The sequence below is a fragment of the Ictidomys tridecemlineatus genome, unplaced genomic scaffold (assembly GCF_052094955.1).
Source record: "Ictidomys tridecemlineatus isolate mIctTri1 unplaced genomic scaffold, mIctTri1.hap1 Scaffold_54, whole genome shotgun sequence".
Taxonomy (NCBI): Eukaryota; Metazoa; Chordata; class Mammalia; order Rodentia; family Sciuridae; genus Ictidomys; species Ictidomys tridecemlineatus.
In genome coordinates, this window is record NW_027523576.1 from 1,035,398 (window position 1) to 1,107,486 (window position 72,089).

At 46.9% G+C, this 72,089-nt stretch overlaps 2 pseudogenes; both read left to right on the plus strand.

Moving 5' to 3' along the window:
- Positions 1–4,058: 4,058 nt before the first annotated feature.
- LOC144373984 (E3 ubiquitin-protein ligase RNF213-like) lies at positions 4,059–20,047 on the plus strand (annotated as a pseudogene).
- Positions 20,048–20,260: 213 nt separating this feature from the next.
- Positions 20,261–37,274, plus strand: LOC144373985 (E3 ubiquitin-protein ligase RNF213-like; annotated as a pseudogene).
- Positions 37,275–72,089: the final 34,815 nt, after the last annotated feature.

Consider the following 72,089-nt stretch of genomic DNA (forward strand, 5'->3'; position numbering starts at 1 on the left):
CTGATACTTTGCTGAATTAATTTATTAGCTCAAGAAGTTTTCTGGTGGAATTTTTGGATCTTGTATATATAGAATCATGTTGTCAGCAACTAGTGATAGTTTACGTTCTTCTTTTCTTGTGCATATCCCTTTAATTTCCTGTTTTTCTGATTGTTCTGGCTAGAATTTTGAGGACTATGTTGAATAGAAGTGGTAAAAGAGGGCATCCCTGTCCTGTTCCAGTATTTAGAGGTAATGCTTTGAATTTTTTTTTCATTTAAAATGATGCTCGCCTTGGGATTAACATACATAGCTTTTACAATGTTGAGGTCTAATCCTAATATTCCCAATATTCTAGTGTTTTGAACATGAAGGTGTGTTGTATTTTGTCAAATGCTTTTTCTGCATCTATTGAGATGATCATATGATTCTTGTCTTTAAGTCTATTGATGTGATGTATTACATTTACTGATTCCATAATGTTGAACCAACCTTACATCCCTGGGGTGAACCCCATTTGATCGTGGTGTACTCTTTTTAGTATGTTTTTGTATGTGATTGGGCAGGATTTTATTGAGAATTTTTGTGTCTGTTCATTAGGGATATTGGTCTGAAGTTTTCTTTCCTTAATGTGTCTTTGTCTGGTTTTGGTATTAGGGTGATGATAGCCTCATAGAATGAGTTTGGAAGGGTTTCGTCTCTTTCTGAATAATTTGAAGAGTACTAGTATTAGTTCTTCTTAGAAAGTATTGTAGAACTCGACTGAAAATTCATCTGGTCCTGGGCTTTTCTTTGTTGGTAGGCTTTTGATGATGTCTTTTATTTCCTTGATTGAAATTGATTTAAATTGTGTCACTCCTCCTGATTCAGATAGAATAGATCATATGTTTCTAGAAATTTATTGATGTCATCGAGATCTTCTATTTTATTGGAGTATAAATTTCAAAACAGTTTCTAATAATCTTCTGTATTTTAGTAATATCCATCAAGATATTTCCTTTTTCATCATGAATTTTAGTAATTTGAATTTTCTTACTCCTTCTCTTTGTTAGCCTGGCTAAGGGTTTATTAATTTTATTTATATTTTCAAAAAAATATAAATATTTTGTCAACTCTCTGAATTGTCTCTTTTGTTTTAATTTTATTGTTTTCCACTCTGATTTTAATTATTTCATGTCTTCTACTACTTTTGGTGTTGATTCGTTCTTGTTTTTTAATGGCTTGAGATGTAATGTGAGGTCATTTATTTGTTGACTTTTTATTCTTTTAATGAATGAGCTTACTGCAACTTTCCTCTTAGCACTGACTTCATAGTGTTCCAGAGATTTTGATATGATGTGTTAATATTCTCATTTACCTCTAAGAATTCTTTTAAATGCTCCTTGATGTCTTCTGCTACCCATTTCTCTTCTAATATCATATTATTTAGTCTCCAGGTATTGGAGAAGCTTTTATTTTTTATTTTATCATTGATTTCTACTTTCATTTCCTTATGCTATGATAGAATACAGGGTAGTATCTCTATTTTTTGTATTTGCTAAGAGTTGCTTTGTGGCCTAACATATGGTCTATTTTAGAGAAGGATCCATGTGATCCTGAGAAGAATATGTATTTACTTGTTGATAGATGAAATACTCGATATATGTCTGTTACATATAAATCATTAATTATATTAATGAGTTCTATAGTTTCTTTGTTTAGTTTTTGTTGGTGAGACAGGTGTGCTAAAGTCATGCAGTATGATTGTGTTGTGATCAATTTCTTCTTGAAATTGAGAAGGGTTTTTTTGATATACATAGAATCTCCATTGTTTGGGGCATAGATATTTATGATTGTTATGTTTTGTTGATGTATGATTCCCTTAAGCTATATCAAATGTCCTTCTTTACCTCTTCTTACTAACTTTGGTTTGATGTCCATTTTATCCATTAGTAGATAGAAACTCCTGCTTGTTTACATGGCCTATGTGAGTGGTATGTTTTTCCCCCATCTTTTCACTTTCACCTTCAGTATGTGAATGTCTTTTGCTATGAGATGAGTCTCTTGAGAGCAGCATATTTTTGGATTTTTTTAAAATCCAATCTGTAAATCTACATCTTTTGAATGATGAGTTTAGACCATTCACACTCAGGATTATTATTGAGACATTGTTTGTATTCCCAGTCATTTTGGTTTATTTTTGGTTTTTAACTTGACTTGATTTCTCCTTTGAGTGGATTTTCCTTTAGTGTTGTTCCTCCTTTTACTGATTTTCATTGTTATTTTTTATTTCCTCCTCATGGAACATTTTGTCAAGAATATTCTGTAGTGCAGGCTTTTTCATTGTAAATTCTTTTAATTTTTATCATGGAAGATTTTTATTCTGTCATCAAATCTGAGGCTTAATTTTGGTGGGTACAAGCTTCTTGATTGGCATCCTTTTTCTTTCAGAGCTTGATATATATTGTTCCAGGATCTCCTAGATTTGAAGGTCTCAGCTGAGAAATCTACTAAGATCCGAATTGGTCTCTCCCTATATGTAATCTGAAAATTTAATCTTGTGGTTTTAAAATTCTATCCTTTTTCTATATGCTAGGCATTTTCACATTATAATGTGCTTTGTTGTGGATTTGTTGTAATTTTGTATATTTGCTTTCCTAAAAGCCTTTTGTTTTTAATTTTACAATTCATTCTTCATGCTTGGGAGATTTCCTATTATTACTTCATTGAAGAGATTGTGCATTCATTTGGTTTGTATCTCAGTGCGTTCCCCTATCCCAGTAATTCTTATATTTGGTCTTTTCATGTTTTTCCCATAATTTGTGAAGGTTCTGTTTATAGTTTCTCACCATCTTCACTGTGTTGTCAACTTTATTTTCAAGATTATATATTTTGTCTTCATTGCCTAAGGTTCTGTTTTCCAAGTATCTAGTCTACTGTTGGTGCTTTCTATTAATTTTTGTATTTGGTTTATTGTTTCCTTCATTTCAAGGATTTCTGTTTGTTTGTTTTTTTCACAGTCTATGTTTTTCTTGAAGTAACCTTTTGTTACCTTTATTTCCTCTCATGTCTCTTTGGTGGAATGGTCAATTGTTGCCTGTATTTGCTCTTTTAATTCATTATTTGTTCTGCAGATCATTTTAATTATGTACGTTTGGAATGGAAGGTCAATGGAATCTATTATTGTATCAGCTTGGTGTATTTCAAGCACTTTTCTCCCTTGTTTCTTCATGTCATCCATGTGTCTTCCTCTCTAGCAGTGTGGATTTGAGGTATCATAGTTTCCAACTTATAATCATGTAGTGACCCTGCATATTACCAATACCTTGCCTGTAGGAACCTGGAAGATGGTCTTGTTGGTCCTGACTGTTGTCACTAAATGGAAGCCAGGGGAAAGCCACCCCATGGATCAGTAGATGGGGCCATAGCATGGTCACTCTCCTCCTATCGTGGAGTGGGCTGGAATTGCTATTGTCTGGTCCACCTCCTTCTGTGTGGCAGGAAGGCTGAAGTCACTGTCATCTGCTCCTTGTATTTTATTTAGAGACTCTTTTCTTTGCTACTCTCTCCATCTTTGGATGCTGGCATCATTTTCTTCAGTATCTTGAATCCTTTTCTGCCTTCCAACTCATTCTTCTAGAAGACTAGGCAAGCTCTTGAACACAGGGGAATGTTGCTGCAGCAAGCTTGCAGAATCTGTGCATTTCTCTCCCAGTCTAGGGCTGGGCAGCCTATGTGGTTGTATAGATTAGATAGAGGGTGGGGGAGGGGAGGTAAGAAAGGCCAAACAGATGGAGCAGGAGCAGCACTGATGCAGCACAGAGGCCTGGCAGGATACCTGCTGCTAGCACTGAGGCTGTGCTGGCTGCAGCTCTCATCCAGATCTGTGCTGCTTGTACTCCTGAGTCTGCTTTGATGTATAATCTTTGTTTGGTAATTAACTCAGAAGAATTATCTCATTTTTTAAAAAATAATTAATTATACACATATTATTTACCAACTGAACCTGTTTTTGTTTAAGTGATGATGTTTGTGAATTAAAGGAAATAAGGTACACACGAGCCTAGTACAGTGCCTGGGAATTATTTGGTAAAGGTTAGATGTTGGTCAGTGGCATCATCATATCCTGCAAAAAACAAGGTATCCTGGAGTCCTAACTGAAGGCAGGAAGTGGGAGTAGACACTAGATATTTACTTAGTGTCTATTGATGGCCTCACTAAGGATCATGCCCCAGGTATGAGTTGTGCAACATCCTGGAGTGGTCCTCTGCAAGTCCCCTTTCTGTGCCAGGCATCATCGAGCTCCAGGTGTTTGTGGACCTTGCCTTCATCTTGGCTGAAGAAAATGACATTGGTGTGGACTGGGTGATCTGCTTCTATGATGCTGTGCAGGGCTATGCGTCCCTGCTGTATAAGCTGGACAAGAAGGCAAGCTTCGGCGAGTTCATGGAACTGCTGAAAGAACTCTGGAAGGCTCTGCAAAAAGAGCCTCACCTTCCCAGTAAGCAAGTGAGTCTTGTTCCTTGTTCCAAGACATGGTGATCTTGCAACCCTGGGAACTTCTGTGCTTTGAGGCCACACAGGCAGCCATTTAAACTGATGTTGAAAACCAGCTTTTCTTCATGAATGGAAATGCTATCTTTGTCTTGGGTTGGAAGAGAGCTATGGAACTGCATATCAAGAGCAGTCTCCACCCTGCAAGGCAAGTGTGAAAACAGCACAGTAGGAATTTTAAAAGAGGGTGTACAGTGGTTTTCTCTGAATGGTAGTAATTGTCTTTTATTTTATTACTTTTAGGTACTTTTAACAATTGATATTGATTAATTTTTTATCAGAAAAATATAAACATTTAAGTAAAATGTCTGTACCAGAGTCTGAGTTAATCTTCACTACGTAACTCACCCAAAGAGCAGAGATGTCCAGAGGCCTGCACCAGCCTTGGGATAGCTGGTCCTTCATGTGGTTGAAGGGTAGGGAGATGAACAGAGAGAGCAGTTTGCAGTTTGCCTGCTAGAAGCTCACATTCTCTTAAAATTTTTCTAATTTTTTTTTGTCATACTCAGGGACCATGGCAGGACATTAAGAACTTAGGGATCCTGTTCAGTCAGGCATTTGTCCTCAGAGGGCCTTTGTTCCGGGAACCCAGGAGGATGGTGGCCTGCCACCAGAGGGCACAGCCTGTAGTCATCTAACCAATCATCCATAAGTACAGGCCATGTGCACTCCAAGTGTCAGCTAGGAACCTGGCACCTTTGCAGCCACAGTGAGTGGTCAGTGTCCTGGGGTACCAGGAAGCGATACCTGAGGCAACCTCAGGAAATGGGCAAAAAGTTATGCCTGGAGCCCTGGAGGAGAGTGGCTGGAGTTTGCCCAGCAAGAGCACAGGCATGAGGAGGACAGGAAGGAAGACAGTCATTCAAACTTTGGTCCATGTTCTCTGCTTTTGTCCCAACAGTGAGATTCTGCCAGAAACTTGGATTGGCTGAAGACAGTGAAGGAAAGCCATGGGTCCATCAAGCTCTCTTCCCTGTCCCTGGCCTCAGCAATCAACAGCAGAAGCATCTATGAGATCAGGGCATCCACAGGCAACCAGAAGGTGAGCCCTCCCAGATTCTAGGTATGGTGTTGGTGGCGCGCACTGGCCTGCTGCAGAGTCAGGGTTTCAGCCACCAGAAAATTGCTTCTAAACATGTTTTGCATCCTAGATCTCCCCAGATGCCATCCTGCACCTGATCCTCCCTGGGGGTCACAGTGGCCTGGAGCCAGATCACTCCTATACATTGGAAGACCTGAAGGATTTTTTAAACAAGCTGATGCTGATGTCTGGCAAGAAAGACCACAAGAGTATGGAAGTGAAGAGATTTTCTGAGGTGAGCAGGTGCCCCTGTTGCCTCAGGCTGGGCATGTTCACTGCCCCGCTGCCTGCAAAAGGAAACAGGCCGGGGTTGGCCTCTGGTGGACAGAGTGGCTCCAGAGAGTGTAGCTCGTGGGTCTGCAGGGTTCACCTTGCCTGGAGCCACATCTGAAATGGGACAGCCCCTGGAGGCATAAGCTCCTCCTTAACAGCATCAGAATGATCTGTCACTACTGTTGGTTAATCCACTGCATTTAACAGGAGGTGATCAGGTAGATAGTCCTTAAGAAGAAGTATGAATGGCTTCATTTGCTCTGTAAATTGGTAAAATCAGACATCTCAAGATTATAATGGGCATTCTTCATCAAAACTAAAGTAACCAAGCCAGGTGTGGTGGCACAATGCATGTAACTCCAGCAACTCAGGAGGTTGACACAGGAGGATTGTAAGTTAAAGGCCAGCCTCAGCAACTTAGTGAGATCTTGTCTCAAAATAAAAAGGGCTGGAGACATAGCTCAGTGGTAGACTACCCTGGATTCAATCCCCAGTACTGAAAAAACCTGAAGTAATTGTTGACACAGGTTATTGATTTATATAATAGTCTCTCTCTCGTGTAAAGGTTCTTTTCTTACAGTTTATTTGCACTTTACAATTGACATTTTTTCTCCAGTGCTGGATAGAAAGCCAGGGCCTAGCACATAATAAGCAAGTGCTCTACCACTGAGCACAGCCCAGCCCACAGTCTGCATTCTTATCTGCCACCTGATCTCTTCCAGAAGGTGGCTGCTCTCTCCCTAGGCTGATCATGTTTCCTAGTGACCCTATGGGAGGAGTGAACCCAAGCCACTTGAAGTAGAACTCGTGTGTGTCTAGATTGGTATGTCCCCCTGCAGTAGCTTACTGTGACATCTGCCTCATGCCTCTGTTTCCCCCAGTTATTCTGCCTGTGCAGTGGCTTTTGCAAGCCTTCCTGAACCTATATTCTGTGAGAAACTTGTTGTTCCAAACCTGGACTGCCAAGGTCTACTGCTGCCCCAGGAATGGCTTCTCCATCTGTATGAACTTCCACTTGGAGTTGGTAAGCCAGCTGACAGAGAGTGGGGATGTCACCCAGCTGCTGGAAGCCCTCTGTAGGCAGATGGAGCACTTCCTGGAAGACTGGAAGGAGCTAGTTAGCAGGAATTACAGGGAGCAATTCTACCTCAACTTCTACATGGCTGAGCAGCTGGTCCACCTGACCACTGAGCTCAGGAAGCAGAGTCCCAGCAAAGCTGCCCTCATGATTCTGTCCTTCATCAAAGACAACTACGCCCAAGCTGACATCATAAGGGCCATCGAGGGGTTCAAGGAGGCCGCCAGACACTGTGTGAGGACAGTGATGGAAGAATTACCACCATTGCAATCCTCTAAGATCAGCCTGGTGACCAAGCTATCATGGAACAGTCCCTGGAAAGCATGAGTACCTGGCTACCTGGACCTGGAGGCCCTTGGCTATTGTCTGGCTCACCTGGCCAGGATGGGTTGGCCTCCTGTGGAGCAGTCTCTCCTTGAGGGCCTGCAGGCTGGCCAGCCCAACCTGGTCATGTGTGGCCACTCTGAGGTGCTGTTGGCCGCCCTGGCCATCTACATGCAGGCCCCAGGCCATCCCTTGCCCACATTCAATGAGGTGCTACTCTGTACCCCAGGGACCATGTTTGAGGAGGTGGCCCTGCTCTTGCACCATGGCCTGGCCCCAGTTTCCCGGGGGCAAAAGGTCTACAGCCTGCTGTTCACAGACTAGCTTAGCTACAAGGTGGCCTGCCAGGCAAAGGCCCTCTTCCATAGCCTGTGCACACAGTGTCCCTGGGAGAACTACCAGCTGGTGGTGGTATGTGACATCACAGGAGTGCTGTTCCCTGCCCTCAGCTTTCAGCCAGCACAAAGTCCACCTCATCCCCCAAGCACCCCTCCATGCCATCCAGGCCTACTTGGCATATCACTACCGGGTCCCAGTACAGACCTTGTTAGTGGCAGTTGTGTTCAGAGACCAGATGTGTGTGGGGATCGTGGCCTTGGAGAGAGCAGAAGTAATGAGAGCCCTGGGGTGGGCAGGCAGTTTCTCAGGGCTTCCCAGTGACCCTTGATTCTGTAGCAGTGGACACCTCAGATGACACCCCTCTGCAGGTGGGAAAGTGAGTCTCAGGAGGGTCTGACTCCCTGCAATCAGTGCATCCCCTAGATTTTTTCCACCCAGGTTGCAATTCCTGGGAGCCCTGCTCCTCTCCTCGTGTGGACTTCTCTACACATTTTTTTCCTGCATAACCTCCTTTGACCTTTTCCAGGTTGTGTTGAAAAACTAGCCTCTATCTCAGAGTAAAGCCCATCCAAACAAGGGACATGACCTTTGTTTTTGGAAAGACCCACAGAGTGCTCCTAGGCACATTCCCACCCTGCTAAGTGGCTTGTCTACAAATAACAGGAGAGATCTGCTGTGCCAGGTGTCCCTGACTCAGTCAGCTAGGTGGAGACCCATAGTAACCTCCTAGCAGCCACCAATCAGCATGAGACAGGGAAATACCCGGGGTACCAGATGACCCTCCCAGTAGTTTATGGTGTTGGGAAACCATGTAATTCAGCATGAACACCCCTCTTGGCTTAAACCAATGAGTTCAAATGAATCCCCCTTTTGTAGTAACCAATCACCCCTACCCAACTTGTTCCCACCAGTGAATGTGCTAATCATGTTTTAGAGTTGTTATTTGATTTTCTCGAGGTGTGTGATGATTTGCTAAGAGATGGTATGATGTATGTGGGGGTCCCTGCCTTCTCCAAAGAATGTATAAAACTGCTGCAATCCCTGGGCTCGGGGCCTTTCAGTGTCACCAGTTGCTGTGTACGTGTGGAGGACCGAGCTAGCTCACAATAAACACCTCTTTGCTGTTTACATAGATCTTGGTCTCTGGTGGTTTTGGGGGGGTCCTGAATTCGAGTATAACAGTGTTGGTGTGAGCAGAAGAGGCACAGCTGCTCTGGCTCCAGGAGAAGAGTGCCTTTGTACCTTCCCTTTAGTCACTGTTATGTTTCCTTGGAAAGAGGTGGTGAATTCCATTCTGTTGACTTCAACCTGTGAGCATCACTGTGCCCTTTCCAGACACAACCGGCTCTCTCCTCCCCCAAGGAAAATGCCTATGCTTTTACTTTATTACACTTCCATCACTGTCATCATGGAGAATGTGAGGATGCTGGGTTGGTGACAGCTCAGGACTCTGGTTTCATGGTGGAATTGTTCTCTAATATGATGTTCTGTTGTATCAGTTTTGAATTTTATACGGAGAAGTAACTTTTTAAAAATTTTTAACTGGGGATTTACCCCAGGGGTGCCCTACCCCAGCCTTTTTCATTTTATATTTTGAGATATGGTCTCACTAAGTTGTTTGGGGCCTTACTAGGTTACTGAGACTGGCCTTGAACGTATAATCATCCTATCTTGGCATCCCAAGCTCCTGGGATTATAGGCATGTGCTACTGCTCTTGGCAGAGAAGTAACTTCTGATATATCTGAATCTGTTCTTCTTGGATCCAGAGGCTTAGGATCTAATTTCCTTGTTTTAACATTACACAGAAATCTCTCTATGTGAAGTGACTGCATGAAAAAATGAAAAAGAAATTTATCAGTGAAAAGGTGTCTTTAAAGATTGTTCAGTTGACTGACTCTCAGGTGGATGAGGGCCAGGTCCTGGGCTCCCTGCTTTCTTTCTTGGATGCTCAGTATTGGAATACACCCAATTTGATGTGACTGCTTTGGTAAGTGCCCACATGGCAACTGAATGGCTACATCAGAAGTCTCACATTCCCGGGGCCCCATCTGCTTCTCCTTGTATGAAGAGTCCCTTCCTTCTTCACTTGCCTGTAGTCAGTACCCTTATCTCAAGGAAGAAGACAGGAGGGTGCAGGGGTTTGGGAAGAATGGTTGGCAATTGTGTATTTTCAAACCCATGCTTCTATGTCTTTAGGAACAGACTGGAACTTGGGTCTTTCTTTTCAAAATCCTCATTTTACAATACCTAATGGATATAAGTGGGAAAATGTGGCTTTGGAACCCATTCCATTTATATATCATTGAAATTCCCAAAGGAAACTCAGTACTGCCAAAAAGGTCTACAAAGCTGGTATTTACACAGGGCATTTGCAGGTGGTCATGGCACATCTTTGATTCTGTGGCCTGTAGCCTGGGTTGACACATCTTAATTGTTTTCCACTTTCACCTTAGGGGAGCTATGAGTACATGTAAGGGAAACTGCGTGCTTGGACTTAAATCTTAATGATATCTATAATGATGATACTCTCGTGTTGATTGATAGTATCTTGGATTTGTCTGGATATGTCAGATTGGTCCTATGTATGGGTTGAATCCCAGGCATTCTGAGTGTGGGAGATTCCTCTGTTGATGGCCACTGTCTCCCTTACTGCTAGTGAAGATGGCATTGAGACTTCATTTATGGAAATCTGTTAGCTGAGACTGCATGAAAACCTGAAAAAAATAGGTCAGCTGTGAAAATGTGCCTTTTGTTGCACATGTGTTCATGCATGGTGGAGAGATCAAGCCACAGGATTGGAAATAGCTTTCTGGCTCATAATGCAGCTGCCGTAGTTGAGCTTCTGTAATGCTCTAAAATGCAGATGCCAGCCTATGTGAACAAGAGGCTGCAGAAAGCCACATGTATTCAAGTGAGTGTTTTCATAAAGGCCTATCCAAAGGAGACCACATGGAGGGTTAACACATATGGGTGTCTTTCAGGAAAATAAATTCTAACTTCTATTTATGTCTCTTCTTTGCAGAATCCACATGTCCCTCAGTTCAGTTTTTTGACATCTTCCCAGAGTCACCTGCAAACCTCCCAAAGAAGTGACAGCTATGGAGCTGAGCCCTGAGAGGAGCTTCATAGAGGCTGGAATAGATGAGAGAGAGTTCTGCAGTGCTACTTTCCAATGACCTTTCCAATATTTAAAAAGATTCCATCAAAACAAAACCTAGACACATTTCAATATCAAGAAGACTCATGAGAGTGCATCCAGCACCTTCTAATATATTGTGGGGTCATGAACCCCTCCTATTCTGAGCTTCAGAACTTTGTTTTGTTCCTCAACTTTCAGCTCAAGGACTGTGAGGCCTCTTTGTTCTGCAATGCAGACTTTACTGGAGATATACTACAGGGCTTCAAGAACTTTGTGGTTACCTTTATGATTGTCATGGCAAGAGACATTGCTACACCAACACTTCATACTTCTATCCAAAGCCAAGGGAAGCACACAGTCACCATGGATGGGGTTGATGAAGAAGAACTTGCCCCATTCACTCTCTGGAGGAGGTGGTAGTCAGAGCCTCACCCATATGTGTTCTTCATTGGTGACCATGAGACCATGACATTCATAGGTACCATCTCTGACACAATGAGAATGGCAGCATTGATGCTATCAACCATCTCAATGGGGAGATAATTAGGAAAGATGCCATGACAGAAGAACTGTACAGGGGGTTGTTACTTCAGGGGGTTTCCTTCAATGTTGACTTTGATAACCTTCTCAGACATGAGAAACTCTTGAGACTTCTGCCAGCTACTAAGAATTCCTCAGGCCCTTATCTCTGATGAAATATATGATCTTACAATAGACAACATGCTCAAGATTCTGGCAATTTAAATGCGGTTCTGGTGTGGCATCCCGGTTATCACCATGGGAGAAACCGGCTGTGGGAAAGCCAGGCTCATTAAACTCCTTAATGATCTGCAGCATGCTAATGCCTGGGCTAAGACCATAAAACCAGTCAAGGTCCATGGAGGAACAACTGCAGCCATGATTCACTCCAAAGACTTAGAGGCTGAGAAAACTGCCTTATCCAATAAGAACCAACACCAGTTAGACACCATCTTGTTTTTTGACAAAGCCAACACAACAGAAGCCATAAGCTGTATTAAGGAAGTCTTGTGTGACTAGACTGTGGAAGGCCAGTCCCTGGAGGAGGACTTAGGCTTGCACATACATCATAGCTGCCTGCAATTCTTATAGGAAGCACTCCCAGGAGACCATCTGCCATTTGGAGTCAGGTGGTTTGGGATACAGGGTCAGTGCAGAGAAGACAGCAGACAGACTGTGCTCTATTCCCCTTAGGCAGCTGGTGTACCCTGTCCATGCCCTGTCCCTGAGGCTAATTCCTCTAGTGTGAAATTTAGGGCAGCTGAACAATACTGCTGAAAAGCTCTACATCCAGCAGATGGTGCAGATACTGCTGGACTACATCAGGATCAGTGAGGATGAGACTCATGTGATCACAGAAGTGCTCTCTGCCTCTCAGAGGTTCATGAGCAATGCTGAAAGTAAGTGCAGTTTTGTCAGCCTCTGGGATTGGAGTGCTGTGTGAAGGTGTTCACTTGGTTTCATGGCCACAGCAAAGTACTATTGGTGAAGCTGAACACCTTTCTCTGTGAGATCAGTGTCAGCAAAAATAACTTCAGAAGAGACCCCATCTTCTGGTCTCTGGTGCTGGATGTGGGGGTCTGTTACCATGAATCCCTAAAGGAGAAGGAATCCTACTGCAGAGCCATTTGCAGGTATTTTCCACAACCATATGATGACGGCAGGGTCATCCTAGATGAGATCATGCATGCACAGGATCTTTTCCTGAGTGAGATGCCTCTGAGAAAAACCATAGCCAGGAACCTGGCTCTGAAGGAAAACTTCTTCATGATGATCATCTGCACTGAGCTAAAGATACCCCTCTTCCTGGCGGGAAAGCCTGGAAGCTCCAAATCTCTTGCCAAGACCATCATGGCAGATGCCATACAGGGCCAGGCCTCACACTCCAATCTATTCCGCAGCCTGAAGCAGGTCCAACTGGTGTCATTCCAGTGTAGCCCCCACTGAACCCCCACATGGAATCATGAACACATTCAAGAAGTGTGCTCACTTTCAGTAGGGTAAGGACCTGCAGCAGTATGTGCCTATGGTGGTGTTGGATGAGGTTGGCTTGGCAGAAGATTCCCCGAAAATTTCCCTGAAGGCTGTGCACCCACTGCTGGAAGATGGGTGCATTGAAGGTGATCCTGCCCCCCACCAAAAAGTTGGCTTCATAGGTATTTCCAACTGGGCTCTTGACCCTGCCAAGATGAACCAGGGTATTTTGTGTCCCACGGCAGCCCCAGTGAGAAGGAGCTCATAGAGAGTGCCAGAGGGATCTGCTCTTCAGACAGCCTGGTGCAGGACAGGGTCCAAGGGTACTTCGCTCCTTTTGCCAAAGCCTATGAAACAGTGTGCAGCAGGCATAACAAGGAATTCTTTGGGCTTCACAACTACTATAGCCTCATCAAGATGGTCTTTGCCACTGCCAGAGCATCTAACAAGAAGCCTTCTCCACAGGATATTGCACAGGCAGTCCTTCAGAACTTCAGGGGCAAAGATGACATCCCTGCTTTGGACATCTTCATGGCCAGTTTACCTGAGGCCAGGTGCATGGGAGAGGTCAGTCAGCACCCTGGAACTCATCAAGCAGAGTTGGGGAACTGGAAGAAGCTGAATCCTGCTACTTGCTCATACTGACCAAAAACTACATGGCCCTGCAGATCCTGCAGTAATCATTCTTCAGTAAGGACCAGTAGCCCGAGATCATCTTTGGTTCCAGTTTTCCCCAGGATCAGGAATACACCCAGATCTGCAGAAACATCAACCAGGTGAAGATCTGCAAGAAGACAAGAAAGATGGTGGTGCTGCTGAACCTGCAGCTCCTCTATGAGAGCCTGTATGATACACTCAACCAGTACTACATCTACCTTGGGGATAAGAAGTATGTTGACCTTGGGCTTGGCACCCATCATGTCAAGGGTCGGGTCCACCCTGACTTCCACCTGCTTGTCATTGAGGAGAAAAATATGGTGTACGATCAGTTCTCCATGCCCCTCATTAACTAGCACTACCTGGAACTCAGCTCAGTGCTGCAGGTGTGGCAGAAGAACATCGTGCAGGAGCTCATGCAGTAGGAAGAGCAGTTTGCTGATGTGAAGGCCCATCAATTCCTTGCTGGGCACAAGTACAGCCCTGCTGATGTCTTTATCAGCTTCCATTCCAATGCCTGTGCCTGCGTGGTACTGCAGGCTGTGAAGAGGCAGGGCCCTGGGGACCTGATGGAGGAGATGTACCACAGGGTGTCTGAGGAGGCCAAGCTGATCCTATTGTACTGTGCCACACCAGATGCTGTGGTGCAGCTGAGCACCTCCACTCTGGGCTCATTTGTGGGGCAGGCGCTGTCACACAAATACTGGAGCAAGCAGCAGCACCACTCCTTTGCAGATTTCCTCCAGGCTCAACTTCACAATGTGGACCTGGAGCACCATGCCATCTTCGCAGAGGTGACTGCCCCTATAGCCTTTCCTGTTTCTCTTTCATCCATGAGCCCTCTATCTCCAGTCTCAACTCTGTTTAAGGCACTGTTCAGTTTGGGAAACCCATGTGTTCCTCCATGTTAGGCCCAATGAGGATAAGTCCATTTTGGCCTCTCTCACCTGTTTGTCAGCAGAGCTCTATTCTGAGAGCAGCACTGAGCACAACGTTCAGTTCCCAGAATACTGGGCCCACCTGGGATATAAGTGATTGGTCTGCTTCTCATTATTGGACAGCCTAAGAGTAAAGGATGATGATGCCTCCCATTCAGATGCCCTTAGTCTCATAGGTGAAACTTGTGCAGCTAGGTGGGGGAATGAATCATAGTTGGTTCTCCTTGAAAGACATCTCCTGGGCTTGCCATGAGGGCTGGCTGGGTAGATGTCAGAGGCAGAGGCCTCCTTGAGGCACAGGTGTTGAGTCCAAATCTGCATCTGTGCAGGACTCTAGGAAGGGACCGCTGACAGAGTTTGAAATTCAGGCTGTGAGTGCTGGGTTGTGGAGATGGGATAGGTGGAGAGACATGTGGAGGGGCTTGTGGACAGCCTTGGGCTTGGTCTTGACTTCACAGAGAGGAGCTATGAAGGAAACTGTATTTAGACATGCCCTAATGGCTGTGTGATAGAAAGACAGTGGAGTAAGAGAGTGACATTGAGAGGATAGATCTGTCAGGAAGCTTCTGGCATGGTGCAAACTGCAAATGGTTAGCAGGAAGTGTGGCTAGGCTAATCATCAATTCCACGGAGGGGTGGCAGGAGGTGGAGGACAGACTTCCTGAGCTCATTGCAGCTTTATGCAATCATCATGGAGACCCCAAAAAAGAGCAATGGGTTTGGGAGCCAGTGGTAACATCTGTTTTGGGTAGGTTTGGATGTCTGCTGTGTGGTTTGATGTAGGAATATGAAGCTTGTCAGTAAGGACAGGTCCAGAGAAGGGGTCTGGAGCCAGGTGGAGTGGCACATACCTGTAATCCCAGTGGTTTGGGAGGTTGATGCAAGAGGATTGAGAGTTCAAATCCATCCTCAAAACTTATGGAGGCCCTAAGTAACTTAGCAAGACCCTATCTCAAAATAAAAATTAAAAAGAAGTGCTGAGTTATTGCTCAGTGGTTAAACCCCTGCATTGTTCCCTGGTACCAAAAAAAATGGGGTCTGGATAGCTGAGGTCCTATGTGCCTGGGAATGTCTGGATTTTCACCATGGGATATGGTCCATGGCAGAGAATGGAAAACTATGGAGGGGAAGGAGAGTAGCCAGTGGCTAACTCCATTTGATAGCATGAAGTCAGATTACAAGATATAATGGCATTGTGCTGGGCCCTAAAGGGTCAGAAGGCTCTCAGGTAGGCTCCAAAGCTGGAAGAGAGACATTGGAATCTCAGAAGGAGATAAAGGCTTCTTTTAGTCAGGGCAAGTCTTCTTTCTGCCATCTATTGACCCTGGAGGTCCTGCTTGCCTCAGCCACTTCTTGTATATAAAAACTGCTCTTGGTTGGGCTTCTTTCTGACTGAGTGCCCACTGGCCCTGGGTTCTGATCTGGTGCTCTGTGCCCTTGCTTGAATTCCAGCTGATGACTCGTGTGCCTATGTTGCATGCCCATGTCCAGATGCCCTTAGTGTCATAGGTGAAAACTGTGCAGCCAGGTGGGGACATGGATCATACTTGGTTCTCCTTAAAAGACACCTCCTGAGCTGGCCTTCTCTAGACTGCTGATGAACCATGACTGCTAGGCCCTATGAGTAGAAGTGAAGGGCCTGGCCCTGAAATCTGTGATCTTGTCACTACAGCAGTTTGACACTGAGTACTCATTCCTCAAGGAAATTTGGTGAGATGTCATACCTGCCCATTACCTTTTGCCCCTGCCCTGGGAATGTGGTGTTGCATGCCAGAGTGTGGTAACCACCAGTAAGGAACTCTGAGTACTATGAGATGGTCATTGCTCACCCTCCTGGTATGCCCCTCTGGCCCCAGTTATAAGACAGCCATGTCCATCTGTCTCCTGAGCATTGTGTGGCCCTTTCCTTCTCCAGTGGATTGCATCCTCACCTTGTGGAGGGAGACCCCACCTGGATGCTGGGTTCTGCATGGCCTGTGATTCCCTTCATTTTGTGGAGTGTTTTGATCAATGTTTTTTGTTTTGTTTTGTTTCACTTGTGTTTGGGATTGAACTCAGGGCTGCCCTACCTCTGAGCCACATCCCCAGTGCTAATTTTTATTATTATTAATTTTGAGATAGAGTCTTGCTGAGTTGCTGATGCTAGCCTGGAACTTGTGAGCCTCCTACCTTAGCTTCCTGAGCTTTGGCTGCCCATGTTTTTGGACAGAGGACTCACTTGGGTGATTCCCTTTTTCTTTCAGAGGAAGCTTAATGAAGACAGTCAGATGTAAAATTCTTATTATCCAGATGGATTTTGATGATGGTACTCATAGTGCTCAGCTAATTGTGTCAGCTAGTAATTTTCTTGGAAAAACATACGAAGCCAAAATGTGCCCAGGACATCCTGAAGAATTTTTTCCATGAAAACAGTGTGGAAATATGAATGACTCTCCCTCCCAGCTCTTGACATGGGCTAGAAAACCTAGAGAGAAAAGGATGAAAAAAAAGGCCATTAATGGCACAGAATTTGTGGAATGCAAGATGTGTCAATAATGGAATATTTGTAGTGTGTAGGAGACTGTGTTAAAGCTGCATTTGCAGTCATTTGCAGTCTTTTTTTTTGATCATTTTTATTTTGAATCATATAATTCAAATTAAAGTTCAGTCTGGGATGTAGCTTGTTGGTAAAGCACTTGTCTTGTATGTCTGAGGCCCTAGATTTGATCCCCAGCACTGCAAAAAAGAAAGAAAAAAACTTATCATAAGTTTAAGGGCAGTAAGACTATATAAATAAATTAATATTTATTGGATATTTTTATGATATCCATAAATCTGTTGCTTTCATAATTGCTGTGTTCTGTTACCTCATGTAATATAAAAGTGATTTCTGCCCCTTTAAAGCATGGTGAACCTGTTATAAGTTAAGGCCCGCCAGATCCTTTAAGGAGGTGGTCTTTGGCCATTGGGTGTTCAAGGGGCACCATACCACACTCTACTATCTCAAAATGGGAAGGCCAGTAAGCCCCATCCTCTGGCACATGGGTGCCCTGAGACATTCAGGGTAGATGGGGGTTCTGATCAGGAGTGAGAGGAATTAATCCTATGAATTGGAAGACACCCTCCTCTTATGAGAGATGTGGTGGCCCCTGGCATTGTGTGGAATGTGGTAAAGCCTCAACAGCTCCTGGGACACTCATCAGTCGTCGCACACATTAGATTTTGCTCCATTACTTGCTTTGTTTTCATTTTTGTTTTCTCAATAGGTATTCTACTATTAATGAAATCAACAAAATACAAGGAACTCAGAGCTGTGTCAAAATGTTGACAGCCACAGCGGGTCAGAATGACACCTGGCATTTGCCAGAGGGAACGTTTGAAAGGTGATGCCAGTGACCCATTCAGATGATGATTTGAGTTATGCTATACATAATTGCTGTGATGCTGGATTCATTGTATTGTATATTTGACCTTTGCTGTCGGGCAATGGGGCGGCTCTTGCTGCCTCGGTGCCCCCCCCCCCTACTTTGGAGTTTTTGCATGGAGTTCTCTTGGGGATTCCCGGAGAGTTCCCATTGGTTGGGAAAGTGCTGTAGGAGGGATTTCCACCGGTGTGGGGTCTTTCTGGAAGCGCCGTGTGAGAGTTGAAATAAAGTAGTTGCTGTTTGAACATACAAGGCTTTGTGGTGGCTCAGTTATTCATGCCCATCCAGACTGCAGCAACAAAACTCTCCTGGATTAGGAGCAGAGCATCCAACGTGGGATTCCATGGAGGTAGGGCCAAAAGACGAGTGACTGTCTTTAAATATGTCTCGGCTGCTTCTTGAGGTCTCATGCTAACCATGTCTAGGTATGACACCAACCCCAGCTTTCTCTGGGCTTCTCTGGGCTCACTGTTCACAGCCATCACCCTGGAACTTGCTGCGGCTATGTCAGTATGGCCTGCCCTGCCTCAGGAGTGCACAGGATTCACACCTGCTCATACTCTTTATTATACAAATGACTCAGAGATCTTCCCCTTGCACTTAGTGTTAACTCTTTGTGCCTGCTCCTTGGGGAAGTACTGTGTTCAAATCAGTCCATCCCTTTTTCTATAGAAGGTCACCAGCTGGATTATATAAGACAAATGGTATTTTGGAAAGAGGGAAACAGTTTAATAATTTCATAGATAGAAAGCCAAACTGTCAGCACCTTGCAGCACTTTCTAATTATGGGACAGTGAGTATGGTAAGATGCACATAAAAAACTGTGGGCAGGACCCATGTCATGTAGTCTTTGCATGGCAGTTAATCAGCCTTGATACCCACGTTGATGGTGTGTGGGCTGATGTGATGTAGGGGGTCTGATGGGTTTTGGTGTGTTTGGGGATGTAGACTTTGTGAAAGGAAAGTGACCACAACACTCGGAGTGACCAAAAGATCTTTATTGCAGCAGTGCAACAAAGAGAAAAGAAATAAGGAAAGAGAGAGAAAGAGAGAGAGAGAGAGAGAGAGAGAGAGAGAGAGAGAGAGAGAGAGAGAAGAGAAGAGATGAACAGGGAGAGAGCAAGAGCAAGAGACAGAGAGCACGCACAAGAAAGATAAAGAGAGCAAGAGAGAGAGAGACCAAGAGAGAAAGAGCAAGAGAAAGAGAGCAAGAGAGAGACAGCAAGAGAGAGGGGGCCTGGCAGGAGGGAGATTTTATAGCCCAAATCTAATGGGGCCTCTGGGTCTGCAAGCTGCCTTGTTGGCCCAAGGGGGGTTGAGTGCTCAGCCTTGAGCGGGACTTGACACAAACAGGTGATAAAGGACCAGATAGAGGGGGGTTTGAGTGCGTGGGCTATCTTGCAGCCAACATCTGTTCAGCCTGCCCTGCAGACAACACAGTTCAGCCTGCTCTGCACCCAACACTTTGAGGTACCAATCATCCCTCTGACAGTAGTGTGATTAAACATCTGGACAGAGGTGTATCCCTGAATATAACAAGAAGAAAGCAGACAGATGTGAGAAGACTTGGTGGCTTTGTTCTTCACTTGGCTATGGTGGTCTGTGCACGTTGATGACCTGAAGAGGTCCACAGTCATAGCTGCTGATGTGACTAAGCTGTAGAGTGTCACCATCAGCCAGCTATTCATGCCAGGAGGCAGCCTAAAACATGAGTTGCAAGGTGGAAGTCTGCAAAGGTGGGGGCAGAAAGGCAGGTGAAAAGTGCCAAGTTAGGCAGCCTCCTGTGAAGCTGGAATCATGGCTGCCACATTTGAGTCACTTTTGAGTCTTGACACCTGCCCATAGTAGGAACTCAGGATGTGGCACTGAACTGCCTGGTGCATGGTCAATATAACCAGGGCCTTGGGAAGGCCAAGAAGCAGCATCCAGTATATTAGCTGGTGTTCTTTGGATCATGTGCCAGGCCCTCAGCCTAGGCTGTGGGGCACCTGACTAGTAGATGACAGATGTCCTTTTAACTGGGGCTGCCACTGAAATTTAGGACAGAAAACCCTGGTGAGGCTCAGCCTAGGCAAAGACCGGTACCACCCACCCCCTTCCTTCTCCAAGCGGTGACTTGATTGTGTTCCCTTTGCTTGCATCAAAAAGCAACCAGGAAGAGGTGATGGAGGCAGAGACCAGTAAGTCAGGGAGGTGGCAGGAATGGAAATGAAAGAGGAAAGTCCGGAGGAGATGGAATGAGAGCCCACCAATCTGAGGGGAGGTGATGTGAGTTCTCCTCTGTTCCCCTGTTGGCTGCAGATGGCTGAGCTGGAGGAGCTCAGGCAGCTGTGCCAGGGTCATGCTGAGCCCTGCCTTCTCTTTATGCTAGAAGTGTTGGGGATTTACCAGGACAAGATCTTCCTTTTACTTCTTTATGAAGGCTTCTAGTTAGCTCTGCCCTGTCCCTCAACCACTGGCCAAATCCGTGACATCAGCTACCACCTTGATAGTGGTCCTCTGGGAGTTGTCCAATTCACAGGGATCAGCTGGGGGAGGTCAATAGGTCAGCTTCACTATGGAGACTGGCCACTGTTGCTTTGTGCATGTGGACACAAGGTCACCTTCTTGTGTGGGCAGCATAGTTTTCACCCATCCTGGACATGGCAGCAGCAGATGATGTGCTGTCTCCCTTGGCAGGCACAGGTTCTGGACACCACCAGACTGTTGAGGAGCTGTGTGCAAAGTGCCATGGGGATGCTCAGTGATGAGGAGAGCTGCACACACAACATGAGGACAGTCACCATCCTCCTCAGCCTCTTGAACAGGGACATTGTGGCAGTAGTACGAGACATGTCCCTGCTTCTCATCCTACCCCAGCAGGCCCTTCCTGAGCAGTGGGGATAAGGTGGCTGAGTGTGGCGAGCTGCCCTTCTAGGTTCTTGTGTCTTGGCAGATGCAGCTGGCATAGCGGGAATCTAAGGACATCTCTTGAATTCTGCTCTAGAGTTGGCCTGGCCAGGGGACCTGTGGCTTCACTCTGCAAGAGAACTGGTCAAGCAGTACAGCAGAGCCTCCAATTTGGTGCTGACAGGTGGCCTAATTATGTACCTTTTGCCTTTTCACAGCCTTGTTTTTGTGGATATCCAAGATGCACCTCTCCATCCTTCTAAAGAAGCAAGAAGAGAACAAGCTCTGCAGTCTGAAGGAGTGGGTGGGGAGAGAAGCTGCAAACCAGGATGCACTCCAGGAGGCTGGCACCTTCAGGTTCTATGAGCAGTGAGCAGTGCAGGGACCTGCTATACCATCTCAGGGGAAGGAGAACACCAGGTGTATTTTTCTCTACCTGAGGAGGGCAGAGCTATGTTTTTGCTCCAAGATCCCAAAACAGACCTGGATGGTGGTCATGTGTGGTTGTTGGCCATGCATGTGGTCTTGGGGTGTTAATTGACCACCTGGATTTAGTCATGGAAGATTGTTGGCCACCTAAATGGTGGTCATGGGGATTGTTGGCTTCCTTTCTCTGCTTTTGTGTGCTTTACTTTATTTCATTATAGAGAACTTAAAAAATATTGTTCTCATAGGATGTTGGCCAGCATGTCATAAATAGCAGCCAGGGTTGCCATTCAAGGTTATTAAAATTGAGATGGAGATGTGCAGAGAAGTAACAGAAATTATCTTCTCAGGCTACTGCTTGAAGTAACAGAAAGTACAAAAATAGGAACCCAGGAGTGTCATTTATTATCCATGATCCTTTTTTTACAAAACCATAACCCTTTTATTCAGACTTGAGACAATCTTTAAAGAGCCTGTGCCATGGGGACAGGAGGTTTGCTCAGGGTCTCAGATGGAGAGTCTAAGAGTCTGAAACTACCTGTGGGCAGGGTGATATTAGGCCAATGAGGTCCTCCAAGGTCCCTCCAGTTCTGCTCTTCTGACCCCATGGCTCCAGGTCTGCTGCCTCACATGGTTCACAGGGGGAATGTGGGTGATGGCAGAGTCCTGGGCAGCCAGGGCCCATGGGTGCTGGCTTTCTCACCACAGGATCTTTTCCATTTTGAGTTCTCTCTGCAGTGCTCCTTGACTTCTTTCGTAGTTACACCTTCTGAAGGACTTTTGTGAGCCCAGAAACTGAGTATGCTTTTGTCTCCCTGGATGGTCTCCCTTTCTTAGCACATGTCCAAGCCATGTCCCATCGCTCCTTTGCCACTGTTGCTCTGGCCTTACTGGGTTTGCCAGCCTCCCTTTTCACTGTCCCATGGTCCACAGCACCTAGGACCAGTTTCTTCTGGTCACCAGCAACACCCAAGAACAATTGGACCTGTTTGCACAGTACCCTCAATGCCCATTTCTGGGGCTGGCAGGCCCTTGGGAAACTGCTGGTCTGTCACAGGATCTTGTGACACTTCACCAGCACTGTGTGTCTCAGACTTAATGTCACATACCATTGGAGCTAGATTGCTGGCCTCCTTGGAGTCCTTTCTGGCAGAAGTCTTCTGGTTTTTAGTTAATCATTTTATATAGCCTGTTGCCTTCATTTTTTTTTTCAATTCTCAAATTATTTCAAATTTGGTCTCCTGGAGACCCTCTGTGGTGACTGCATTACTATGGATCCCTTTTCAGGGCTCTCAGCTGCTCAAACCCAGGGTCTTTTCACTGCCTCTCCTACATCCTCTGTGCATGTTCTAGCCTGGGGTCTTAAGACAAGAGATGTCCTTGACTAATGGGATGTTTGTTTTCTCAGTAGATATTTTTTAAATTCGCTGTAGAATCCTTTGTATTGTATACTCAGAAAAAAAATTTCCCTACAAAGGGCTTCACTTTCTTTTTCAACATAAATATTTTTTAATTATACCTTTTTCCACAATAAATTGTGGCACTTTTCATTATGTAAAAAATATATCATTTCAGCATGAACGTGAGATGTAGTTAATTCAACCAATTAACCGTTGTCAGTCTAAAGTATTCAGGGTTAGTTACAGAAACACCTTCAAGAAAAGCTGAATTCTTGATAAACATATTTTCTTATTTAACTTTGTCTGTATCAAATTTAGTTTGGTCTCTTCATCTTTATTATATTTTATCTATAGCTACATTTTAAAAAAATATTTATTTCATTTTATAGTGAAGTTGGTCATTATTCGATTTGTTTTTAGAACCTAGTACGCTTGTTCTGAAAAAAATTATATAAAATGCAGCAAATACTTCTTCATCTTTTCAAGGCACTAGTTACTATTACTAGATGTAAAATTAAGTTGCATACATCCTGCTTATAATGTTAAGACAAATGCATTTGTGAGTCTCTTATACTTAAAAGTGATGGAAACTTCAATTTGTAGCCCTGGCTTGTAGGCTAGAAAGCTTGTTGACACAGAGGAAGGAGGTGTCAAGAACAGCACTGGCTATGATGCTGAGCCACTGTCCCTGTCCCCTGTCCCACCCCTGCTGCAGACATACCCTTTGGAAGTGGGTCCAAAGCACAGTCACCCCTCTGCTGGCCAGCATAATTTCTCTCATTGACAGAGATGGCAACCTGGAGCTTCTGATTGGACCAGACTCACCAACCTGGGCAGCTGTGGATGTATATTTTTAGTAACAGTAAATCATTGAACATTTTGCTTGTGATGAATAATATAAGGTAAATGAAAATCCACACAGCACCCTTAGTCACTTTCCTGGGCTTGAGAACGTAGACACTGCTTTCCAAGGAATGTTTCGTCAGCTCCTTCTGCGAGGTTGTGGCATCCTGGCAGGTCTTTGTCCTGTCTCTCTCCTCATTTTCTCCTCTCAGTGCACCTGTGATAGTTCAGAAAGTCAAGTTGGATTCTGTGTGCAGTGGGGACACTTCCCTTAGGAAAAAATATGTCCTTGATCATGCTCATGTTCCATTATACTGTTCCCTATTTTGTGTGGGGCCTCCCCAAGCTTTCTGTTCAGATTGCACAGACTTCAATTCTGGAATGTGGGCCAATAAGATGCAAGAGAGAGACAGGCACAGGCCTTAGAGACCTGGTTCTGCCTGAGGCTTTGGACCCCTCCTAGGCCCTGCATAGATGGCCTGCTTTCATTCTGTCTGTAAACAGAGGTTATGAGGTAACCCTCCAGTTCTTGTTAAGCAGGAGCCCTGGCCATAAAGGGAGACAGCAACTGTCTGTGCAGCTTTGTTTTATTTTTATGTGTTACAGGGATTGGAACCAAGGCCTTGCACATGCCAAGCAAGCAATCTACCATGGAGCCACCCCTGGCCCACAGCTCCTTCACCTCTCATTCACCTCACCTACCTGCAGATCCAAGAGTGAGATGTTTACCATCATGGTGTAGAACCATATGAGCCTTCCTGAGGGTACTTGTAACAGTGTCCCCTTCAGCTGGAGAATCAGGGACTATCTGGAAGAGCTCTTGGTCAAGGCCCAGTATATCACAGATGTAAAAAGTGAGCACTGCTCAAGATTGGCCTGATGCAGACTTTACCCACAAAGTAAAGTGGCCTGACCATTAGCGGGCAGACAGCAGCTAGCACCTAGTAAATTCTGGGACTTATAGTTTTCACACTTTCCATGTGGAATAGGCTCAAGTTCATGTCCTGCCTTTATTCTGAAATTTCTGCTGAAGGAGTAAAAGTCTCCAGGAGGTGAGAAGCCTTTAAGTCACACTCCATCAAGGGATCCTGTGAGGTGATTCAATGGTGCACTGATCAGCAGTATGGTGAACTGGAGCATGTTCCAGCAGGCACAGGGCTTACTACCTGCTTTAAGTTGACCATTCCAATCCTGAGGCTCAGACCCAGGAAAGGTCCCATTAAGCTTTCTCAGCAAATACTAGCAATGAAAGGAGTGTATCCCCTTCTTCCATGCTAAGACATTGGTCTCTCTCCTAGAGAGCAAGCTTTTCTTAGAGTGTGGCTTTAATTGTCTCAATCCATTCTGGCTTTCTCCCTAAATTACAGGCAGATAAGTTAGTAGAAATCTTCTAGCAGACTACCCTGGGCATGTTTCTTGGGCAGTTCCCTAGGGATCTGCAGCAGGAGCTGGTTCAGTACTATTTGAGGGACTTCCTGCTCTTGACTATGAGAGTGTCTACCTGGGAGGAGCTAAAGGCAGATACCTACTGAAGATCATGTGTGGAAATTGCATGGTATTGACTAGGGGCAAACATGGGAACTCAGCTTCTGAGATCTAATGTTGCGGTGTGGGAGAACATAATGAAGCCATGCAGGATGCTAGGCTCAGAATGTCCCCTGAACAGAACACATGACCAGTTCTTATCACTCCCCAAGGCCTCGAGAAATGGGGCATACTAGTACCTTAAGAAGCTCTCCAGGTTCCTTGTAACATTCTATTGAAATTGTTGAGTTTCTCTTGACAAAATTAAGATACATATGTAACTAACCTCTTAAGGTAAAAATAATAAGTGAAACTCAGTGGAATGGTTGACACTTTTTGTTTCTAGAGCTGGGGAGGAAACCAAGAGTCTCAGACGTGCTAGAGAAGTGCTAACTGCAGAGCTGCAGCCAAGCCTGAGATGGAAACTCAGATGCCTGGCAATCACATGCAGCACAGAAAAAGAAGGTAAAGAATTTGGGAGAACATACTCTAGCCAGCATAATAAAATGTTATCAAGGTGTTTCAGGGACTGAGCAGAATATATCTTATTTTTAAAAATGGGTAGAAGTTATTAGTCACCTGTACAGGGCATAATTGGCAGGCTTCAAGAAGGCTTTGCTCACATGCTCAGCCCAACCAGTCAGTCAAGAGAAGATAAAAAGTCTTCAGATGCCAGTTGTGCCTGCTCATCTGGCAAAACTGAGTTTTCCAAAAGAAGGGCAGGCTTACAGTCTTCCTGGGCAGGTGCTGAGCAGTGGTCACATGGCATGGTGGTTGGGAAGCCTGCCCCCTGCAGCTTCTTGCCATGCTGTGAGTATCAGCTAAGTCCAGGCAGGTGCTCACAGCAAGGCTTTTCAGCTTTGTTTCTGATCAAGAAGAATTAGAAACAATTTAAGTGTCCAAATAAATGAAGGAGGGACATATTAAAGTAGGACAATTTTAAAATAGTTGTTTGCAACCATTGAAAACAATATTTTCACAGAAAATGAGTGATAGAGGTATTCTTATAATCTAATCCTGAGTGGAAAAAATCAGGAACAGAGTGATTCTGATTTGAGGATGATTCTGAGGAAAGACACAGCTGGGAAAATGGCTAGAGGCTGTACTGAAAAGAAGTCAGGAGATTGGAAGTCTGGCTTGTAATTTTCTTTCTCGTGTTTTTTGAATAGTTATGATTTCCCATAGGAAAACACATCTTTATGATTTAAAAATACATATTGAAAAATTTTCAAAACCTCAATTTCTGCAGATGGTCCTGTGGTCCTGTGTCTGTGAGCTATGAGCAGCCTCAGGGAGGCCCAAGGATGGGCTCTGCTTGCTGTGGGTGCACCTTGCCTATCCACATTTCAGGACCTGGCTGCACAAATTCTCCAGAATTGTGACCATCCACGTGCAGGTTCTTCAGAGCCTGACTGAAGCTGCACAAAAGCATAACACAGTTGGCAGTGAGTTGGGAGGGAGGCCCAGTCCCTGGTCTGTCCACAGGAGCACAAGAAAAGACCCTTCAGGGGCATGTGAGTCAGCATAGCTGAGAGATTTTGGGAACAGCTGGCTAGTGCTTCCTGTATCCCAAGACCCAAAGGAGCAGGTTAAGAACCTAGAATGCAAGGACACACTGCCCCTGCCAGAAGCTCTGGCCTAAGGGAACCACAGCCAATGAAGCAGGTGGGTGGAGAAGCAGGGGCCCTGTGGGGTCACATGGTTGCTCTGGTCTTCTTAGACACTAGATGTGTTTGCTGCAATGACTTGTGCTGAAATTCTGACAAGAGACACCCTAAAGCCAATTCCCCAGGCCTGGGTGCATCTAGGAAAGAAGCTGCTCATACCACTGGAGCTTGTCTGCTCAGATTGGTACTTTCAAGACAGCAGGAGCACAGCCAAAGCTGTCACTGAAGAGGTCAGGTGAGACCCAGAGCCCGGCTCACCCTGGCATGCTTGGCCTGTGCTCTTCAGTGGAATCCAGGTCCTGGTACAGTTGGCAGGAGGGTAAGCAGGTGCTCCTGCCATGGGAGGGGCTTTTTGTGCACTCACTCTGACCTTGATAAACCATGTCAAGTGCCAGGCATCTCGTTAGTGCTGGAGAAACAGAAAAACCACATTCAGGGAGGCCATGGTACCCCAGGGCCAAAGAAAGTCAGGCAGGTTATTAAGCTGCACTTTGAGAACCACTTTGGTGGCAGGGAGCCATGAGAACAGACAGAGGATGGCAGGGCAAGCAGAGGGGCAGGCCTTCATGGTTGGGGAGGGCCATGAGGATCAAGAGGGACTCACCATGTGCAAGATTATGAGAGAGTGGGTACAGTGGCAGTACCTCATATGCTGAGGTAGCAAAGTGAGACTCCAAGTCCTGCCTGCATGGAGAGCTGTGGGAGTGCTGAGGACAGGGCTGGTGGATAACCTTTCCTGTCAGTTCATCCTCCAGTGTTGCCTCACACCTGCCTTCTCATCCCCTCCTCCTGCCTCAGAGTCCTTGTTTGGAGCTGAGTGTGTAACACCCTCTTTTGACAGAACCCAGTGGAATCAGGTTTTCTCCATTGCACTCTTTGTGGAGCACATGCTTCTGGGGACCGAGAGCCAGATTCCTGAGCTATGTCAGCTGGTGACCAAGTACATCTTTCACTAGACAATGTGAACACTGGGCATTTCTCTTAGTGGAATGCAGAGTTCGGGAGCCCACTCTGCCCTTACCTGCAGGTCAGTGCTGGGCCCTCATCCAGTCCCATGGGGGAATGTGGCTCATCAGCCGGCCATTGCATAGATAAGCTCAGTTCAAGAATTTGCCCTCCCTGATAGCTGAATCAGGGCATATTACTTAGGGATAGGAATGACTGTACAGAAAGGGACTTCTTCAGGAACTTTCTTGCAGATGCTTTGCAAAAGCTGAAGGATTAGGCTCCACCTACCTCCAGGATTACCTAGAGCAAGCCAGTAGTCTAGCCCTTGGGGGCAAAGTCACCATCATACTCAGCAGGATGACAGTGGTGCAAGAGAGTGCCATTGGAGCTGGGACATCAAAATACATGCTATCCATGGGACCATGGAAATAGGAAACAATTGAGCCTCTGCTACCAACACCAAATAAAGCCAATGATAGCATAACCTGTGCCCCTCAGAGAAAGCAACCATCTCTGTAACCAGGCTCTCCAATAACAATGGTCACTCAGCACAACAAGGTTCCCACCTCTTTCACCCCATGACCTGGGCTAGGGTAATTGTTTCATGATCTCATCCCATGGGTGGAATGCCATTGCCCTCCAAAGTGCCCACTGTCCAGGTGTCTGAGAAAGGCAATTATAGACAGGTATGTAGCCTTTGAAATGCAGGCAGGTTCACAGAAAGAGATGGGCATAAAAACTTGACCAAAATATCAGAGGCCTTGTGCAGGACAGCCTGTGTAGGCCAGGGCTTGCTCACAGCTCCAAGGAGCCAGGTGCCCATATTGCTTCCCATTTGCCCCTCTGTCCTCCTTTACATGCACCTTCCAGCTGCTGGTCTTTGAAGCCTGTTATTGCTGTCATAGACTGGAGAGAAAAAGAAGGGAGTGGCAATGCCAGGGATGGAACCAAGGGCCTGATATATGCTAGGCTGGCTTCCTGCCACTGAACCCTACCTAAGCTCCTGCAAACAGTGCCTTTTAAACACAGCCCAGTGAGCACACTTTTGCATGCATGCACATACACACACACACACACACACACACACACACACACACTCACACACACAGACCAGCTCATATTTCATGGCTCTAAACTAAGTACCTTGGCCTCATCTAGTTAAAAGGCAGCAAGAAACTGTTTGCTTATGTACCATGAATCATAGAGGGTTTTATTTTTCCCTTGAGAAAATGGAAAAACAAGTTTTATTACTCTGCTAGCAAAGGAGAAACACAAGGGACTCCTGTCCCAGAGGCATCCTTGACCACCTTCCCACATGGCCTGGACACAGTTCTCTCCAAGTTTTACTGTCCCATGCAGCACCCTCAGACCTCTGGGGGATGTGCTGGCCACTCATCCAGGTCCAGTGTGGTCTCTGGTGGTCAGGTAGCCTGCTAGCTGACAGACGGGTCTTCTGGTCCTGAGAGCCAGCATGTGGATGTTTATAGATGGTGAGAGACTTTTTCCCCAATGAAATCACTTCAAAAACTTCATGGGTTTCTGGATCATTTTCTTCTAGTCAGATCCCTGTGCAAATAATCACAGCCACAGATGGTACCCAGTTAGTTTACAAACTTAAAGTCTGTGCTGTACACTGGCCTCTGCTCTGTGTGTCCTCTCCAGCTACAGAGAAGCCCCAGGGCCATTCATTGGATACCTGATGCCTGGGAAGGGTGCTGTCGTGCATTGATCTTTGCTACAAGTTTTTCTTCTCTGGCTGGAAGCTGAGGGATGCCTGGGAACTCCAGTCAAACCTCCTGCAGGCGGCCATTTCAGAGCTGCCTCCTACAGTTAGCCTATACACCCCGGGTATTGGTAAAAGCTGAAAATAGACAGCATGTGATAGGTATTCAAGTCTTCTTGTCAGCTCTGACAGGAGGGTTAGACATTGCACACAGAGGTAGCTATTAGGCAGTAGGCCAGCTGCAGAGAAAGATGCTAGGGAGACCAATTCTTTGGCTCATGCATATTTTCTACAGGTAACAGGGGACTGGCTTTCCCTTCTGTCCTATCTCTAATGTTCCCAACTACCACCCCACCATTGGGCCACTGCTGCTTTTTTTTAAAAAATGTGCTAAAATACACATTACACTAAATGCACCATGTAACCACTTTTAAATGTATTGTCAGTGGCTTCAAGCATAGTGGTGTTACACAGCCACCAGATCCTGCTCCAGAGTGTCCTCACCTTCCCCACCCAACAAGGACTCCCCAGCCCCACCCCAGCCCCTGGAGATCCCTGCTCTACTTTCTGTCACTCTGACTGCCTCAGGTACCTCACATAAATAGAATAGCTCAGCATTTGTCTGGCTTGTGTCACCTAGCATGATGTTTTCAAGGTTCATCTATATGGTGAAATGTATCAGCATTCAACTTTCTTATAGCTAGATAATGAATGCTACTATATGGGTGGATACTGAGACTATCCACTCATATGTTAATAGACACTCAGGCTGCTTCCACCTTCTGCATCTTCTGGCTGTTATGATTGCTGTGAACTTTGGTGTTCATCAACATTTGAGATCTGCTTTAATTCTTTTGGATATACACCTAGAAGATGACTCACTGTATCAATTTATTAAATTTTTCTCTCTTTCTTTTTTGGGGGTAGGTGCTGGAGAATGAATGCAGGGGTGCTCCACCACTGAGCTACATTTCAGCCCCTTTTAAAATTTTGAGTCAGGATTTGGCTAAGTTGCTGAGACTGGCCTTGAACACGTGATTCTCCTGCCTCAGCCTTCTTTGTTGCTGGGTATGTGCCACCTTGCCTGGTTTAGAATTTTGTTTTGTTTTGTTGGTTTTTTTAAAATAATGAACATTTCGATTTTTTAGAATACTTTTATTTATTTCTTAATTTTAATGTGGTGTTGAGGATAGAACCCAGTGCTTCACACATGCTAGGCAAGTGATCTACCACTGAGCTACTAACCTGGTCCTCAGAGTGTGCATTGCCATAATAGCTAGTTATGTTGAGCACCTTTTCTTGTGCTTTTTCGGTATTTATGTATCTTTGAAGAAATGTCTAAGTCTTTTGCCCATTGCTGAGTTTGTTTGTTAATTAACAAATCAAATTTATCAGGATAATTAACACACATCATTTCCAAATATGATAAATTCTGGGAATTCAAGGATAGCTCAAAAATATCTATAAATATCATCAGTTATATAAGCTAAACAATAAGCTCTAAATGATAATTTTAATAGGTATAGAGAACATTTGACAAAATGTATAATTTAGAAAAAATATACCCTCAGCAAAATAGAAATAGGGAACAGTCTTTACTTGTATAATGCCCAGTGGACTACTTCCTATAGGAACATCTGTACTAACATTGATACCACAGGTTTCCAGTGACAAGTTCTGCTTCCTCAAATGTTGAAGTTTGAACATTAGAGAAACATGCAGAGGCAAGTGTACAAAGCAGGGTTTATTTAAAAAGGGATAACATAGACTTCTCCCAGGAGGGACAAAGGGGGCCATAGCTGGTATCCTGGTATCCCAAGAAGTGAGGGTGTTCTGCCTTTTTATATGTCCTAGGCTTTCTTTGTTCTCCAGATCTCTTCTCCCTTATCTCTCTCCTTCCTGTGTAAGTGACAAGGCTCAGGAGATGGATGGCCAAAAGGTGAGATGCAGATGGGCTGGAGGAGCCAAAGCAGAGTGATTTAGGCAGGAAGAGGGCTTATTAAATCTCCCTATATATCCCTGGGACGGGTTACCTTAGAAACAGGTTGGAACAGGGTGGGTTATGTTGATAAGGGTGGAGGAAGTGTTCTGAAGGAATTAACATTTCAATCCTTCCATTTTCTGGACTGACCCTTGCCTATCTGAGTGTCTAATTCTGGATTCAATATTATACCTGACCACAAACTCTCAGAAACAGCCATTAAATCATTAAATTCACTGTCCTGCATTGCTGGAGATGTGCATTTCTAAATGAAAGTCCTGGAGACACTTTGATTTATTTTGTGGTGCTCAGGTGGAACTCAGAGCTTCATTCATACCATCATTCCCCAGCCCAAATTCCTGTTTTTACTGAAGCAAACATATGCTAGAGTATTAGTACAGCACTGAAAATCACTTTCAGAATTGTGAAAACCCAAATACACATTAAGTACCCATTATTGGAAACAGGTATCTGAATTTTCATGGGTGCTGCCATACAGTGGTTAATGCCAGTGATCTGCAGGATGTTTACACAGGCACAGAAAACCTCAGAGAAGCTTAGGAATGTGATTATCTGGGAGCCAAGGGGGAACTTGACCAGAAAGGGCAGCCTGTGTTGCAACAGATGGATTTATATGTGCTGTTGCTTTAAAATATGATCTAACCAGGGGTGGAAGTACACATCTACAGTCCCAGCTCCTCAGGAGACTGAGACAGGAAGATGGCTTGAGTCCAGGAGTGTGAGAGCTTAGACAACACAGCAGTAAATAAGTAAATAAATAAAATAAGACCTAAAGCCAATATTAAAAAAATGCAGAGGTCTCTCAGAGCTTAATGGTATATAGGTTTCTTTGTTTCCTTTTCTCCTTTTTGATACTGGGGTCCAAACTCAGGACCTGGCATATTGCCAGGCAAGTACTCTACTACTAAGCCACATCTGCAGCCCACCTTTCATAGAATTTCATTAACAGGTGAGAAGTGTTTGAAATGGGAAAAAAATGAAAAGATAAAAGATTAAGGGAATTCTGTGACTGCTAATGACCAACTCATGGTCTGTACCTCCAAGTATGGTTGTCAGCTTTGGGTGCTCACCTCAGTGACAGGCAGCACACACTCAGACCTGCCCAAGCTGTAAATAACAGTCCCTTCTTGGATTCCTCCCTTCCTCTCACATCTTGTCTGATGTCATCTTCATAGTTTCAGCTTTTTAAATCTTGCTGGAATCTGCCCTCTTGTCTGCCTCCCCTTACCCTCTTCCCTGTCTGTTCTGCCATCTCTGCCTCTGTAGGTTACTAAGGCAAATGGCCATGGGCTCCCCACCTTAAATCTTACTCCTTGATACACAAGGCTAGGAGTAATTTCCTTAAAAAAAAGTAGAATCATGTCACCATAAGTCCTCTTAACTGGACTTCAGTGTCCTTCCTATAACCTCAAGGTAAATCAAGTAAACACTTATTGACAGTGGCTTGCAGCCCTTTGTGATCTGTCCCCTGTTTGATATGACCCTGTAGGCTGGGCTCCCACCACTACTATCTTTCCCACACCCTATTCCCTACACCCACAGTCCTCTCAGGTTGGCTTTCCCTGCCTCACACACAGTGCTGTGCCTGGCCACCTGGCCTTTCCAGGCACATTTCCTCTCTTGGACTAGTCTTTACCTGCCTAGCTCCCAATTCTCTCTTAAAACCTAGTGTAGACTTGCTTCTTTCAGTGAGCCCCCTCACCCCACAAGTCCAGGAGTGGCCCCTTGCACCCTTGTCTTGGTCCATTTGAGCTGCTATAGCAGAAATTCTCAGACCAAGTGCCTTATAAACAACAAAAAATTATTTTCCTCAGTTCTGGAGGCTGGAAGTCCAGGATTCCTGCTACATACACATTATCTAGAACCATCCACCTCCCACACCCCCATATTTATTATTGAATACTCTAGATCTCTTGGTGATAGCTCCTAAATCACAATTTCTACTACTCTTTGGAGGCTGGATTGTCTACTGAGCACACCTAGGAGAACTGATTCCTCTGTTAGCCTGGAGGGCTTACTTGTCTCTTGGCCTTTTCATCAGTAAATTGGTAAGAAACATGACTGTAAATGATCCAAAGTGGGGAGGGTCCACTCTAATGGTAGACAAGAGAAACTGATTCTTATTGAAGCCAAGTAGGCTGGACTTCTGAAGCATACAGATGACTTTCCACAGGGACCCAAGGGGCATCCTGTGTCCCCATAAAATTATAATTGCTGCTTAATTAGAATTTCTCCACACAAGCTCCAAAAACCAGAGAGCAAGAAAGGAAAGCCCCCTCTCATTTCCCTTGACTATGACATAAGATGAGCCTATTACAGATGTCACTGTGCCCCCTGGGGAAAATGAACAGACCAGGCTGCAAAGTAGCTCAGACCAGGGAGACAAATGAAAAGAGAGTTAAGATCCCCACACTCATGTGCTGTAGACAGAGGTTTACCTATCTGCTCTAGAGCAGAGGTTGACCTATATGCTCTACCAGGTTATAACCAGCCACCCTCTTCCACTGTGGGGTAGGGTCTTTGGGGTTTGAAACAGTCTGTTTGCCAGAGAAGCCTAAGAAAAGGAGCTGAACTTTAAAAGCTTTCTGGGTTGTTCCCAGTCATTCCAGAATGCCCAGTCCATCTGAACCCTCTGTCTTCCACACCCACACCTCCTAACATCATGGGAAAAGTCTTCAGAGTCAGTTAATCTTCTGTTTTTGCAGCTGCACACAAGGGTGCACTCCCCTCCTCCCTCTGTGTCTCTAAGCTATCCTGTCCCTGCAAACCCCTATTCTCTCAGACTTCCTAGCTCTGAAGGCATGCCCAACTTATTAGATGATTAGAAGTCTTTTCATAAAGTCAGTGTGGTAACCTCATTGTCACGGCCTCCAGGAGACCCAGCTTTTCTCATCTCTCCCAGTGTCCACATGATGCTGCCTTTATGCTAGTGTCTTCCAGTGCTTTGTCCTTGAGCCTCCAGCAGCCAATGCAAGTGGTGAAGTCAGCATTGACTTACAAGAAGGCCAGGAGGGAAGGGGCAAGCAGGGGTGAGGCTAACTACCACCCTTAGAACAGCTCCTGGAAAATGGAGTTGGGGATCCTCACACATACCAGGTCCCAGGTGGGCACCTTTGAACTGAGAACTCACCTTTGAACTCAATCCCCACCACCATTTTTGGGGAAGGTTATCTTTTCACTTCTTTCAAATCTTTTACCTTGCATGTCCTACCCATGGGTGAGGCAGAGAAGGAGGCCATGGGTGGGGTACAGATTGGAGGTCTGTTTTTGGAAGTGAGCAACAGGGCAGAGAAAATGGAGGCAGGAAGCAGCTGGCCTCAGGTACCTACTGACCTGCATGCCTGGTGGCAGTTGGTGTATGAAGAGAGATGAATGGTTAGCCTCATGGCCTTCCAAGAGTTGTCCTTCCTGGTGGATTTGGTGCAATGGCTATAGAAGCCAGGCCTCATGCCCCAGGCAGATGCCTCATTTCAGGGCAGTAAAGTGGCCCCTCTGCTTCAGCCTGGTCACAGGGGGAGGCTCCTGTGAGCCACCAATATCCAGAGCCAGAAAAGAAGAGAATTTTCTAAAAACCTGGACCCCTGAGGCAGTTCCTTTTTGTGCTGCCTCAAGGACAGCCCATACTGAGGAGTGAGAATCAGCTTAGCTGACTGTGACTCCCCTGTGGCTCTGTAGGTCCTCCTTGTGTGTGGAAATTTGATGCTCTACCATCAAGGTACTCTTGCTCCCAAAAGAGGTCAGGGTGGGTGCTGGGAAGGCCCAGAGAGGGCACTTCCAACCCCATGGCAAGAGCATCTTCTGCCAGCAGAACTTTAATGGCTCCATTCTGGACTCATTTTCACCATCAGGCCATGAGACACAGGACAGATCCCCCACCCAGAGAAGAGCCCCCTTTTTACCCCACCTTCACTGCCTACCCTCCTCTTCTCCACAGCACCCTACACTGGCCCATCTCCAGGACCATGATCCAGTGCCAACCTGGCCACTGAGAAAAGTCACAGGGTCTGAACTTAGAGAGCCCTACCCTCACTACCATCCATGAAGTGGACAGAATGGCCTCTTTCCATAATCAGGACTGTGGATAAATAGACCTTGGTCCAGGAGGGTGCTGAGGTTGTTGGTCATCCTGGCCACTGCCCTTGGACCCCACAGCCCCAAAGCCAAAGGATAAACTCATGTTGACCTGGATGCTAGTCTTGAGAGCAGCAGGCTGCTTTTGGGCATGGAAACCCAGGGCATGGGAACATATACATAGGCCTGAGGGCAGCAGCAAAGGGGAGAGGAAAAAGAAAATTGCCATAAAATGAAAGGAAGAAGAGGGTGAAGTGTTGTGAGGATGCTAATTAGGCTACTAGGCCTGTAAAGGAAGAAGGCTTCCTCTGTACCAACCTCACCAATGAAGTCAGGGCACAGAGGGTCTTGGAGTCTGGGCCCTGAGTGCTCTGCAGGTCTGCAGATGGTGAGATTCTGTTAATCTCTCATACTGTGCCCATTTGCAGGCTGCATGGCTTACTGCTGGCCAACCCCACTTCACCAGTTCACCCTCCTCTGCCAACTGCCAAGCTTTGGAGTGGCCTTCTACCTTGGTGTCTTCACAGAGCTGACCTGTGCTGGAGTGGCCAAGAAACTCCTGCATGTAGATGGGCTGGAGAACAGCACCCTGCACAATGAGAAGGTAAGGAGGGCTGGACAGCCTGAGCCCAGCCAGAAGGTGCCTGGCATGGCCCTGGGGATGGGAAGGATTGGTCAGCTACCTTCTGCATACCTCTCTGTGCCTAAATCCTGGCCTGGAGTAAAACACACCTGGTGTTCTCTTGGTGCCTCCATCCATGAGGCCCTGGGTAGTACATCCTAGCCTGTAGCTTACAACCCCTTGGGCTCCTGGACTTCTCCCTTTGCTATGATTAGTCTTCCATCTCCACCTCTGTGCTGTTACCACACTCACATAGGTTACTGTAGATTTTGTTCTCCAGTCACCCCGAGGCCATCCCAGCTGCCTGTCCTCCTTGGGTGCTCACCTAGCTCAGCCTCCAGCCCCTGCTCATGGTGCTGCCTATGCTTTGGACTGCTGCTCCTGACTGTGACTACATCCACTCTTTCTCACTCCTTCATCTCCCTCCTCTGGCCCTGCAAACTGAACTGGGGAGGTGACATTAACACTTTGGCTCTTCCATTGGACAGCAAATTCCAAGAGCTGAGACCCAATCTGTCCTTTCCTCCAGCTCAGGAGCTTGTGAGGAGCACTCACTCCATCAACATCAGTGGAGGGTGCAGAGGTCCAGACTCTACCCAGGCCAATGTGATACACTCTGGGCTCACCTTTTCTCTGCCAAAGGAAAGTATGGAGGTGACCCACACATGCCCAATCTCCTGGTAGGAGAGGAAGCAGAAGGAAGGTAAAAACTCAGTCCTGGCCATAGCCTGCTGCCAGGGTGGCCCCTTGTGCCCCAGACCACTCCTCTACTTACCAGTGCTATGTTCCAAAATGAGCTTCTGCCCATCTCAAATCCTGTTTTAAGATCAGGCCTTAGATACACTCAAGGCTGTCTCAGCAGATGGCTTTCCTTGGGTACAGTATCCATGCAAGATAGAGCCCTTCCCTTTCCTGGCTTGTAACTAGGTTTTTAAGAGAAAGAGGCTCACATCAGCACTTCACCAAGGAAAGAAGTTCTTTTAAAGTTTTCTACCCATTTTCTAGATTCAGCTTCTGTGGACTGAAGGAGATGCTTTCCTTCTCTCAGGAGGCTCTGGCACTATCTTGGGAATGGTGACTGGCCTGGACCTTCACCCTACTCTGCGAGGTCAGAGGCAGTGCATGCACTCGCACACATGCACTTCAGACCCTCTGCTGTCAGCACTTGCCCACTGTGCCTGGGTACAGGCACTGGGAAGGAGCCTAAGGGACAGGAGTCCAAGAGTTTCCTGCTTACACTCAGGACCTCATCAGAGCCTTTAGCCCCTGTGGCTGGCCTGGACCCAAGGGCATGTGTCCCATATTTCTCTGACCTACCTTTCATGCTATAGGCTGTGAAGAGACACAGCCTTAGCACCAAGCTTCTTTACATCTCTGTGGGCCACAAGATGAGCCTGGAGACATCTGTGCACTTAACCTGATGCTGCTGCAGGTGCCAGATTCCAGAACCCTTGTACCAGGTGGGGTCCAGCACTTTCTCCTAAACTTCTCACCATTTTTCAGCTCAGTTGGAGTCACAGAGCAGTGGTTTGAGGACAATAAGGCCCTGGGCTGAGGACAATCCCATGAGCCCCTTGCTGGAGAACCTGGTATGTACATAATGGTCCCTAGAGACAGGAGGGTAGACAGGAGGATGCAGAGTTCTCAGGAATTCTATACTGAGAATTCCCGGCCTGTACTTCAGAAGCCACTGTGCCCGACACTCAGCTTTTCCTGTACTTCAACCTCCTTCACCCAGGTACCAAGTTTTCTGGAGGATCATTTGATGTTATCTCTGATGGCAGGGTGCTCCACCAGTCCCCGATCAGGAGCTCAGAAGGAGCATTTCTTAGCTGAGGACACATGCAGGAACACTGGGGGAGAGCACTGAGGAAGACTTATGGCATCAGGAACTCTAGGGTGTGGCTATACCAGGTACTCAACACCTAAACTGGTGCTCAGAGGTCAGGGGATCAGCACTCTAATGAGCCAGTTGGCTCAGCTGAGAGGAACTAAGCCTACAGCTGAGCACATGATGCCCACAGCTCACTTTCACATTCAGTTATGATGAGGGGATGCCAGTCACATGCCAGTAAGTGTTCCACAGAAGCCATAAGGTGAAAATCTAAGGGAAGCCATGATAAAGAAGATATCTGGCTCAGGAACAGCATTTGCAAAGGCCCTGGCTCAGGTAGGAATTTGATTAGGCAGCTCAGCCAGATGACGGTGGGTGGGGGAGTGTATAAAGCAAACAGGAGCCAGTTTGTATCTTAAGCTTTCATACTGCAGACCTCACTGCAGGGATTCAGAAGCCAGTGTTCAGGGCTTTCAGATCTGTCTTTTGGGGCAGCAGCTCCCAGTGTACTACCAGGCCCTTGGGCCTTTGGCAGGAGTTGGGGATATGGTCTGTACCTTCCTTTCTCAGCACAGCCTTGGAGACTACTGCGAGGTGGGGCAGAGGGACCAGAAGCCTCCCCTCTCTTTCTGCTAATTCTGATCTCCCAACATCTGGGCCTGTTGCCTGTACTGAGTGGATGGAGGCAACCACCAAGCACATTCTTTTGAAAGTGGGCTTCAGCCCTGCCTGGGCCTGATTGCAGGTGTGCAGAATGACCTCTAGGTGGCAACAGCAGCCTGCATACCACCATGGCTGTGTTCCTGGGGCAGCTTTGCAAAGAGGTGGTGGATGAGTGGGCTTGTGGATGTCCACCAGCAAAAGCCTCACTCTCTCCCATCCAGGATGTTGCTGAAGTCTTAGGCTGGGCTGTCTAACCTGAGTACATCCCCATCCCCAAGAGGCCTTTTCTCTTCCATTCTTTTGCATTGGCCTAATGAGAAAAAAATCCAGGAGATTCGCTCAGAGGCCCTCAACCCCAGAACTCTGGATTTTGCTATCCCAGACCTGCTGGGCAGGTCTCTGTCCTCTTCTCAGCTTACCAATGAATGACCCCTGTTCTTGCAGCTGAGGTGTCAGCCACATGAAAAGTACTTTGTCCACCTAGAAATAGACAGGGTCATGTGCCTTGAGCTGAAGAAGAGCCCACTAAGTCCTAAACTCACAAATCAGAGAAAAGCCCCTTGCATCCAGAAGCCCGTGTCCCTGTATCTACTGGGATGGGTATGGGTCCTGCAGGCCTCGCATTTTCTTTCTGGGCCTATTGGCCTCTCAGCCCTCCTAGATAATGTGAGAGATGGTCTTGGAGTTGAGTCTCCCTCCTACTGCTTGGTGGACACCTGGTCATAGATACTGCTACATTGCCAGTGCCAGGTGCAAGTATTCCTGTCATGCTGGGCTGCTGCCTCTCAGACATTCACTGCCCATCTCACCTTCTTCCACAGTGAAGCAGAAGCCATTTGAAGATTAGCTGCTGCTGTCTATGAGTCATGTGGCCCCAAAGCTAAGCTAAACCCATCTGAGCTAGGATCATGGGGGCTTCTTGAGGCCAAGGTCCCACTTGGGACTGTGCCCTGTTCCATACCTCTTCTCACCAGGGTCTTTCCCAGTCTCCACTTGTGACACATAAGCCCTCTTTCACTCTGATATCCTTGCTGAACATTCTATAAATGGCAGGAGTCACAGTTGGAATGATAGACTAGCTCTACTGGGAGTCCTCAAAATAGAGTTGAGTGAAGTCTTCAGACTTCACTCATGTGGGGAGCTGCTCATATAGGGAGGACCCTAGGACCCTATTCATCTGTTTCAGAGCCTCAACACTGAGGTTCTTGGCATCCCTGTCACCCACACACCAGTGGCTGTTATTCCTAATATCTGGAAAGCTGGGCCTGAGGTGTGAGGGTATTGCAGACTGTTGGTCAGAAAAGGTGTGTCCAGAGTCTGGCTCAGAATCGCCATCACATCTTACCAAGCTCTATCTCCTTCAGGGTGTCATCTGCTCTTGAGAACACATTTGAAGGACTCTGGGTCACTTCATGCCATCTGCACAAGTGCAGAAGAGGTGAGCACTAGGGGAGGCTCAGGCTGCTCACAGGTTACTGCTTTCAGTGGCCAGCCTCTTTCTGCTGCAGTGTTGTGGCTATGAACTGGCCAGGAACACAGGAGAGGTCTCTAAAGGGGGAGGAGAGTGAGACAGACTCCTGGCTTTTTGGGAACTCTCTGGAAATAACTGACCCAAAACTTGTCTCCTTGCAGGGTTATCCCAGCTTCTCATAGTCCACTTTACATTCAAGGGATCCTGCCTTGGGTTTCACAGAAATGACATGGCCTCTGGTAGCTCTTCACAACTAGCTATATCACATGCAGCCTGGCCCTCTTTTTCTCATCTGTGAGGCAGTACAGTAATTCTGGTCCCAGGTGTCACAACACAGTCCTGTTGTGAGGACTGTAGATGGGCTAGCAAAGTCCGATGGCAGCCTCACCACGAGGCAGGTACTGGATTGTATAGTTGAAGAAATTCAGGCCCAATATGTAAGTAAGCAGTAGCACAGGCTGCAGTAACAGCCTGGCTTCCAGGCCCTATTTCTGGCACTTCTTACTCCCTGAAAGAAGCTGTGTGAATACCAGAGCTCTTATGCTCATTCCACTCTATTGAATATAAACCTGCATCCACCTGCTCTGTCTTTTCTTTCAGAATTCATTTTTAACTTGTGCCCCACCAGCCATATTGGGCCACAGTTGGGGTCCATGCTGGTGTGGTACTTAGGTCTGAACAGCACAAGTCATTCAAGAGCTGTGCATCCTCTGTGATTATTTCCCTTCTGTTCTACTTTCCTTGTGACTGTCCCTAAGCCTTATTAAGCTGAGAGACAGGCCACTGGGACTGCCCAGCTTTACAGTTGGAGCTGCCAATCTAAGTACAGGGTGGGCCTGTCAACCTCTGGGCAGATGCATCCTCAGGCCTTCCAAGGACCACACAGAGTCTTCTGGGCTGGCTCAGGCATTTTATGGTAGCCCTTTCTCCATGTCATTACCAGGAACCAGAATTCACAGAGTCCTAAGGCATGACCCAAAAGAGGCCTGGGAGAGCCTGTAGACCACTAAGGACCACAGCACAGGCCCCAGGGCAGGCTTGGGAGGCTCACAGGAAAAGCAGGGCCAAGCAGAGTGGAGAGAACTGAGTGCTGTGAGCACTTGGACTGCTAACTTCCCACTCCACCCTCAGGAAAGTAGCTATGAGGACCTCACCCACCAAACCACAGGTAGAGGCCCATCAGAACATGGAGGAGGATCCTGGACATGCCCATTGGAACACCTAGTATGGCCAGTGGTAGTCTATCCTATCCAGCATTGACTGGTGGATGTGGCCACAGTGCCCCAATAGGACAGACCTTCCCAGCGCCAGTTCCAGACCATAATGTGTCTACAATTGCCCTCCTAGAGTATGTGAAGAGGATTTATGTTCATGTGCACAATGGACCCAAAGCTGTGTGAATATCACAGCTCTCCTGCTCAGTCCATTCTTTGAATATAAACCTGCCTCCACCTGCTCTGTCTTTTCTTTGAAGGTTCATTTTTACCTGGTGCCCCACCAGCCATAGTGAGCCACAGAGGGAATTCACACTGGTGTGACCATGCTTCAGTACACATGAGTCTGTCCTCAGCCTGGAATGAGGCCAAGGCATGGGCTGCCAGGGGTTCAGAGAATGCCAAACAGGAAGCCAAGTGAGACCCTGTGCCCACTGCCAGAGAGCTAGGGACACTCCTGCCATCCTCACCCAGAGGAACAGCCTCAAGCCCCATCTCCAATGTGGGAAGGCAACTTGTTCCCTGCCTAGCTGGCCACTTCCTCTCTTTACCTGAGCTTGAAGTAGAAACTGAGAGGAAGGGCACAATGGATGGCCCACCTGTGACCTGCCTCATTCCCAGTCCTTCATGTACGAGTTTGCCGCCCAAACTCCAGGCTCCCAGAATGGAGTTGGCAGAGAGTAGGTGGCTGCAGATCCTCTGTGACCCATTTCCCCAGTTCCAGATCAAGATGGAAGAAGGTAATCAACAATGGATAAGAGGATGGAGGTGTGTCATCTTTAAAGAAATGGAGGACAGTGAAAAACCATGTCCCTGAAGTGTCCCAGTCTATTCCCAAGTCACATTAAGCCCAGACAAGAATGTCCAGGTAAATGCCATCCTGAGGGACACTGACTCACACAGGGTATATAAGGCAGACCAGAATTATCAGAATGAGCTGTGTTTTTTTTTTTTTTTTTTTTTTTTTTTTTGCACACAACCTAGGACAGAAGCTTTTTTGGATGCTTGTCATGAAAGAATCAAAGCAGATGAAGGACTCTAATGATGTCACTGCTGTGGCCTGACAAGTAAACCCCTCTCCCTGGATGACTGGCCTGTGTTGGGGGCACCATGGAGATGAAAATTTCCTCTTGTTTTTCAGCTGCCATTGGACAAGGTATAAAAAAGAAAGATTTGCAGGAGGTATACTGGGGCAGGGGGAGGGGGCACTGCCTGTCCAACTTGCTACCCTGGGCTTTCTCCATGAACAGCTTTCAATACACCTATGTCACTGGGCATGGTGGCACACACCTGTGATCCCAGCAGCTCAGGAGGCTGAAGCAGGAGGATTGTGAGTTCAAAGCCAGCCTCAGCAACTTAGTGAGGCCCTATCTCTAAATAAAACCACATCTGGGGATGTGGTTCAGTGGTGAAAAATCCCTGTGTCCAATTCTTGGTACCAAAAAAAAGTACACCAATATCTTACATGCCATATGTGCATAATTCCTTGGGTCTCTCAGCAACCTGTCATATTACCCTAGTGCATCTGGGCTGTGGACCAAACAAAAAGGCAGCAGGGAAAGAGACTCTGCCACATGCTTTGCATGATGGCTTCCTGCTGAGGCCAAGGGACAGCCCAACATATCCTGACTAGATACAGCCCAGCTGCCAGGCCCCTCATGCAAGGAGGTGTGCATTGAGTGTTTAGGACCCCCTTGGGGTGGGTCTACAGTAACCTCTGAGAAAGCTGACCACCAGCTCTCACTTGGAACCTGCTTTCCTCATAAGGTTTGGCAGACATTAGATATGCAACTACATATGAAGTCTCTTGGACATGCAGAAAATCCCCAGTAAGTGAAGTGTGGATGAGCAGGTGTTTAGTACCAGGCAGGGCCCAGGAAAAAGATGGTGGGCAGAGGGCTTGCACCTGCGCACTGAGCACCTGTTCATGGGTCAGCCTCTTAGCGAAGCCACCCAGTGGAATTCTGTCAAGGGTGTTAAGGAAACAGGACCATAGTGAAAGCACCTAGAACTGTCCTTCTAAAATGTCACTTCCCCAGGCAGACATGAGCAAGGCTCTCCAGGGGACACATGACTGCCACAGGCTTGGGCAGGCATTGCACACACAGAGAGCCAGGAAAAAGGTGGAACTCTCACCCAAGTCCAGGGGTAGACACAACTTTGAGGACCCCTTCCCACTGAGGATTGGAGACATTTGCCTGTCCCTTAAGGAAAGAGGGTACCTAAGTTGACAGCAGAGGGGGCAGAGCCAGGTGGGGAGATATAGGGGCTCCAGGGGACCTGAACAGAGAGCAACTAGTTGCAAAAGACACTAGCAGTGTCCAGATTCCTGTCTGTCTCCCCCCCAGGTACTCATGGGAAAGCTGACAGCTTCAGTCCAACCCCCCCATCCCCAGACTCTGGGCTGCTTGAGAGGGTCAAGCTGGGACCCCTTGGCCTCTTCCTCAACATCTCACTAGAGCCATGGGCCTCCTGGAGCCAACCCTTCAGGGCCTCAGAGCCAGCTCAGGCTGCAGGGGAGACAATCTACCTCTTAGATCCCTAGCACATGTCCCCAGGGTGTTGCTCTCCTGCCTCCTCAGAAGAGGGTCTGAAGGGCTTTGCCTGGTACTCTGTGTCCTGATGGGAACATCTGTGTGCAGGTTCTAATTCAGATTTTGGCTCTGTGTGCTGGGATAAGTTACTTCACCTCTGTGTGCCTCTTTCCCCATCAGTGAGATGCTAGGATCAATGTCTCCAGAATAAGCTGTGTGTTTGGGGGGCAAGATGGGGTGTCTGAACTTTTCCCTCCAGGCACAGTGCCCTAGCTGTAGACACATCTCTCTTGCCCAAGAAAGCTGTCTCTAATCCCTCATGAAGGTCTTGGGGCACCACCAGGGGCCTGTGTGGGATTGGGGCTCATTGACCTGGCCCACCTGCCCCAGCAGCAACCCAAGCAGCCCAGCGGTTCCCACTGCACTCCCTGGCCAGGCACTTGGTGGAGTTTTCTCAATTACTAATGACAGCAGAGGTGGCTGCACTCACATGTGAGTGAGTGGCAGGTGGGTGGTGGGTGAGGAGTGTGGAAGGATGGCACAGCCTGTTCCTTGCCTCCCAGCCAGGGGACCAAGCCCCTCAGCTTCTGAAACCAGAGGCCAGTGTGGGCTGATGGTGAGGTTCTGCTTGCCTAGCTGGCTCCCTCTCTTTCTTAGGCTCCTCCCCACCTTGTAGAGGGAAGCTTTTTTAGTGGCAGGCCAGGGGAGCAAGCTGAGGGCCAGGAAAGAGCATAAAGACCAAGGGCACCTGCAGGAAGGGAAAGAGGACATTGGGGGGCCTAGACCCAGGAAGAGACCTGGCTGTCTGGGCTACCACCCAGGCTCCAGGGAGCTGGGCATGGAAGGCAGCTTGGGTGCTTTGGGTTTTGTTTTTTTGGTGATTAAAATTTCATTTGTGTTTTGTTCTAAACAAAGTCATAAATGGGCACAGTTTGGATGATCAGATAGTTCTGTAGTGCTTGGGATGGAACCCATCTCCTCTTCTGTAGCTCCTTACATTCTCCATCCTTCTCCTGGTATTTAGACTGGTTCTTTTAATATTTACTTCTCAATAGCAATGCTGCTTCTGCTTTTCCCCTTTCTTTTCAGATTTAGAAATTACCCGTCAACATCCCACTGTGAAGAGTCAAAATTTGTTCTCTCACAGAAGCCAGATGCACACACATGTGTGCACACACATGTGTGCACACACACAGCACAGTCTTCTTGATTCATCCCCTCCTCATGAATCAGGTTTCAGTGTGTAGGGGATGTTTCTTTGCATACATTGCTCACCACTGAGTTATATGTTGTAATTAATCTCCGAACAACTTCTTGGGGTTTTTTTACTTAATAATTGCCTCATTTGGGGGAGATATTCTCTATGTTTTCTTTACTTATTTATCCCCAAACCCTGCCATGGATTATGAATCTTCTTGTATTGAAAATATCAGGCCATCTATGCACTAATTTTTTCCTGGAGCCTCCAAGTTGGCCCAGTGATATGCCCTCCAGGAACTTCTGCCCCTGTCCTGTTGCATGGCACAGGGTGGATCTCTATGACCAACAGAGGATGGCAGAAGCCATGGCTCTCTCCCTGGTGCCAGATTTAGGTTACACAGCACACTGTATCTCTTGTCTTGGTGGTGGTCATATTCTCTCTCTCTCTCTCTCTCTCTCTCTCTCTCTCTCTCTCTCTCTCTCCATCTTTTTCTCTTCTTGTCTCTCTCCTCTATCTCTCTCTCTGTCTCCATTTCTCCCTCTCTCTTTCTCTCTCTCCACCTTTCCTCTTCCTCTCTGCTTTGCTCTCCCTCTCCTCTTTTACTTTCTTCCTTTCTTTCTCTCCCTCTTTCTCTCTCTTTCTCCCTGTCTTTAGCTACCTCTCCCTTTTTCTGTCTCTCCTCTCTTCCTCTCTGACTTCTTCTCTCCCTCTTGTCATTTGCTTTGAGGGAGGTCACCTGCCCCATCATGAGCCACTCTGTGAATGGGTTCACTTGGCTAGGATTGTAAGCATCTTGCCATTAGCCATGCTAGGGTACAGTTTTGGAAATGGTCTTTGAGCCCCCATCAAGACTTAGGAGGACAGTGCCCTAGCCATTCTCTTAGCTGCAAGAATCCCCATGACACACAGAGAAAGAGTCCTCCACCATTCTGCTTCCAGATTTCTGTCCCCCCAAAACCGTTCAATAGTAAACTTTTGTTCTGGGATAACTCATTACACAGCAAAAGATAAGTAACACAGAGCCATTTGTCTTTAGGCACTCACATGACTTGGTCACCTTCACACCTGCTGCACCAGCAAGAACTTCCTTATGCTCCAGCCTGGTAAGTTCTCCCATCAGCTTCTGGGTGGATTCCCTCCTTCCCACATCCCACACAGCCCTATATTTTGGACAGCTCTCTAGTTTTATCCTGAGTGGCAAGAGTACCAGCCCATCATGCCCTGCCTCAGCCAGCACCCCAGCCCTGATCTTCCAGCAGAAAGGCCTGAAAGTGGAGATGTTTTGTTAATTTAATGAGTTCCTAAAGCACATGAACACATTAGTTCAGGTGTCTGTCAATAGCCTTGATATGAACTGCATAGTTGCATGTTGAAAACCCAGCTGGCTAGAAGGCCTGGTGGCTCCTCCTCTGGGCCCACAGTTTTAGGTGGTTTGAGCCCACCTGAGCTACCCAGCTTTCTGTTACTATGGTAAAATAAGTGAGACAATTACCGTAAAAAGAGGGAACATTCATGTTTCCAGAGGTTTTAGTTCATGGTCATCTGGTCCTGTTACTTTTGGGCCTGTGGCAGGGCAGCACATCATGGCAGGAATGAAGTTGCTTACCTCGTGGCAGCCAGGAAGAAAACAGGAAGAGACCAGGGGCCCACTCTTCCCTAAAGAACACACTCCTATCAACCTAGGAATGCCTACTAGGCCCACCCTCTACAGGTTCCACTACCTATGGATAGGGCCATGGGCTGGGGACCAACCCTAACACATGGGACTCTCAGTGACACTCAAAGTCCAAACAATGGCACCACTGGGCTGGGCTGTCTGCCTGGATTGCAAGGTGCTGGGCCACCTCCTCCAACTTCACTGCTTATCATCTTCTGTTAGCTTCCCCTGTCCATGGCTCCCAGCATGAGCAGCAGACCCCTGAGCACAGAATGGAGCCATCCTCAAGCATACTCTGCTCCAGGCCTATCCTTTGACCAGGTTGTCATCCTCCCTGGGGATTCCTCACAGTCTCTCATGTTGGTGAATCCTGGAGCAAGAATGTGCAGGTGTACAAGCCAAGTCATCCTGTGTTTGATCAGAACTCCAGGTCACGTGTGACAGAAACTACCTGAAGCAAAAGTGAGTCCTGTGTGTTGACTCCAGGGTGAGTCATTCCACGGCCTACCAGCCTCCTGGCTCTTCACCATCCCTGACCCATGGGTGTTTAGCAGTAACTCCAGATTCCCTCCTTCCTGCATCTAGTGACCCCATGCATGGGGATGCTCTAGCTGAATGGCTCCAGCTAAAGCCACAGGTGGTGTGCCTTGACTGGCCCAGCCTGTCACAGGCCTTTCCCTGGGCATGTCACTGTGGCTTGGGGTGGCCAGAGCCAGGGTCAGAGCCAGCCTCCACCCACCCATGGAGGTGGGGTTTCTCAGTGTAAAATCAAAGCTCTGTTGCAAGAGGAAAAAAACCAGGTGGGGAAACTGAGGCTGGGGCTTTTTGCAGAAGTGTAGAAGCTCCAGGGACTCATGAAGCTTTATTCTAAAGGCCTAGTAAGGCACTGTCTCCTCCCACTAGCACCCTGTCCCAAATCCTGGTAATTCTCTTCCAATACCAGCAGGGAAAAGTGTGTTTAGGGCCACATTATTAACTTGCCAATCTCATTTCTGGGACACAAATGCTAAAGGCTTAGGCGATCCACTTGGCATGTAATGAGATCTCCAGGACAAGTTACTTGGGGAAATGTCAGGCAGGATCCACCATGCTCACAGGGAGAGAGAGCCAATCAACTAGGGCAACAATGGATTCAGCCTCCAGCAGGGCCGAGAAGGAGGGCAGGGCCTCACTGTTCCCTTTACTGGAGCTAGGAACACTGGGCATGCACTCTGGTATCCGCTACCTCATTGATTTCTTTGTCACCTGCCCAAATGAGTCATGACTGAAAGAGAGGAATAACAGGGGACAGAGAAGTGCTGAGGAGGGACAGATGTTCAGGCAGGTGGGCGAGATCAAGTGCCAAACTCAGCTCTTGCCTCTCTGGCCAGAAACACTCATGTGTTCTGGGTGCCTGGGATGTGTCCCTCAGATGAGGACCAGTGACCACCCTCATATACCCTACCCATGGCTTTGCCCATGATGGAGCCCCAGCACCCCCTCTGGTGCAGTAGATGACCCCACCCTGGTCTACTCAGCAAGTGATTGAGAGCTATCAATTCCCAGTCCCCCAGCCTTATGTCTATTCATGACACTGACATATGGTACCTCCACATGGATGGAATGGTCCAAGGAAGCTGCTAATTAAGAGAGTTAAACATGTCCTCATTAGACCCCTGCTGAAGCAGAACAAATGTAAGATGCTAGGGGGAAGAGGGCAGCCTGGGATACTGCATGTGCCTGCATGCAGCATTGCAGGGGTAAGCAGGGAAGGAAGGGGGAACGTGGGCAGGCTGTGGGCTTGGCAGTGGGTTCTGGGTCTCAGAAGATTCCTGGGCCTCAGTTGATGAAGTCCTAAGGAAGTGAGTTGGCCATCCTGGCCCAGGCAGGCTGGCTTGTAGCAAGAGCTCAGCTGACAGCAGGCCCTATCATCTCCCTTCCTTTCACACCAAAGAAATGCTGAGCCAGTTACCATAGATGCACCAGAGGCTCAGAAGCCCAGGAAATAGGCCCTAAAATGTTCTAGTTCTTTCTGCAACAAAGATGTTCTATCTCATATTGAACCAAAGTCCTGAGAGCTCTAGATCAGAGACTTCTGTTTTTATTGGGGGTGGCCTGGCCCCATATCAGTGATTATGGTAATGCTATTCACCAGGGCTTTCCCCACCAGGCCCCCACTCCATTCTGGTTTCCCTCCCCAGTGCCCAGCTGAGGATTAACCACCAAAAAGCCCTAGTCCTGGGACTGGAGAGGGCAGAGCTGAGACAAAATTCAGGGTCTCGGGGTCCTAAGCAGCCTTTCCTCCCCACCCATGTCTGGAGCTTGCTGCCTGAAAAGAGGCTTCTTCACCAACTGGCCATGTGAATCCTAGATGACCAGTGGGCTTGAGATTTATGGCCACCACCTCCCAGGAGGTGTAGGATCATGGTCCCTTGACCTAGTATGACCATCTGCCCCTGCAGTGATAGGAAGTCAGAGGAGATGGAGATAGGATCCAGGACATGAAAGGCTAGGATGCTCAGGCTGTCTAGGGGAAGCGCTGGGGGTGGGGCTTGCCCTTGGCTCCAGCTGAGCTTCTGAACCTCTGGGACACTAGAAAGCTCTGGATGCCCTTCCATTGGCCTGAGCTTGCTCTCTGAGAAGTGGCAGTCTCATGGGGTATGGCTGAGGGGTTCACCTGCTACTTCTTGGCAGGGGTAGGTCTGGGGCCTGAAACTAGCAACCCAACACTGTGGGCTTTTCCCATGGAGTCAAGCAGGGGCAGAGTCTTATCCCTTAAGGGCACAGCCTGCTAGAGAGGGGCCCCCATCCACTCCCTCCAAGCAGCTGGAGTAAGGGGCTACCACCAAGACAGCTCTGACTCCAACCCCACCAGCATCCTTATTCTAGTCCTGTTGGGCCATCTGGGTGTTCTGACTTGCCCAGCTACACCCTAGACAAGGTGCTTCTGTCCCAACAGAATGTTTAGAGGGCTCTGCCCCTGGCCCTAGCCGTGCCTGGCAGTGTTCACATCTGCTGCAGGTGCTGGGCCAACCGAATATCAGGCACTGCTGTGCAACGAGACATCTGCTGCTACTATCTTGTTGCAGATGTCTGCTGCTTCCCCTAGAGATAAGTCCCAGGCACTTTCAGATAACTGATGTCCTGCCCTCAGACTCCCCGGGATTCTTCAAAGAAAAGAAGCCTCTTGAATTCCTCAGGACCATTCTCCAGAGGGCTGGGGCTAACCAAAGGACTCTGGATGGGAGAACTGTCTACAACAACCACCTATCTATAACAACCAAGTCTGCCAAATGGTTTAAAATGTATTTTGAGGAGGTTATTATGGAATAAATAAATATTAATATTTATTTTTTAGTTGAAGTCGAACACAATTCCTTTAATTTATTTATTTATATGTGGTATTGAGTATCAAACTCAGGGCCTCACACGTGTTAAGCAAGCACTCTGTTGCTGAGCCACAACCCCAGCCCCGAGGAATAACTTTTCACGCCACGTTGACATTTTGAAATAATTTTCAAAACCCCAAATATTTACAAAAATTTCCAGCAACAGGGGCTGCTCAAGCAACTTTTTTTGTGTGGGGGGGTAGGTACCAGGAATTGAACCCAGGGACATTTAACCACTGAGCCATATCCCCAGCCTCACCCCTTTAAAAAATATATATATTTTATTCTAGTGACTGAATCTTAGTGAGATTTTAAGGGCCTCACTAAATTGCTGAGGCTGGCTCTGAACTCCTGAACCTCCTTCCTCAACCTCTTTCCTCAGCCTCCCAAGCCACAGGGATTACAGGTGTGTGCTACCTCACCCAGCCTGTTAAGAAATTTAAGGGTATATGCCCTCAAGGGAATGCCACAGCACCCAAATAAAGAAGAAGGAATCAGGAAGTTTAGTGGAGGCATGGAATGATCTCCAAGGCATATTATTAAGTGAAAAAAGCAAACTGTAGACATCAAATAAAGTACCAAAACAAAACTATATTAAACAAAACAAAAATTAACTCCAATGGATCATAGATGCTACTGTTAAGAGCCATAACTAGAAGACATAGGAGCAACATTTTGTAATATTGGGCAATGACTTCTTAGATACAATACCAAAAGCATGAGCAAGCAAGAAAAAAAAAACAGATCAACAGAACTTAAAATCTAAATTGAAAACTTCCATGCTTCAAAATATCAACAAAACGGGAGAAAATTTCCATAAAACAGTGGAAATATTTATTTGCAAATAAATAAAAAGTCTGATAAGTCACTTGTATCCAAATATATATGAAAGAGCCAGGGCAGGGGCTCTTGCCTTTGCAATTGAGCAGGACAAAGTCACTAAGTAAATTAGAAAATAAAAAGGGCTGGGGACGTAGCTCAGTGGTAAAGAGCCCTGGATTTAACCCAAGTATGGTGGAAGGGGAGTTTACTTGTGTGTATATATACCTTCTAATGAATATTATTTGTTTTGCACATCAAAAGTTGCCCCACTGGTAAGGTAAGTTTTTTGAAAAACATCTCAAAGTTTTTCCTGAACTATGGAAGACACAGACTGTCTCACTGCCTGAGACAACAAAAATGACGTGTAACTTTGGGAAAATTCAAAATGCCCAAAATGAGAACTTTTGCTGAGCACAAAAATGACACTACAAGTGGAAAATTGTATATCAAACCTCCAGTGACAGATCACAGTCAAAACACAGGAGATCAAAAATACTATATAATATAAGGCTTGGTCCAGTGGTGCATACCTATAATCCCAGTGGCTCAGGAGGCTGAGGCAAGAGGACTGTGACTTCAAAGCCAGCCTCAGCAATGGCAAGGCACTAAGCAACTCTAAATAAAATACAAAACAGGTCTGGGATATGGCTCAGTGGTTGAATGTCTCTAAGTTCAATCCCCAGTCCCCCCAAAAAACAAAATTATATAAGAAGACTTCAAGCTCTGTGTACAAGGTGGGTATGAAACACAATACTTCCAGCCACAGGGTAGGCCCTAAATACCCAGAGATTATGAATCCCAGGTTTCTGTTAAGAGGTCGGTTAGGGGGAAATCCTGAAATAGGCCAAAGTTGGACTGATCTGCAGAAACTTATCTGACCAGAAGAAAGTAAACAGAACAGGCCAGTGGGAAGCTGAGATCACTGATGAAGTCATCCCCCCAAGCCCCTGCTACTGCTAACAGTTCTTCACTGAGAGACTGTGAGCTCTTATTTTATGCACTGGTCATATTAGCATGATAACATAAAAAAGAACTTTGGAATTATTCAAATCCAATTCCTGTTCATTAAATTAACCTTTCTGGGCTAGAGTTTTTTCATTTGTAAAATGAACATGCACTGAATTTGATTCCAAACCTGCAGTAGATTAGAGAATTTACTTAGGATGTCTGTGTGGTACACACCTGTAATCCCAGCTGCTTAGGAGGTTGAGGCTAGAAGATGGCAAGTTTGGGGCCAGCCTAAGGAATTTAGCCAGACCTCATCAAAAAAAAATAATAAAATACACTTTTTACAAATGTTTTACTTACTTATTTATTTTGTGGTACTGGGGATTCAACCCAAGGGCGCTTTACCACTGAGCTACATTCCCAGCTTTCTTATTTTTTATTTTGAGACAGGGTCTTTCTGAGCTGCCCAGGCTGGCCTTGAACTTGGGGTCTTCTTACCTCTGCTGTCTGAGTTTCTGGAGTTACAGGTGTGCACCACTGTGCCGGACTAAAAAATAAATAACAGACAAATTTAAAAAGTGAAACTTACAGAGGTGCGTCAGGGGCTGCTGAACAGCACAGCTGACCTGATCCAATGCTGCAGAGAGTAAAAAAGTTAAAAGCATTTCCACAAAGTTCAAGGCTCTCTCAACCTTGCAGAGCCAAGCCACCCTAGAAGGCATCACTAGGTTACAGCATGTTCCTGGTGGCCACATAAGTTCCAGGTTACCAAGTAAAGGTTAATTGGAAAACTGCATTATTTTTCTTATTTTTGATTTCAATTTAATTTCAGACTTACATACAAGTTGTGAAAGAGTGCAAAGAATACCATCTGTGCTTTACTTGGATTCTGCAGATAAACATTTTTCGCACTGGCTCAGTCTCTCCCTCCCTCTCTCCCCTTTCTCCTGGCTCAGGAGCAAAGGAGCCGTGTTCTTCCTGGACACTAAGGACATGGTCTTTGTAACCACAGGGTCATGATGGGAGTCAGGAAATGATCCTGGAGCATGGTGCAGACTAACATGCTGCTCAGCTCAGGTGCTGCAAGTCCCGAGCACGTGCCTCCTCCTCCTGCTCCCACCCCCCAGCTCTTTCCTCACCCTTAGTCTGTGATGCTTCCTCCTTGTCTTTAGAATTTTTCATTGTCTTTTATGTGGTAGGTGGACGCTGGGCGGGTGTGGACGCTCTCTGGGTCATCCGCACTGGCAGGAAGCCACATGGTGAGTCCTGGGTGGGTGAGTCCTGTGTGGGTGAGTCCTAGGTAGGATGATGTGCAGAACCATGCTGCTGCTTTTCCCGTTCTTCACTGAAAGAACTATTTTTTCTCCTTTGGAATTCCTGACTATCTTGTGGGGAACGTTTTGAAACTATGTAAATGTCTTGTTTCTCCCCAAACATTGTAGTCACACTGGTTCTTTTTATGAAGACAGAAGAAAGCAAAACTCCTCAGCAAGATTCCCATCAAAATGATTGTGGTGTTGAAAAATGTAACTTATATAGCATTTGATAACTATCAGGTGGAATTCCTTAGTACTCACTATGTTAAAGACTTCAGGCCTTTGTGATGCTTTTTTTTCAAAACATCCTATATCTAAGGCGGACTCAGACTCACGACTCATGCGGTGTGATTTTGTGAGTGCTGTTGTCTTTGATAGATGAGTTACTCCCACCACTTTTGTATTTGTCTACTGTCAAGGGTGTAATAAAATAAACAAAAATGCTTTTAGAAAAGATTGATTCCAAGTGCCTCTTCTTTTCCTCCTTTTTCTGTGTATCTGCCAATCTCAACCAAAGACTCCACTTTTACTGTATTGCCCACCTAAAAATCCCCAGCCGTGTTTCATTTCCAACTCTTCATCCAATATAAGCCTTCCCCTTCAACTTAAGAACTTTTCTCTCTTCGGCCAAATTAACCTACATAATTTGCTTTTAAAAAGCAAACACCAACTTATGTTTTTCTCTTTCTGCAAAGTGCCCTTCCAGTCTGTCTTGATTCTGTCCACATTCCAGATAAAATCAAGGGCATCTCCATAAAGGGAGCCTGACCTCTCCATTGAATGTGACTTCAACTGCACATGGTCTGTTGGTACTGTAGGGGAGATGATGCAGGAGGGACTTACACAGGGAAAACAGTGGTATAAACGACATGTCAGATACCGACCAGGAGGTCCATAACCTCTCTCCCACAGGCCATTTTCCGGTGTTCTGCATTTGACTAGACACTGCACACAGCACACACACAGCACTTTTCAGTACACATTCCCATGTGTGTGTCCATGTGTGGTAGCTAATGAGGCTGCATCCCCATAGAACCCAGCATTTATTAGCTATTCAATAAAGAGGTGTTTTATTGACTTCTTTTTTTTAACCTTTTTTTTTGGTATTGAGGATGGAATCCAGGGATACTTTACTACTGAGCAACATTCCCAGCCCTTTTTTAAAAATTATTATTATTATTTTAAATTTTGAGACAGGGTCTTGCTCAATTGCTGAAGCTGGCCTCGGAGTTGTGAGCCTCCTGCCTCATCTTCCCCAGTTGCTAGGATTAGAGGCATGTACCACACCCCCATTCATTATCCTTTTTGTTCTGGTGAAGCCTTCTCACAACAGGATGGGGGACAGATGTTTCCATTCTTCGTGTTTTAATTCATGTCTAAGTGTGAGTGTTTACACTTGGAGCCCTTTCTGGCAGTGAGAAATTGGTGCTGATTAGTTTGGATGCCTTTACTAGGTTTTCCTAGGAGTAAAGGAGCACTTCACTGGGATTTGGGGCTCATTTGAGGGCAAATTGTTTATTGTAGTAAAACATAAATAAGTGCTTCTGTTTTATTAACTGAAACTTCACGTTATAGGGATCCTCATATCTGCCTGTCATCTGTTTTAAATGTTTGACAGCTGTCTGGTCATTCGTAGCTGCTGTTGGGGCACAGAGGCCGAGTCAGGCTCCGGCCTGGAGATGGGGGTCCCACAGGAGTTAGGGTTAACTGTGGAGCTGGTAACTAAAGGGAGTTTGCTTCAGTGGATGGTAGCCATGGTGTGTACAGGGAGTGCTGAGTACTGAGGCAAAGGGGTGGCCGCTGGGGGCTTCAACAAGCAGGCAGGCAGAGGGTCCCAGAGGCAGGCCTGGCCTCGGGATGGGTGGAAATCAGCGTCATGCGGCCAGAGGAGCACACACTGGGGGCTTGTTGGTGTTGGCTTAGGACTATGGGCTCTGGAAGGCGTGTGGGAGCTTTTCACCTGGGTTTAAATAAGAAACGGGTACAGACAGGTTAGCAGTAAGCTGGGGTTTACCCAGAGCCAGCCCAAGGATAACCCAGCAACGGACCAGCTCCATTTGAGTCACTCCCCGTGTGGGGAGGATGCCACCAGCCAATCTGTGGCCATTGGGCTAACTCTGCATGCCAGTGCGGTTCTGAAATGGCAGGGTTTTGTTAGTTCTCTGGTAAACAGTTACTGATTCAGAAGGTCATAGTGCACTGCTTTGGTCTTCTAGAAGTTCAGGTCCAAGCCTGTCCTGCTCACCAGGCGCGGTCTTGTGCAGGAGCTTCGGGTCCCCAAATCTCACTGGTGTGCTGGAGGGTGGTCCTGTGTTTCGAATCACCCCAGGGCCTTTAAAAGGTCCAAATTCCCGCGCCACACTCCATACCAATTCAGTCAGAGTGGGGAGAGGTGGCAGTGGGACCCAGCAGTAGTAATCTTTTTAATAGACTTTATCTTCTAGAGCAGTTTAAAGTTTACAACAAAATTGAGAGGAAGGCACAGAGGTGACCCATAGTTTCCTGCCCACAGGCCCCACAGAGAATGTGGTGTCCCCATGGGGGTCACGCTTGCTGCTGTGTGTTTCATGGATTTGGTCTGTGGTGTCGCGATGCCTCTGCCATTATGGGGTCTCACATAGAGTGGCTCATTACTTTTCAGTGGTTTCAGTTTGAAGGTTTTTCCTCTCTTTTGGGCCATATTTTGGGGTGAGGCATAACCCTGTTACTGTCAGCCCAGGTGTCCTTCGGCCTCTTGTTCTGTCACTGCGGTGGTATTTTGTATTGAGCACTCTAACACGCTGTGAACCACCATCTGTGAGCTCAGGGACATAGGTTGAAGGTGCAGCATTGGTTCTCAGCTTGAGGAGTCTTTAAGTCCCTCGAGCCCTGGGAAGTGTGAAGTAGGAGTATGTGTCACCTATCAGACAAGCCCCAGAGCACTCGACACAGATGGTAAGACAGACTGCTACAGCTTATTAGAAGTAAAATTGTCTGACTTTGTACCCAAAGTGTCTTATTTTCATCTGCTATGATGAGAAAATATTCAGGTACTTGGTGCAGAATGTCGGGCCGCACCACCAGCGACTCTGGCACTGATGTGTGGACTCTAGTCTTCCATGCAGCCCCACCCCACGTAACAGCCCCTCAGTCAGGGCCAGTACCCAGCCGCTGCGGCTGCACTGGAGGTGTTTGTCCCCACTGGGCTGTCAGGACCCAGGGGCTGAGGCTGAGTCCTAGCTTGTGTGGGAAGAATGAATGGCTGATTGAGGAAAGGGAATCAGTCACCAGAGAGAGCAGAGCAGATGTCGAGGGCCAGGAAGGAACACCAGGGCTTTCAGGGACCTTGATTAGTCCATGACTGGCCCTATTCAGGACCTTTTGGACATTGCTTATTTCAGAAACAGAAAGGTCTTTGAGGCTGGGGATGTGGCCTGCTGGCTATAGATCATGGGGAAGGCGTTGGCCTGGCGTGGTGACCCTGTCTGTGAGATAGCAGGTGGGAACTCCCCTTTGGGAGTCCCCTGAGAGCACCCTCTGTGCCTCCCTGGACCCACAGCTGCGGACGCTGTGCTGCTTGCAGTGGTTGGAGCCACTCAGGGGCTGCAGCTTATCTTAGGGCTGAGTTATCTGAGCTGTTTGATTTTTTTTATTCTCCTTAATTTTTTTTATTCACTTTTCCCAAAATTCAGACAGATATTTGTTGAACACATTGCAAAAGTCCAGTGTTCATCCAGCAATAAGGGTGTACACACCGGTGAACGGGGACACCGTCCCTGCATTCTGATGGCCACAGACATTGGTCCTTCCAGCAGAGTGTGAGCCAACAGGGGAGCACAGGATGTGGGGGGGCTCAGGGTGGGGGCTCAGGGCAGATGCTGGAGGAAGTCGGTTGGAGATTGGGCCTGCAGCATAATTTCAGACAGAGTGGAGTGGAGTGTGTTCCTGACAGTGAAAAGCTGGTTTATTAATGTGTAGGGCTCATGGGATGGAGTGTGTTTTTGTTGCCTCCCCTACTTTGTGCCATTCACCTGGGGAGCTGGAAATAACAGAGAGGAGCCTACATCAGCCCCAGGGTGGCCCAGCTCTGAGGAGGATGGCTGCCAGATTCCATGCTTTCCCTGGGATGTTCTGGAATTTAACGGGAGTTCCCTCATCACCTTACTACTTCCTTCTCTTTTAAAAAGTTTTTATCCTAAAGTGAATGTACACATGAGAGAGATCCACTTCCAGGGTGGATGTGAAGTGAGCCCCGGGTACTCCCTCCCCACCTGGGAATTGAGCCTGCCAGGCTGTTCCCTCACACCAGCCTGCCCTGGCCCAGGAAGCCATTCCTCTAGCTCTGTGCTCAGTGCATTCTTCACTCTGCTCTTTTAGTGTCTTTTAAGAGGCCACATCTGTGCTTGTTAGGAGATGTCGCAGTGTCAGACTGTCACGGCATAGCGAGAGAACAGAGACAGGCCACAGTTGCTCAGTGGCTCGGGGAGATATCCTGACTACATCAAAGTGCTTCAAACAATTTTTCAAACAAAACCCTCTTTCAGTTTCAAGGAAGTAGCAGGACCTATTATAAAGATAAGGATCTTACAAATCTGCATGCTGCAGGTGGACGCTACCACAAAGTGACCAGCCAGCTGAGCGCCAGGCCAGCCTCGACTGCCCCAGTGATTTCTTCATAGCGATGCTGCTCAGTACATTTCCAGTGACTTCACGGTGTGAGGGCTAGAATCACTCGGAGGAAGCTCGTCCTGGCGGGGAGCTGGGCGCCACCGTTGCTTTTGTGTTACTTTAATAATTCAGAATGTTGAAATGGGCCACCTCGGGAAGTAGCCTCTTGGGTGAACCATTCCCAAATTTGCTTTTGTCTTTGTTATGATGGGCATTGTTTTGTATTCTGTCTTTTCTTCATTCTTTTTTCTTTCTCAAATGTCCTGTGTCTCCATCTACCGTGTAGGAACATCAAGCTCTGAATGTCAGTCGGTCATGGGAGGGATGACCCCAGCCAGCTGGTCCTGAGGACCTGTTGACTGCTTCTCAGATGGCTTTGTAGGTGTCGTTGGTTGGGCTGGGTCCAGGCTTGAACGGCACTGTTACTTTTGACTACATGCTGCCTTTTAGTGGTGAGGTGCATGTTAGAAGCCCTGTTCTCTGGACAACGCTAAGGGAAGGGTCCTTTTGGTTCTGATTTCATTCCTACTCTTTAAACTCTGGTATGACTCAGCAGACTTCTACTCCTGGGAGAAGGCCCAGGGAGAAAGCAGGCCCACCCACGTCACCACGCAGGGGCTCCTACATACGTTGGCTTATGTGTAATGAGGACCTAGAGCTGGCCGTCAATTCTCATTTCACTTCATTCCCTAGGCTGTTGGTTTTCCCAGAAGTCAGCAGGAAGCTTGCTTCTGGGCCAAGGCTGAAATCATGTCACAGCCTTCTTGGCCACTGTGCCATAATTGCAAATCCTAGGTTTGAAAAGAATCTGTTTTTATTCAGACTGGGGTTCCAGTCTTTAGTGACATGGAATGTAGACTAGAACAGTACTTTCTGGATATCTCAGTGTTCTTTATGTTTGCATTTTCACCATTTTAATTAGCCTGTAAAACCTCCCTTTTATGCCTCTGAGGGGAGCTGCCTGAATCCACAATACTTTTACTATGTATTTCCATAATACTCTCAGTCACTTAAGAAGGTGAGGGTGGGGCTGGACAAAGTGCACCATTCCTAATTGTTTAAGAAAATCGTCCCTTGCTTGAGCTGCATGGAATGCAGGCTGAGGGGGAAACCTGTGTGAAGTTTCTCTTTCCCACACAGGAGAGCATCTCTAACAGATGCTGTTCACGGTCACATGCACTTGGTCAGGAACTGCTGCAGTGAGCTTGGCCAAAGTCCTTTGGATTCTAGGCTGGGGGTATAGCATGGTGGTGGAGTGCTTGCTAGCATGCACGAGGCCCTGGTTTCAATCCTGAGCACCACAAAGAGAGAGAGGAAAAGGCATTTGGATTCTGCAGACAGTGAGGTGCATGGAAACCATGTGCACCTTGAAGCAAGCGTTCCCACTGAACCCTCCCTACCTGAGGCATTCTCTTCCTTGTCCCCCATAGTGTCACAGTGTCCCAGGGATCCCAGTCTCCCCATCCACAGCATCCTCTGTCCTGAGGTACCTTAGTCAATGGTTACCTTTATCACAAGGTGACCAAGGTGGTTGCTGGAGCCCGAGTAGGATGGTGGGAGATGGGGTCTGAGAGGTTTGCGAGACTTGGCCACAGAATGCAAGGACTGAGCCCATCCCTATGTGGGAGCCATGGAGAGCTTGAGCAGAGACAGGATCCAACTTGTGTCTCTCACATCATTCCTCTGGCCCTGTGGACCACCGTGCCCAGTGGGTAAGATACCAGTGTGCCCAGTGGGTAAGGCCCTGCAGCAGTCTATGAGCAAGACCATGACTTGGTGGGGAAGGGAGCTTTGTGCTCTAGTCACAGGTCTCAGTAGAGATCATCTGTTTTGCCCACAGTTTTGGAGGCTGTGGTGAGCAGGAGGAGTCAGGGAAGGGTCCCAGCCCCCAGAAGGCTGGTTGCCATGTGCTGAGGGAGAAGAGGGTGGGAAGGAACATTGAAGGGCGGGACTCAGGAGCTGAGTTTGAGGCAGCCAAGTGACACTGGTAAGGGGCGAAGCGTGTGCTTGGCATATGGAGCTGCTTGGAGTCTGAGCCTGGGTGAATGAGAAGAGGAGTGTTGACTAGTGCTCAGGCAATGACAGGGACAGAAGAGGTCAGGGAGAGCAGGGAAGGAGCAGCAATAGGATAGGAATAGAGTCAAGGGGGAGTGGGATCCAGAAGTAGGTCTGTAAGACGAGCTGAGAACGAATCCTGATCTAACCACCTTGAGGTCGCGGCAGCCTCTGAGAAGGACAGTGCCAGTGTAGTCGCCAGTGTGGTCTTGGAGGTGAAGGCTGAATATCCACATTCAGGAGAAAATGGGAGACTGGACACGGTGAGCAGGGCACACAGTTCTATTAAGATTTGTAAATAGAGGACGAAAGGGCCACAGCTGCAGGATTGAGCTTTGCCCTTAAAACTGGGATTGAGTGTGAATGTGGCACTTAAATGGCTGGCAGTGGTGATTTCACAGCCAAAGGAAAGGTCAGGGGCAAGAGGGAGAATTGCCGGATCGGCGTCCTTGGGTGGCAGGGCAGAGGAGCTGCAGGTGGCTCTGCAGAGATTACCGGCTTGCCCATGGTGGGAAGGCAGGACCTGCTTGCCCATGGCGGGAAGGCAGGACCTGTGAGCAGATGCTGTGGGGGCAGAGGTGGCTTGGAGGTGTGAGAAGTTCCCTTCCCGGTGTTCGGTTTCTCAAGGAAACAGGAAGTCAGTCAGTAGTAAGAAGGAGAAGCTGGCAGAGGTGGAGATTTGGAGGAATGTGGGCTGGGAAGGACTTATCTGCATCCCAGATTGCCTCATGCCTAGAATGAAAACAGGAAAAGTACCCTCTGGCCTACCTGGTGCCAGGGAAGCTCAACTTGATGTTCTCTGGCCAGCACAGCCTGGCGAATCTCCATGTGGGTGTCACTGGATTTTGTTGCAGTGAGACAGAAACAAATCTGTGGGACAGGCAGAGAAATTTAACTGCTTCTCCTGGTTCTATCTAGCTGTGTGAAATTCGCTTTTCCTTTTTACATCCTTGGCTTGCTTATTAGGATGGTGGGCAGCTGAGTCTGGCCAGCTAGATCCAGGCACTGTCCCTGGTCTGGCTGCAGCGATGGGTGGATGGGACATGTGGACGGATTGCTGGGCGTGTTAGGAGCCTTCATGAGAGGCAGGGCTGTTGGGAGTGGCCGACATACACTTAGTATGCAGGAGTTGCAGGTTGTCCCCACACCAGGTGAGAAAGGCAGGGTCTCCTGGAGGTCAGCGACCGCCTGTGGAGGGTGAAGCCCACCCTGTGGCTGTGTGCTTTGGAAGCTGGGCAGGGAAGCAGTGCATACAGGAGGACTTGGGGAGCGTGTGCTGGGTGGCTGGGGGACGGTGGGCTTTAGCTTCAGACCTGGCAGCAGGATCAGTGAACCAGGTGTCAGGGACACTGGGAAGCCAGAGGAGACGTAAAAAAGCCTGACTGTGAGGAATGGCGAGGATGCAGGCCCTGACACAGTCTGGAGCACTGGGACCCAGCTGCGGCTGTCACAGCCTGGGGCAGAAGAAAGGCTACCATCACATTCCCGACACTTGACTGTGCTCCACACACTCCCCTACAACACAGCACCGTCTGGCCCAGTTGTCATCAATGCTGAGCCAGAAAACCCTGGGTTTAGGTGTGGCCATTTGGGTGACTGGCCGGGGTAGGTCCAGTCTTAGCCAGATCACCAGAAAAGGGAAGGTAAACACAGAAACCAGGAGCTGACTAATGGCCAGGGCAAATGGCCAGGGCAGCCAGAGCACCTTGGGGAGGACGATGGTCAGCAGGGGATGAGGGAAGTGGGCTCACTGGTCGGAGTCCCTTTCTCTTCCTGGAACTAGCCGATCGTCTAGATTTGGACTCAGTCCTGGCTTCAAGAGCTGCGTGTTCCCATTAGCCAGAGTGATGGGATGGTTCATATGAAAGGCACGAACTAGTAACCAGCTTTGGTACAACTAGGTCAGGCCTGGCCTAGAGTGCCTAAAGCCGGTTAGGCATATTGTATAATATTTCTGCTCAAAATCATTAACTGTAAACGTGGCTGCTTGGCCTCGAGCCCACAGCTCTGCAGCCAGGCCTTGATCTGGCTCAAGAATCCCTAGGAAACTTGTTTGTGACTTTAGAGCCTGGCTTTCCTTGCAGGGCTCTCTGTGGAGACAACTAGTCAACAGGGCAGAGTGAGTCAGGGCTGCTAACTAGCCTCTTCCTGCATGAACTGGTTAACTGGCTCTCCTGGCTTCCTGCTTGGTTCTGAACTCCAGTGCCCGGGCCTGCTTTTCTGTTTACCCACAATAGCAAGGGACTTCTTTTGTTTGCTTTTGGTCTGAAGGAAGGGCTTGTTTTGATGTTTGGATCACAATGTGACACAGATGGCCCGGCCTGTTACCTCCAGAGTAAAGAGGTAGCAGGCTCCATACGTGGCTGGCATCGATGGCTGCAGCCAGAACTTCTGATTATTTTTAGGTTTTGTCTGTTAATGGATGACTTTCTGATGGCAGCTTGTTTGGTACATTAACTTCTGATTCTGATTTCCTCTGAGAAGTCAGAAAGCAAGCTGCATAAACTCCCTTGCTTCCTACCCCCAGGCCTGGGCTCCCAGCAGCTCATGGTGGATGGTGGATTTATCACCAGCTCATTGAAGGAAATGCCTATTTACTTTCCAATCATAGGTGGCCTGTTGAATTCTAATATAATTCTGGGGGCAAATACAGTCAGAGGTTTTTAAAGTCATTAATTCCTTGATCTCTTGAATTCTTGTCACCGACTGTTGTCAGAAAAATATCCCCTTGGTGTATATTCCAGCACATTCCAGCAAGCTGCACCTCCTGGCCTGCCCTTGCTCCCCCTTTTGGTTGGAATGTGCTCTTGCAAGGCTGGGGGATGAACAGAGGTGTCCCTGGTTCTCTGGGAGAAGACTCCCAGTTCTGCAAAGCCCAGCGAAAAACATCTCTCTTAGACCGCCTTTGTTTGCACCTCATGATAAGTGTTCCTTTGGCAGTTTTATAAACAGGCTGCTAAAATGTCACCTTTTTAGAAGTGTGACAGGCCCATGGGAGAGGACTGCTGGCAGTCAGGTGAGCTGGGTGCAATTTGTGGATGCATTGGCTGTGGCCAGGGACTTGACACAGAACAGGCCATTCACCTGCAGCATTAGCTCAGTTTAGGAAATGCCGCTTCGCCATTCTTCACCCAGGTAGAAAATGACATCGCTGATCCTCTGAAAGTCAAATGGGGGCCTCCTGTGTGTATCCAGCTTTCATGAATGCCTCATGGACCTATTGGGGAGGTGTGGAAGACACAGGATGCAACGTGGTCTGGCTGAGGAGCCTGCGGGGCTGCAGGGGGGCAGCCCACACCAGCTGGGGCCTGTCTCTCTCCCCATCGAGGAGCACAAGTTTGCTGAATGAAGCAGACACAGATCCAGTTGGGTGGTTACCAACCCGACCACCAGCTTGCAGTGAGGGTGAACTGGGTCATCTTGGTCATGCTTCCCTATCCCTGGAAGCCTAATGCAGTGTGAGAAATTATTGATGACTCTGGGTTCAGGCTCCCCCACACAGAGCAGCTGGGTGTCCATTCCGCTTTGCTGGATGTCACCCCTTGATGGGATTCCAGTGAATTCCTGAGGTTCCCAAGAGGCTCATAAGACACATTTTAGTTGCTATGTGGGACACATTGAAAACCAGGAAATAAATCCTTGACTTGTTAAGTGAGGAAAAATACTAGAGTTCTTTGGAGAGGAAAATTTCCAAGACTTCACCGCTGATGGACCGGTCTTGCAGGCAGGAAAACATGTCTTCATTCAGTGACCCCAAGGCCCATGTCCAGCCAGCCACAGAACTTCCTCAGCTGGACAGTACACTTCCTGTTGGCAGACAAACGACAAATATCTGCTTTGCATTTGTATATCCAGCCAACTTTTGACCTGATGCTTTCAAATTTTAGTTACAACCTTTGCTTCCCTTTGGGAAAGAATGATTTAAGAGCTCTGCTGTCCAATACGGTAGCCATTGACTTCAGCAAGCACTTGAAATGTGACTAGTCACAACTGGCATGTGTTGGAGGAGCAAGGCAGTGTTTCAAAGACTTAGCACAGAAAAGGACAAATGGCTAAATTTTTAAATATTGATCACAGATTGAGATGATAACACTGCCAATGAAGCGAATAACATAGTGCATATTGTTAAAACTAATTTCACCTGTTTCCTTATGATCTTCTTAATGAGGCATCTGGGAAGTTTAAAGTTGCATGTTTCTTTTGATAAGGACAGTACTATTCCAGGTTTTCCAATGCAAGTGTGAAAAGTCTCCAGTTCCCTTCTGCACACTCCTCCCCAAATCTCCTTCTTTTGGACTAAACTTGAAGTCCTTTTAATGAGACACCAGGCTGTTTTTGTTGCTATAATTAGAGACAAATTATAAATTCCAATGACTACCCAGTAGTTCTGCATCAAGAAGCCAGACAAGAGACTTTGTTCAAAGGGACATTTGAAGTTCACACATTTCATCTTCTCTTCCTATTTCTGCCCTTTTCCATCACCCCAACAAAGCATGCATATGTGTCAGTCAGCTTTTCACCACTGGGACCAAAATACCAGACAGGAACAGCTGAGAGGAGGAAAAGTCTATTTTGACTCAGTTTCAGAGGTTCAGTCCTCAGTGGACCAACTCCACTGTTCCAGGCAGAGGTGAGGCAGAACATCATGGAGGAAGGGCATGGTGGAGCAGAGCTGCTCAGCTCTCGGTGGCCAGAAGCAGAGAGAGCAAGGGGCAGAGAATGCACGGTTCTAGGGAACATCCCAGTGGCCCCTAGAGACCCCTAGTGACTCCTCCAGCCAGGCCCCATAGGCCTCTGGTTCGTTCACACTAGGACAGACTGAGTGGCCACTGCTCTCATCTGTCATCACTCCACCCCTGCAGTGGCATGGGAGTCTGGGGACACCTCATCTCCAGACCACACAGCATGGAATGGAGGCCTATCTGGGCCACCCCACACAGGGCTGCCACTAAGAGTCACATTACCTGCATTTTATAAACCAGTGGGGCTGGATTCCTATTAGACATAAAGCTCTATGTGTACAAGGAAGGCAAGAATCTGTAAAGACTTCCCCAACCAGAATCCACCAGGGCCCAAATCAAGCTACTCAAGTCCTTTCTCTGCATGGAAATAGTATTAGCTCCTAAGCAAGCAGATTCCAAAACTTCTTCTCAGATGAATCCATCTCAACGCTCTTTATGTATCAGGAGTAATCTTGACTTACAATGGATCTTGCCCCCACTGGCACTGCAGTCTTAAATGATTCATGTTTTTTAGCATTAGCAACCTTCCTTATATCCAAATACACTGAAGTGAAGAAGGCTGAAAGTGGAGCCTTTCCTGAGATCAAGTTCTTCCCATTTCTTTCACTATCATTTAACTAATTCATGTAATCAAAACATCATAAAAGTTTAAGTTAAAATATTATAATAATACCACCCTAAGACAGCTTTTTAATTTCCAAGTTTCATTTGCACAGATACATTAATACATTACCCAGTTATTATCATAGATAATGCACAATAGTTTGCACTATAATTAGTTCTCCTGCTTCCTCAGCTCCTTCCTCCTTCTCTGTTGGACATGTGGCTGTGGGTCCTGTGCTTTCTCCCCCATATCTTTAAAGGTTGTCCTGTGATCATGTTTGATTCTGTGCCTCTAAGTAGAACCTATGTCCTTCTTTCCAGAACTCCAGGTTCATGTGTCCAGCTGTTTCCTCGACATCTCCAACTAAAATGTCTAAATGACATCTCAAAAAAAAATGAATAAAAAGGAATAGAAGCCTCCATTTACTAATGAAACTGAAATTTCTTGGTGATTTTGAACTGTCAGGTATAAAGGTACAAGGTGACAGGAGGGATGGGAAGAGGCTCAGCACACTGAGTGAGAGGGGAGGAGCAGCGGGCCCCACAGGACCCCACCCACACCAGAGTGGAGCCAAGGAGTCCATTGAGGGCAACAGCGGACCACCCATGGGCTGCAGGCAGAGTGACCACCTGCAGGTCTATATAGGAGGAAATCAGATCTCCTGGCCCTGTCCTCACTGCGTCATCCCTTTGGCCACCTCACAGTGGGCAGAGAAAGGAGTCCATGAGCAGAAGGAACAAAAGGTGCCACGTTTGGGAACCAGGGGACAGAGCTGGGGAAAAAATGAGGGAGCACGGGAAACTGTTATTTGAAAAGGGAGGCTCAGCTGCCAGCTCCGGGAAGAAAGACCAGGCCCAGGCGTTTTGGAGAGGAAGAAGCCAAACCACCACAGAGAAAGGTGCCCGGGAGTGACATCCTGGAGTCCTGTGGAAGACCCACGGCCTTGCAGTGCCTTACAGTAAGCGCCAGCCGACAGGCACAGAGCATGACTTAGCCCAGATGCAGGCATCCCTAGGACAGCTTCCAGTGTGAAAGGGAGGGTCGAAACTAAATAGAAGGAAAAGAAGATAATGCAAAAAATAGAACTCCAGATCCAGAAAGAGAGTAGAAAACAGATAGTGGAGAGGAAATTTCATACACACACACACATACACACACACACACACACACACACACACACACACACACACACCACACAACTAGTAATATATGTATAATATATATAATAGTAGTATAATACATCATGTTATTATATGTAAATAGTATTATATATAAAACATGGGATATATATATATATATATATATATATATATATATATATATATATATATATATATCCAGCTGTTTACTTGACATCTGGGCACTGGGCACTGATATATATATGACTGTAATAGCACTATATTAAAGATTTACAGTTTTACAGTCCTGGAGATCATGAGTTTCCATACTTAAAGGGTCTAAGGAATCATCAAGGCACAACATCATAACATTGACCCTCTCCAGAGCTAAATGCTTGAGCTCAAGATCTTTCAGGAAGAAAGCGTACCGCTGGAGAATGTGAAATCAGAATTGCAGCCGACTTCTCCTCCACGACATTTAAAAATAACGACAATATCAATGATATTCCCTGTGGAGACAAGGGAACTCTTGTACACTACTGCGAGAGTGTAAATGAACACATCTGTTACAGAAGCAGCACGACAGCTCCTCAGGAAACAAAAGCCGTGACTACCGTAGACGCCAGAAACCCCACTGGTGCACGTCTGCCCCAAAGACTTGAACTCAGTCCGTGGAAGGGGCAGCTGTGCGCCAGCTCATGGCAGCAACTCCCAAAGCCAGCGATGGAGCCGACCTGCATCCACCAACTGACGAGGGGCAAAGAAAACCTGGCGCCTGAGCACGGTGGAGCACCGCTGTCCTTCAGATGGAAGTGACCTGTCGTCTGTGACAGCAGGAGGGGCTGGGGGACACTGTTAAGTTAGATAAATTGGGCAGCACAGGCAGATGCCTCCTCGCCTCAGGGACGCGCTGATAGGCACGGAGGAGAAGAGTGGGGTGGTCTGCAGGCTGAGGGGTGGGCACGGGGTCAAGGGCATGGCGATCTCGACAGCAGGAATAGGGTTTTTTTATAAATCTATTGCACAGCATGGGGAATATGGTCAATGACAGTGTGTTGTAATTTCAAAATTGCCAAGAAAATTAATTTCATATATTCTTATCACAAAAGGGTAATTATTTGAGGTGGTTGATATATTAATTAGCTTGGCTTAATTATTTCACACTATATTCATAAATCATAACATCATTTTGTAATCCCATAAATAATTATAAATGGTCAATTTACAACAAAATAAAACAATAAATATTAAGAAACTCAATTAGCTCAAAATTTTGATAAAAATTATTTTCAACCTGAAATTCTGTACTCAAGTAAGTGTTTTAACATGAGAATAAAGACATTTCAGGCATGTGACGTCTGGACAAAATTAGTTCCAAAGCTTCTTGGGAAGCTGTGTGGGGGTATGCCTATTAAAAGAAGAAAGTAAACCACAGATGGCCAGGGCTGGATGGTGCCCCAGGTGACATGGTGCTGCCTAGGAGGTGGCAGGAGATGGGGTGGCAGGAGATGGGGTGAAGAGGGAGGCCGGGCCAAGTGCTCAGCCAAAGCTCTGGATGAGTGGCCAGGATCATGGGATCCACCTGGGAGCCACCTGAAAGTGGGGGACAGTGAGTCCCTCAGTACAAATCTGAGCCTCTAGTGGGAAGAAGGGAAATGTGTGCTGAGGGCAAACCCCAGATGCTGGCTGTGGGTCACTGATAGCAATCCTGAGTGGACATTCTCTAGGGGACCAGCCAGACTCCCGAGACCAGCCCTGGAACTGGGGCCAGAGAATTTCTCTTCCCTTCAACCTTTAAACTCCACAGTTTACTTATCACATAGAACTTCACAGTTTGCCTTAAAGCCAGGGGCCTAAGTGTTTTGTCAATAGTGGCTTCTGTCTTCAGACAAAAGCCACATGTCCCGGGTTTGGGGCAGGTCAGACTTGTGTCCCATAAGCTGCAGGTGCAGGGAGCCTGCCTTTCTATTACAACAGTGCTTCTCAATGACATTCTAGAGCAATCCATATCAGCTGGAGTTGCTCATACAGAGGGGCTGGGTGGGGTGAGGGAATTTGCATTTCTGACAAGTTCCTGGGAGATGCTGCTGCTGGTCTGGGGACTGCCCAGGGCTCCATCTGGCAGCACACCAGGCCCTCCTGGGGGTTCTGAGACTCTGGAGGCCTGAGCATCAATGACTTTCAGAAGTCCTGGGGTGACTGTGGTGCATAGTGAAGGTGAGAGCCCTGCTGAGGGGAGCATTTGGGACAGGTGATCTCTCCCTCACCTCCAGCATCAGGGGGCACTTGCTGGATCTACATCGACATGCAGTTTCTAAAAGAGTTCATATGTGGCTGCATCTGTGGTGTATTCCCACATTTGATGTTGTTATTGTCCCCCAGATTATTGCAGAGGGACCCCTTTAGATAGGTTTGAACTTTAAGGAACATTTAGAAGTATGGCATAGTTCGTCTCATTAACGAAAGTGGCATGGCTCATTAAGCCCCATCAGTAAGTTTCCACTTGAGCTTTGTGACTTCCTGGTCAGGCTGGGAGCGATGGGTGGGGGTGGGTGGTGGGGAGGGTCGGGGTGGGGAGGGTGGTGGGGGGAAGGGTGGGGGGGTGGGAGGCATCCTTGAGAAACACATTCCTCTCTGTAGAGATGGTTTGGAAACCACAAAACTTGCTTCTGGGTTCTCTGCATTAAGGAGCTAATAGCAACCAGGATGAAAGTGTGGGGCAGTGAGCTTCGCACCAGGAAGTCCCCGTGTACTTGGTGTTCCTTGGTCGATTTACACTTAGCTAAATGGGGCTCCACTGCTGGCTAGTCACAGTGCCTTCTTCAGGTCACAGGACTCTGGAAGCTTGTGATTGTGGCCAGCTTGTAACAAGAGGTCCTTCCAGTATTTCTACAGTGAGATCACAAGAAACAAGCTCCAAACAAGCCCCACTTACTCCATAGCCTGGGGTGGGGGGACATTGGAATATAATGAAATAAGTTTGTGATGCTGTTTAATAAAATGTGGATTTTGAAGTCTGGGGCCAGGAGTATAATTCGAAATTAAAGCAATTTAATTAAATTACATGATTTACCTGAGTTTTTAATGTCGTCATCTAAAAATGGGAATACTAAATCATTTGGTTTAACTACCTCACAGTTAAACCAAATGTCAAAAGACTCAACAACACAGCAGTGTGAATGTAAAAAACGAGGCTAGCCATTCCCACCATGGTGCTTGCAGAACACAAAGTTCTGAAAAATGAGTTTTTAAGGTAATGTGAGATCCAGTGCAAATATTTTTACCTGAATTAGAATGGAGGGGTAGAGAGAGAAGATGGGAGGGGAGGGGAGGGAGGATAGTAGAGCATAGAAAAAGTAGCAGAATACAACAGTTACTAATAGGGCATCATGTAAAATTGTGGATGTGTAACCGACATGATTCTGCAATCTGCATTTGAGGTAAAAATTTGGAGTTCATAACCCACTTGAATCTAATGTATGAAATATGATATGTCAAGAGTTGTGTAATGTTGTGAACAACCAATAAAAAAAGGAGTTAGAATGGAAACAAACATCTTTTTCTTCTGTGGAAGACCATCCCTGCCCCTGTCTAAAACTGAGAACCAGTGAAATGTCCTGTCACCAGCAGAAGCCTATAGACTGCCCATCTAGACACGGGCCCTCTGTCACTATGCCTCACGGCCTACAGCTAGCTATTGGCTTCTTTGCCCACGTCCAATTTCCTGCCTTCCAAGGCTGCCCTAACCACCACCCCCCAGTCCTCAGCCCCTGCAGATGTCCTCCTCCGAGCTCCCTTCTGACACTCTGCCAAGGCTGCCCGTGAGGCAGAGGCCTAGCTTTGCCAATCAACTGGGTTTTCTTGTGGTCTTTGGGAAGCAAACAGGGTCCTGATGCAAATCTTCCAAAACATGCTTTTGCAATTTTCTTCCACAACAAGATAGCCAAGTGTGCAAATCACATGAATCTCTCTGTTTCCAGATATCATTTTGGGCCTCTGGTGATCTTTTAAAATATTGATTTAAGATTACATTAAATTAATATTCTAATATTCTATTTAGTATTCTGGATACAGTTGTCTAGTCCACTAAAGTTCCAATTATTCCACAACTCTGGATGGCGTGTCTTAGCTGAGAGGGAATGGTGGCCCTCAGAGTCACTATCTCAGAGACTCCAGGGGGGGCTTGGGAATGGGGTAACTTAATTTCAACGCGAGCTTCAGATGCTCTGCCAGGGAGGGTCCTCTGGCCTGATGTGTGGAGTTGGGGTTCTCTGACTTCAGTGTATGTAAAAATCATCCGAGGAGCTTGTTTAACGTGTAGATTTCACAGCCCTATTCTCTCAGGCACAGGGTGGGACCTCAGAATCTGTATTGTAATCAAATCTAGTTTTTTTTGTTTTGTTTTTTCCTTCTTTATTTTTTTATTGGTTGTTCAAAACATTACAAAGCTCTTGACATATCATATTTCATACATTAGATTCAAGTGGGTTATGAACTCCCAATTTTACCCCAAATACAGATTGCAGAATCACATCGGTTACACATCCACATTTTTACATAATGCTCTATTAGTAACTGTTGTATTCTGCTACCTTTCCTATCCTCTACTATCTCCCCTCCCCTCCCCTCCCATCTTCTCTCTCTACCCCATCTACTGTTGTCTTTTACAGAGCGCATTTTAAGAAGTGTTGATTGATGTAGAGAAAGTGAGATCTTCATAGCAGAAAGCTGGCTATGATGACCATCTATATAATATCTAAGAATGAGCACAAATTCCAAAAAAATGCTGCTTATTCTGGACGTTAGTTTCCTGGTTTGCACATAAGATTGCTAAGATTTGCTGACCTAAGAGATGCTCCATTTTGCTTCCTGTGTCAGGACTCTGACTAAATCTACGCAATGCGTGAGTGATTGACAAATTCATTATTGACAAATTTATTAAGACAATAGGAGATTTGATTAAAATACAGATTCTGAGGCCCCACCCTGTGCCTGTGAGGATAGACTCTGAAATCTACACGTTAAACAAGCTCCTCAGATGATTTTTATATACACTGAAGTTGGAGAACCTCAACTCCACATAATTAGTGGAATTGTGATGTTAATGTTGCTAAACTCCTTTAAATTCAATGTGTTGCCTCAACTAGATTCCTTATTCTATAGGAATAAGGCAATATGTATATGGGTTTCTCAAATATATTTAATTTTTTTCTCATTTTGGAATTTTAACTTGACCAATATTGTCATGTGGTCATAAATATAATCAGTACACAAAGTATTAAGCTAATACATAAAAATTTGAGTTACCAAATGGGCCAGATGCTATAGAATATGAGGAGGAGAAAAATGAGAGGCATGTAATAATCACACCAAAGAATAATGCCATAAGAAGCTGACACACTAGGGGAGAGATTTACAGCATGTGAATTGGATCTTGGTGAACCCACTATTGAGAAGGCACAATTAGAAGCGTACTTCGGGACAGCTTTGTTTCTTCTGTTATCTGTTGTGTATGGAAACACCTGAGACCAGATAATTAGAAAACACAAGTTTATCTGTCTGAGGGCAGCGGCCAGCATCAGCTCAGGCTTGGGGCCTCCTGCTGCGTCACAGTGAGGCTCAGCATCATGATGAGACTCTGCTCGTGGGCCTGCTGGGTCTCTTCCTCTTCTCAGAGGCCAGTATGGCCATCATGGGGCCTCACCCTTCTGACCCATCCAATCCTAAGGCCTCTCAGAGGTCAACCTGTGGGGGGCTAACATAGGAACTGGGGAATGTCACCCAACCCACAGCAAAATTCACAGTGTCTGCAAGGAACTACATGGTGATGCACAGGGTCAGGACACCAGGCTCCTGCGGCATGGCTGCCCTGCTGTCCTCAGTCTAAGGCGTCCACCTTCAGTCCAGGAGGCCACTAGGTAGCTTCCACTCAGATATTCTACCTGGCAGGAAGGAGAACAGGCCTTACTCTTCCCCCAAAGCCCTTCCAGAACCTTCATAAGTCACCCCTACTGTAACTCATGAATGGCGGAATCAGGTCAC